Source organism: Solanum stenotomum, chromosome 9 (assembly GCF_019186545.1).
Source record: "Solanum stenotomum isolate F172 chromosome 9, ASM1918654v1, whole genome shotgun sequence".
Taxonomy (NCBI): Eukaryota; Viridiplantae; Streptophyta; class Magnoliopsida; order Solanales; family Solanaceae; genus Solanum; species Solanum stenotomum.
The window spans coordinates 2,266,629-2,336,456 of NC_064290.1; the positions used below are offsets into that span (position 1 = coordinate 2,266,629).

The 69,828-nt window shown below is 34.9% G+C and overlaps 8 protein-coding genes across 11 annotated transcripts in view; 5 read left to right on the top strand and 3 right to left on the bottom strand.

The window, feature by feature from the left end:
• Positions 1-4,490: 4,490 nt before the first annotated feature.
• LOC125877749 (endoplasmic reticulum oxidoreductin-1-like) lies at positions 4,491-9,556 on the top strand. Its single transcript, XM_049558982.1, has 10 exons — positions 4,491-4,853; positions 5,708-5,839; positions 6,422-6,677; positions 6,983-7,093; positions 7,343-7,461; positions 7,654-7,758; positions 7,850-8,052; positions 8,375-8,498; positions 8,610-8,794; positions 9,237-9,556. Exons 1-10 carry the CDS (start codon positions 4,686-4,688, stop codon positions 9,256-9,258), a joined length of 1,425 nt encoding a protein of 474 aa, XP_049414939.1. The 5' UTR covers positions 4,491-4,685; the 3' UTR covers positions 9,259-9,556.
• Positions 9,557-10,839: 1,283 nt separating this feature from the next.
• Positions 10,840-12,073, top strand: LOC125877753 (xyloglucan endotransglucosylase protein 7-like). The gene is made up of 3 exons (XM_049558992.1): positions 10,840-11,174; positions 11,265-11,458; positions 11,538-12,073. Exons 1-3 carry the CDS (start codon positions 10,920-10,922, stop codon positions 11,950-11,952), a joined length of 864 nt encoding a protein of 287 aa, XP_049414949.1. The 5' UTR covers positions 10,840-10,919; the 3' UTR covers positions 11,953-12,073.
• An 8,850-nt stretch (positions 12,074-20,923) lies between these two features.
• Positions 20,924-25,508, bottom strand: LOC125877744 (conserved oligomeric Golgi complex subunit 4). The gene is made up of 2 exons (XM_049558977.1): positions 23,813-25,508; positions 20,924-21,692 (listed from the first exon to the last, which is right to left on the bottom strand). Exons 1-2 carry the CDS (start codon positions 25,391-25,393, stop codon positions 21,063-21,065), a joined length of 2,211 nt encoding a protein of 736 aa, XP_049414934.1. The 5' UTR covers positions 25,394-25,508; the 3' UTR covers positions 20,924-21,062.
• A 2,462-nt stretch (positions 25,509-27,970) lies between these two features.
• LOC125877742 (translation initiation factor IF-2, chloroplastic) lies at positions 27,971-36,901 on the bottom strand. The gene is made up of 13 exons (XM_049558974.1): positions 36,703-36,901; positions 34,927-36,554; positions 34,788-34,820; positions 34,549-34,662; positions 34,228-34,377; positions 34,036-34,134; positions 33,897-33,959; positions 32,966-33,121; positions 32,674-32,739; positions 31,641-31,871; positions 30,394-30,669; positions 29,713-29,901; positions 27,971-28,590 (listed from the first exon to the last, which is right to left on the bottom strand). The coding sequence occupies exons 2-13, from the start codon at positions 36,418-36,420 to the stop codon at positions 28,429-28,431; spliced, it is 3,033 nt and encodes a 1,010-aa protein (XP_049414931.1). The 5' UTR covers positions 36,421-36,554; positions 36,703-36,901; the 3' UTR covers positions 27,971-28,428.
• Positions 36,902-41,416: 4,515 nt separating this feature from the next.
• On the top strand, positions 41,417-50,689 carry LOC125877743 (uncharacterized). 3 transcript variants are annotated; one of them, XR_007447625.1, is made up of 9 exons: positions 41,417-41,617; positions 42,657-42,906; positions 44,654-44,777; positions 46,518-46,864; positions 46,949-48,713; positions 49,192-49,448; positions 49,964-50,066; positions 50,298-50,344; positions 50,423-50,689. XR_007447625.1 is itself a non-coding variant. In XM_049558976.1 (8 exons), exons 1-7 carry the CDS (start codon positions 41,529-41,531, stop codon positions 50,033-50,035), a joined length of 2,904 nt encoding a protein of 967 aa, XP_049414933.1. In that variant the 5' UTR covers positions 41,417-41,528; the 3' UTR covers positions 50,036-50,066; positions 50,298-50,689. The 3 variants fall into 3 exon arrangements, 1 of the variants encoding a protein (XP_049414933.1); XR_007447626.1 differs by having other exon boundaries at positions 50,298-50,330; XM_049558976.1 differs by having other exon boundaries at positions 50,298-50,689.
• Positions 50,690-51,410: 721 nt separating this feature from the next.
• On the bottom strand, positions 51,411-53,282 carry LOC125877760 (CASP-like protein 2A1). Its single transcript, XM_049559024.1, has 3 exons — positions 52,957-53,282; positions 52,189-52,306; positions 51,411-52,054 (listed from the first exon to the last, which is right to left on the bottom strand). The coding sequence occupies exons 1-3, from the start codon at positions 53,169-53,171 to the stop codon at positions 51,779-51,781; spliced, it is 609 nt and encodes a 202-aa protein (XP_049414981.1). The 5' UTR covers positions 53,172-53,282; the 3' UTR covers positions 51,411-51,778.
• A 3,331-nt stretch (positions 53,283-56,613) lies between these two features.
• LOC125877745 (transmembrane 9 superfamily member 12) lies at positions 56,614-60,549 on the top strand. 2 transcript variants are annotated; one of them, XM_049558978.1, is made up of 2 exons: positions 56,614-56,761; positions 58,294-60,549. In XM_049558978.1, the coding sequence occupies exon 2, from the start codon at positions 58,377-58,379 to the stop codon at positions 60,354-60,356; it is 1,980 nt and encodes a 659-aa protein (XP_049414935.1). In that variant the 5' UTR covers positions 56,614-56,761; positions 58,294-58,376; the 3' UTR covers positions 60,357-60,549. The 2 variants fall into 2 exon arrangements, with proteins under 2 accessions (XP_049414935.1, XP_049414936.1); XM_049558979.1 differs by lacking the exon at positions 56,614-56,761 and adding an exon at positions 56,823-57,041.
• Positions 60,550-62,378: 1,829 nt separating this feature from the next.
• The window catches only part of LOC125877740 (uncharacterized), a 9,516-nt gene continuing 2,066 nt past the window's right edge, over positions 62,379-69,828 (top strand). The window contains exons 1-15 of the mRNA XM_049558972.1: positions 62,379-62,543; positions 62,690-63,196; positions 63,749-64,032; positions 64,137-64,226; positions 64,774-64,905; positions 65,017-65,135; positions 65,534-65,698; positions 66,593-66,698; positions 67,027-67,132; positions 67,236-67,346; positions 67,909-68,072; positions 68,182-68,299; positions 68,585-68,809; positions 69,300-69,490; positions 69,617-69,784. Coding sequence (XP_049414929.1) covers positions 62,496-62,543; positions 62,690-63,196; positions 63,749-64,032; positions 64,137-64,226; positions 64,774-64,905; positions 65,017-65,135; positions 65,534-65,698; positions 66,593-66,698; positions 67,027-67,132; positions 67,236-67,346; positions 67,909-68,072; positions 68,182-68,299; positions 68,585-68,809; positions 69,300-69,490; positions 69,617-69,784 — 2,534 coding nt within the window. The 5' untranslated portion in view covers positions 62,379-62,495. The remainder of the gene's footprint in view (positions 62,544-62,689; positions 63,197-63,748; positions 64,033-64,136; positions 64,227-64,773; positions 64,906-65,016; positions 65,136-65,533; positions 65,699-66,592; positions 66,699-67,026; positions 67,133-67,235; positions 67,347-67,908; positions 68,073-68,181; positions 68,300-68,584; positions 68,810-69,299; positions 69,491-69,616; positions 69,785-69,828) is intronic.

Sequence of the window (69,828 nt, forward strand, 5' to 3'; positions counted from 1 at the left end):
TCTTGTCTCAGGTAAACTTAGGCACAACATGTCATAAAATCCAATCATTGATCAAACTCTATTTTTATACATAGAAGATGGGCTGGAATATCAACATTTTTGTTCTCATACTGCCACATGACCAAATATCGAGGACTTGATTCAAAACAGACAATATCACATCATATTAAGCGTATTTTTTATTTCTTTGAATACAATAACTGGTATTAAAACCGATTAATCAGTGATATAAGTATGAAGATGGCGAAATAATGACGCGGGGCCTGAATTTTTGGGGAAAAAATATTTGATTTTACCTACATACTCTGAAAAGAAAATCCAAATCAATTCTCATATCTCTTTTCAAGACTAAGTCAATTGGAAGAGATCATACTCTCTTTCACTTGTCATTTTTGCACACCTTTAACAAAAAAAAACATCAATTTAATTTAATTGTCCTTTTTTATTCTGTAATCTCAATTTAAAATTGTTATGATTTTCCCTGATCTTCTCTTATAATTAGCTAGAATCATTTTTGGTGGAAAAAGTCTTTTCCACATTTCACTAATTTTTTCTTGGAGGAAATCTTTTGTATTTCTAAAAATTGAACATCTTTTTGTTCTAACATAACATCCAGTAGGTTATTTCTCATACTTTCTCTTAGGGATATTACTAATTTCTCATATATAAGGCAATTGATTATAGAGTGTATAGGTGTGTGTATTAGTAGTACCTTATTTGGTACACTTTTTCATGCCATGTATAACTAATGCACTCTATTGTGTATTAAATTGTGTATTACTAATATCAAGAAATTCTAGGTATTAGTAATACATAGAAATTCTTTGTTGTCATAAGTTTTTATTTTTATTTTTATTTGCTTTTCGGTGTCTTTTAATTTGTTGGTGTCTTAATAGATTTTATGGCCTTTTAAGTATCTTTTTTTTAAAAAAATAATCTAATTTCAATATAATTTAATAAAAAATTCTACTATTGTGACAATAAATTTGATAAAAAAAAATGATTTGCCAACTTTCACAAAAATATTTTGACTCAATAATACAACTAATTAATACTATTATATATATATATTTTTAAAAAGATGAAGAGTTAATGATGTTTTAGCAAATAAATCTTTTTTGATGTTTTAGCAAAGAACTTTGTTGCAAAGGAAGTGTACAAATAAATAAAGTATGAAGGGTATTTTTGTAAACATATATTCTTTAATAGTAATTATGCAAGATTTGTTATTTCTAATACATCAAATCAAACAATGTATAAGAAATAATACTTGCATAATTAATGCACGCATGTACTAATGCAAGCACTACTAATGCAAGCATTACTAATGCACCCTATTTTACATTGTTCTTATACACTCTCCCAAACGACCCCTACATCTCTTTTAGTATACCTTCTTTGTCGTATAATTTAACAACGTTCAAGCTTTACTTTTATTAGCTTCGGCATGATCCTAGACTATTTTGATCCCAACCAAAATTGGTATTACATGAAGAGTAAATTTTAGGAATAGCAAAGAAAGAAATCATATTAGCGTTCTATAGTTACAATTTTGCTATTTGTGCTCCATAGCCAAATTATGTTTGCTATGAAGCATCTGATTTGTATAAATCGCAGTGATTTGTATAAATCGGGCGCTAGTTCGTCTGCTTCTATGGAAATTACATTTGTATATGTATATATTCTCTGTGTTAGGCTATGGTGGCGAGCGATATTAATTGGGAGAGAGAGAGGATAGAAGCGAGCGAGAGAGGGTAGAGAGTGGAGAGAGGTGAATTGTATATGTATATCGGTTAAATAATTATATATATGTAATTACTATGTATATGTATCAATGATTGTGTTTGTATATCTGCTTGAAATTTGAATTTGTATACAATTGAATAGAGTTAAAACATTTGTATTTGTATATCAAATCTCTCTCTTGCTTTATATAAACACAAATTATACATCGTATTTTGTATAATTTGTGTTTGTATAAAGCGAGAGAGAGAAAGACAAAAGAGAACTGAGCAGAGGAAGATTTATATTTGTGTAATTATAAGTGTATTGGACGGAGAGATATGTATTTGTATATACAATCTCTCTCGCTTTATACAAATAATACATTTGTGTTTGTATAAAGTGAGAGAGGCGAGGGAGAGATGACTGAAAAAGAGGAGAGTGGCGAGGGAGATTGCAGAAAGAGGGAGAGAGGCGAATGGAAAGAAGTTTGTTGCGAATTGGAATTAAATGAAACTATAGCTATAACATTTATTTTAAATTAATAGTTTGCTATAATATACATTTTTTCCCTTATATGAATAGTTAGAGAAATTAATCCATATATATTGCAATTGCATAAAGCCCAATGTATATTTGGGTAAGTTCAATCAAAAGCTCAGCAACGAAAGCCCAGGTTGAGCCTAGCTTGTCCCAAAAAAGTATATTTAAGAATTAGTAGGCTTTGATCCACCAAAGACCAAATATATTTGTACGTAGGGGTGTACATGACCGGGTTGGTTCGGATTTTTCAAATATCAAATCAAACCAATTGGGTCAAAATTTAAAATTTATAAACTAAATCAATCTAATAAAACTCGGTTTTTTGGGGTTTTTCAACCTCGGGTTGGTTCGGGTTTTTCAAATACCAAACCAAACCATTTGTGTCACATATTTAAATTTTTAAATCAAACCAAACTAATAAATCTCAGATTTTTTTGGGTTTTTGGATTTTTCCGGTAAAATATTCATACAAACATATAATTAACTTGTGTTTCAAAAATTTATTTAGTCCAACCAAAATATAACTATCTAAGGTGTTTCATAAGAAATCAACACAAAATATGATGAGTGGTGACACTAAAATATTCAATAAAATATAATAATGAAATTGTGTAAAATAAATATTGCAAATTGATAAGTCATAATGAAAAATATCATAATTTAAAAGTACTAAATCATTCTAAAATAAGTCTAATAAGTATTAATTACATGATAAAACATTAAAGTAAAATTAAAATTAGGTTATATATTTTAAATGTCTAAATCAATGTAAAACTAAAGAACAAATATTCAACATTATTGTCATTCTTAGTGTTGAATTAATTTATTTTGTTAGGATTAGTATTGATTTGACTTTGAATTGAGTTTTATTGGAGTTAATAATATATATGGACTATAACATTTATTGGACCATTCAAAATTATAAGTTTAAAACACTTGAAAAATATGTTAAAAGATAAAAATTATGAAAATGTATAAGTAATATTTAGAAATTATGTCAAAGTAAATACTTTTATGTATAAAATAAATTTTAAAATTATATATATAATGTCGGTTAGTTTGGTCTCGGATTGACTTTTATGTCATAAAAACATACACAAATTATGTCATAAAAAGTATTGCAAGTTATGTGATAAAAGACATTACTACATCAAAATACATAACTTCAATCCTACACAATTTATATAAACTGAGATAAAAGTACAACGACATAACTTAATTCTACATACTCATGTTGAGAGTATATTTTTTCTTTAATAATAAAAGGGCAAAGAGGACACTTTTTCCCCTTTTCTAATTTTGATAAAATATATTTTTCATTATAATGATATTTATCGTATGTATCAAACACCAAAAAATAATTTACTCCTAAAAAGCATTTTCCTAGAGATCAGTTTCCCTCCCCCAAACACACCCTATCAAAGTATCTTCCTTTTTTCTTCAAACTATATAATAAGAATCAACATTCTAGAAATTCAAAAGAATGTATTACACGTTCCTACGTAGTTCTCAAAACAACGGGTTGATTCAAACTGTGATCAAATTACATATTCTTCTATTTCAAATGATCTGTCGTTATTTTTAAAATTAATTATCTCAAATAATTTATTATTCTATAAAAATAAATTATTATTTTAATTTTATCTCAAGTAGTAATTATATGTGAAGACTAAAGGTACCTCAATAAGATAAAATATATTTTAAGACATAAATTAGCATAAAAAAGTCAACCAAAGAATGTGATGTAGTGAAGCATGTTTCTCCTATTTTAAATAGAGGTTTCAGAATCGAGCTGTTGGGGAGCATCAAAAATAATTAACACCGAATGAAAACGAAAAAACATAAAAGGTCAAATCCCCATTTCTTTTTCCTTTTCCAAATTTGTTCCTCCATTTAACTTCGTGGGTGAATCAATTCAAATGGTATTATTAAGTTAAAAAATTAATTTAATTTCCAATTTAATATGCCACGTAAGCAAATCCCAAAGCGAAACTATTGGTTAAAAAACGTCACTTACATGTAAATGGTTCCAATTTAATACCTTCCAACAACTCCTACTCGCCTCCTCGCGAGTGCAAACCAGTGCTTCCCCCTAAACAGACACGTGGCAATCTCGTCTCGCGCGTTACAATCAAACGCATATAAAGCGATTGCTGTTTCCCATTTCTCCACGACCACAGTTCTAAAATCTGTGTGCTGACGGGTTTGACCTTCCCAAAAATATTTCAGAAATTAGACCCAAAAAAAGGAAATTAAATCCCAAAAATTCATCGGTTCTTCAAATATAACGGCTTCGATTCTGCTAATTAACAGTAGTTGACACTCAAATTCGTTTCATAATTCAACAAATAAAAGTTTAATTAGTATTTTTGATTTTTTTGGGTCAAAGATTTTAGGGGTTTTGTGGAAGAATTGTTGTGATGGTGGAAGAAACTAAAGTTAACGAGCTGAAGAAGACAGAGAATGAGAAGAGGAGAAGTGGAAGAAAATTGGGTCGATCAGCAATTGGGGCGATTTTGGTGTTGATGATAGCATTTGGTGCGACTTTTTTGTATACACAGAAGGGAAAATCGTGTCCTTGTTTTCAGGTTTTTTTTTTTTTTTTGCTCAATTCCTAATTTTATTTTTTAAAATTAGGGTTTATTTATCTTATTCTTGTTTAGTTTTTGTGTGATTAGAGAAATGTGAAGATTTTTATTGAAGCTTGTTGATCAGTACTTGCTTAAATTCCTAGTAGAATGGTGAATCTTATGAATTGTGAAACTATAAATCAAATGGTTAATTGTGGGATTTTCTGATGTTGAAATAAGTTTTGAGTTTGTACGAGTTGTTAAAACTGGAAATATCAATTGCCCATGTTGTAAACTATGGCATTTGTAATCCTTGTTGAAAATGAGCATTTTAATGATAGAATTGAGCTTTTCAACACAAAGTGAGCTGATCACTATATTGTTTTGTTTTGGTGGGTGGATAAAGCTCCTTTTGATCATGGTTTGAGTACGCTTCTTTTGAGGCGAGGGTCTATAGGAAACAATTTCTCTACCCCACAAAAAGGTGGGGTAAGGTCTGCGTACATTGTACCTCTCCGAGGCCCCACTTGTGGGATTACATTGGGTATGTTGTTGTTGTTGATGGTGGGTAGTTAAAGCTTGATTCCTTTTGTACCAAACTGGTATGGGTCTACCATGGAGATGTTAGCTTGTATCTAAACGTGTTTAATTCATAATTTTGGTTTAGTTATTGGTAATTGAGAAGACACTCGGCTGCTCATGAGTATCTTCCCTGAATTTATATCGACAAGAATTTGGATATTAGCTAAGTTGCCTGCGAAATTTTCTTTTAGGAATCACATGCCTACTGGAATTTTAAAAGATTGTGTATGCTTCTAGCTATTTGAATTATGCAATTCTCACTGACTGTTTGCTTCTTGACCTTAATGCAGGACTCTAGAAAATATACTGGGATAGTTGAAGACTGTTGTTGTGATTATGAAACAGTTGACACTATTAATGGGGCTGTGCTGCATCCTTTACTCCAAGGGCTTGTTACAACTCCCTTTTTTAGATACTTTAAGGTATGGTGCAAAATCTAACCTATATGAGGATAGTGGCTTCTATATTATCACTTCTTCAATAAATATTAGCACCATATTTTTCTCGCTTGTTTAAAAGTTTTAAGTAGAATTGATTAATGTATACTTACTTCAAAGAAATCTTTGGTAGGAAATTGATGATTATATTTTCATCTGAATAGACGGTTTTAAGAATTTTCCTTGAGTTTCCTGTCTAAGGTTGATTTGGTTGCCAAGAGAGGAAAAGGATAGTGTGACAAAGTTAGTGCTGTTGAATGTTGCGGCATTTGGTTATCAGGTAAGTTGTGGGCAAAGCAATTTAAAACTTACCCTACTGTGCAAACAAATGTAGGAAGATTGAAGGAAAATGGTTTCTTCTCCTTTTAAGTCTTGCCTTTTCTTTCCAAACCTGTTTATGCAAGAAAGTGACTTCTGAACTTGCTGGACATCTAAAAGAAGCCTAAGGAAAAGGCTGCTCACATTTTATTTTTATAATAAGCCCAAAACTAAGGTAAATCATGCCTACCACCTTCAAAATTTTGAAAAAGGTGATTTGACAGCTTGATGTATATCTAATGGCTGCAGGTTAAACTGTGGTGTGACTGCCCTTTTTGGCCTGATGATGGTATGTGTAAGTTACGAGATTGCAGTGTATGCGAATGTCCAGAAAATGAGTTCCCCGAATCTTTTAGGAGACCACCACTTGGCCTTGCTGCTGATGATCTGAAATGCCAAGAGGGAAAACCAGAGGCAGCTGTGGATCGCACTCTCGACTCTAAGGTTTTCAGGGGATGGATAGAGGTAGATAACCCTTGGACAGTTGATGATGAGACAGATAATGGTAATTGATCTATCTTTGTCAATACACAGTGGAAGGTTTTCCTTTCTACATTTTTGGGGTCTTGGTGTATCTTTCGATTCTTTCCAGACTTTTTGTTTGTGACTTCACCTATGAACAATTGCGTGATCAGCATAAGATGAAGCAAATCGAAGTTTGGATTTATCAATTTGCATTATATTGAAGTTTTTGAACTCAACGTTTGTATTGCATTGGGAGTTTGAAACTTATATAATGCCGTGTGTGATTTCATTACTTCTTGAAGGTTTCTATTTTGATTACTAAATTGTTGAACGTCTTCATGCCAGGGGAGATGACATATGTCAATCTCTTGCTGAACCCGGAGCGTTACACTGGTTACACTGGTCCCTCGGCCAGGCGAATATGGGATGCTATATACTCAGAGAATTGTCCAAAATGTGAGTCAATGATCCTTTCAATTGGTTGAAACCATTTGTTTTCCCAATTTTCTTATGAGTCGTATTCTTAAAATTACATTCAGAGGGGAGAGCTTTGAAATGTGCAAACACCTTCTTAAGCTAACCTTTCAAATTGTTAGTCTGCTACTCATGCAAATTACTTCCCCTTGTGGTGCAGTTTTGTCTTTGTCAACTATTATACACATTATCATTGTGAATTGAACACAGAAGTTACAATTTTATGGGCAGATGCATCTGGAGAGATTTGCCAGGAGAAAAAGGTTTTATACAAACTAATATCTGGTCTCCACTCCTCAATCTCAATACACATAGCTGCTGATTACCTGCTTGATGAAACTAAAAACCAGGTTAGTTTGCATTTAATATGTAGCATGTTTCTATTATGGTTTGCCAGAAAATGGATAAACGACACTTGCATTTATGTTTACAACAGCAGAGCGAACCTGTTACATCCACAAAATAATTCATTATGAAGTGTGCACTATTCTTTTTTCGGAGCACTTTAACCGCTAACTTGACTATTTTGCTGCAATTTTCAGTGGGGTACAAATCCAGATTTGATGTATGATCGTGTTCTACAATATCCTGAACGTGTCCGAAACTTGTATTTTACTTTCCTCTTTGTTCTCCGAGCTGTAACAAAAGTGAGAACTCGCTATATTTTGGTAACTCCTAGAATGGTAACATTGTATAGATTTATTCATTGGGCTTCTCCCTTCTTGATGTGCTATACAGGCAAAAGATTACTTGGAGCAAGCTGAGTATGATACTGGTAATCCTGAGGAAGACCTTAAAGCACAGTCCCTTATTCGACAGCTACTATACAACCCCAAACTGCAGGCTGCATGTCCAGTTCCATTTGACGAAGCTAAACTGTGGAAAGGCCAAAGTGGACCTGAGCTAAAGCAGCAGATTCAAAAGCAATTCAGGAATATTAGGTTTCAATTGAACTGTTCTCAATTTAATTTCGTAAATTCAGAAAAGAAAGGCCTAAAGGATATTATGTTGCTTATACATGCTGCACTAATCCCCTTTGGACTCTATTTTGAGTCGACTGCATCAGTACATTTAGTCTATGTATTCAAATGTACGCATATATTAACTCTGGAAAGAATTGGGAAGATGTTCTTTTAGTGAGCTTGTATTGTTGTTAAGACCACAGAAAGAGCCAAAAAATTTGTGTATGCTGTTCAAAAGTAGTTGTTGCTATGTACTTTACCATATGACTGAACAATTTGTTATTCACTTTTCATGTTGCAGTGCTCTCATGGATTGTGTAGGATGTGAGAAATGTCGATTGTGGGGAAAGCTCCAGGTTCTTGGTCTTGGAACTGCATTGAAGATTCTCTTCTCAGTTGATGGTGAATATCGTCATGATCAACATGTGAGTTTTCTTTATTCTTTTTTCATTTGCTGACCTCTCTCTCTGGAACAAATACATGTTATTCACAGCCAACTATGTTTCTTAGTCTCTCTCTACTTTTATGTTTTACAGCTGCAGTTACAAAGAAATGAAGTGATTGCTCTGGTAAACCTACTTAATCGCCTATCAGAATCTATCAAGCTAGTACAGGAAATGAGCCCTACATTTGAGAAGACAATGAAGGGGCTAAGTCTACAGCCAGCTGCTAAGTTTATAAGTTCGTGGAATAGACTATTGAAAACAGTATTAGGAGATAGGTAAACACCACTCTCTTTTGTTTGTGATTAATGGTTCAAATCCAAGGGTGAAGTGCATTACTAAATTTTGCTATTCTTTCTTCTTAAAGCTTGAAACAAGGTAAATTTTAGCTTCAAGCTCTTAGACAAACATGTAGTTATTGTGTCAATATTTCTGTTGGCTGAAATGAATGGTTTTTTAAAGTCTAGACCAAATTTCAATTTGTCAAACTATAAAAAGAGGAAGGAGGAAGCAAAAACCTCCTCTCTGGTGCATCCATGATGATCGAGTGGTAATGTGGGAATGGTTTGGAAAATGACATTTTATCCATGATGATCGAGTGGTAATGTGGGAAGAAGGGAATTAGCAACAGAATGCTATACAACTTGTTAACTTCAAATTTGATAATGAAAGTGAAGTGTCAGCTAAAATTAATTCCCATATTTGGTGTTCTGTTTTCAGGTTGAGGAAGCTTACATTGTAGCAGGTCATTTTGATACAATTTTGGTGTATAATGATGTAAAGAATGAATACAACTAAACTATTGAAAGGTAAGAGACATTTGAGAAGATTTCTACAGCCGGATAGCATACATGGATACACAGATTAATCGCGGGATCAATGCTTAAATTTGGAAAGACGGGAATCCATTACTAGGTAAACTGGAAATTAGTATTGTGTCACTTGATCATATGTAACTTTATGGATCCCTTTGAGATGTTGTAACATTATTGTTGAAACTATATCTCTGTGTTCCTGAATGAAAAGTGACAATTTTGCTTCTAGTATGAAGACATGTTAGCATCCTGTTTTGGACAAAGTAAATTAGCAAATTTAGACAAGTAAAACAGGATGATTATTCATGCCTAATTACAATTATCCCTTAGTTATGAAATAATTAGCCCAAAGCTTTTTGCATATAAGAAGATAAAATTGACGCACACTCATCGATGCGGGGACAATTCAACACCACCCCCCAGCTTTAGCTCTCGGAACTCACTTGCAAACACATAAAGACACCTAGATTCTTGCCTTTGCTCTTTACCACACTTTTTTAGTTATAAATATTTCTTTTAATAACTAATTGAATATTCAAACTGTTAGCAAATAAACCTAAAAAGAGTTAGCTTAAGACGTGTAATTTTTAACCTCATAAATTCAACTGTACCACTTTTAGGATAAACACAAATTTATTCAACATTATTAAGACGTGTAATTTTTAACCTCATATAAATTCAACTGTACCACTTTTAGGATAAACACAAATTTATTCAACATTATAAATTGAGGAATCATTACTCGAATCTAACTTTAAATGTAATATATTTGATATTTCTATGCCAAATCAACTCGAATATCATGGCAGGCAATGATATATTGGTATTATTACCAAAAAAAAAAAACCCAAATTGCATGAACCAACAAGTAATTTAACACTACATCTTTATTATTTTTTTTTGTGTACACCGAAAGCGGGAAAAAGATAATAAAGGAAGACCCATATCACCGACAATATGTGGTCAATTCTGAAAACGATAAAATTGATTTTATCATAGATAATATAACGAATTCTTTTTAGGTACTCAAACAAATTAATTTAAGAAGACAATATAAAACTTAACAAAAATTGGATGATTTAGATTATGACCTGGTTATAGACTATTTCAACAACCCAAATAACTTTTAAGTAGATTGTTGATCCGTCTATTTTACGCATCTACCTAAAATGTCTGAATAGTTCAAATTATATGCGGCGCACCTAAAATTAGAGCACGAACATCACGATCTAAACAAAGAACAAAAGGCAAAAACAATTAGGCATTAGCGCGTTAGATATATAGAAATAGAATAGCTGTGTTTATGTCAATTGTCAATCTTTCCCTTTTTGAATTTTGGATAATAATTGGTGATTCACTCTCAACCAACCCCACCCACTATACTTCCAAACAAACGCGTTACATTTCAATCTTTTCAAATTCACAGCTATTTTCTTCATTTTATTTCCCTTCTTCGATCCTTCCTCATCCCTTTATCAAATTCTACTATATATATAATATCTTCCTTTGTGTCTCAATCTCAAAACACACACATTTACAATAACAATCTCTAATTTATCCCTTTAAATCACTACTCTAATTTTCTATAATGTTGCTGCAGCTATCTGTGCTTGTGCTTGTCTTACTATCCCCTGTTTGGGCTGATAATTTCTACCAAGATGCGACGGTCACGTTTGGTGACCAGCGCGCTCAGATACAAGATGGAGGGCGCCTTCTCGCCTTGTCCCTTGACAAAATTTCAGGTTCGGGATTTCAGTCTAAGAATGAATATTTATTTGGAAGGTTTGATATGCAGCTCAAACTCGTACCTGGAAATTCTGCTGGCACTGTCACCACATTCTACGTAAGTAATAACACACTTTTTGTATTCTTACTCTAACTAATTAACAAAAAAAACATGTCCACTCAAGTGTTTTTTTGGTGTAATTTGCAGTTGTCTTCTCAAGGAGCAGGGCACGATGAAATTGATTTCGAGTTTCTAGGAAATTCATCAGGACAACCTTACACGGTTCACACCAACGTTTACTCTCAAGGAAAAGGCAATAAAGAACAACAATTCCGCCTCTGGTTTGATCCAACTTCGTCGTTCCACACTTACTCTATTGTTTGGAACTCTCAACGCATCATGTACGTTACAAAACAATTACAAATAGTTACTTAGTGTTAGTATTCATGTCTGACATTTTGTTTTTTTCTAATTGTTCAGATTTTTGGTGGATAATATCCCAATAAGAGTGTTCAACAACCACGAAGCACTTGGTGTTGCATTCCCAAAGAATCAAGCTATGAGAGTTTACGCGAGTTTATGGAATGCTGATGACTGGGCTACACAAGGAGGACGGGTGAAGACGGATTGGTCAATGGCTCCGTTTACAGCTTCTTACAGGAATTTCAATACAAATGCTTGTGTTTGGTCAGCTGCTACGTCTACTTCGTCTTGTGGAGGTTCTAAGACTGAGTCAGTAAACAATGATCAGACATGGCAAACTCAACAACTGAACGCTAATGGCAGAAATAGGGTACGATGGGTTCAGCAGAAGTACATGATCTACAATTACTGTGCGGATGCTAATAGGTTCTCTCAAGGCTTTTCTCCTGAATGCAAGCGTTCAAGGTTCTAAGGATATAGTATATGAATGTAAAATTATGCTTGTTTCACTTTTCTATTCTTTAATTTTGCTCTGAGATATCAGAGGAAAGTGTAATTATTTGTGTATGCAATATATTCTTTATTCTTTTTGATATCATGAAATAGAAACCACAATGCTTTTCATTTTCAAATCTAGAAAAAAGACGAGCTATTTAGACAGTAAAATACCAAATGTACAGACGACAAAATTAGTAATTTTGAGTCAAGCAAAGGAAACAAAGGGTACATTTACATGTAATTATGATAATCAAATCTTTTAACAATTATTATTTCTCTAACAAATAATAATTCATTTATTTTTTATAGGTGTACACCATGAAATAGATAATGATTTACTATCCATAATAAGAACGACATATGCTGATTGAATTTATGTACAACTTTTACAAAATATTACTCTCCTTTGACGGCAACTTCTTAATATATATGCAACTGTAAGAAGGTGGAGGTTGTTGTTTCTTAAAAAGAAGGCAAAAACTTTAAGACATGAAATATTTACAACCATGACGTCAACATTTAAATTATGTATTATGACATATTAAATAAAATTTTTAATAAATTGAACATTCTATGTATATTATAAGAATTGCATATTTAAAGTCGTTAGAGTAATTTACTTTTGAAATTCAGTTGATAGCAACATATATATATATATATATATATATATATATGATGTACCTTGCAATTAATAATTTAGGTTGAATAGACTCATCATTCATTAATTTGAGCTTGTATTTATTCTTCAAATTCAATGTAATTTATCACATTTCATATATTACTAAAAGTGGGAAGCACCTATCTTCAAAGGTAGATTATAATTTTACCCTTATACTTAATCAAAATGTAATAAATACAACATCTAATCTAATTAAATACTCCCTTTGTCCCTAATTACTTGTAATTGGCACACCTATTAAGAAACAATTATTGATATAGTGAGTTTATCATTTTATCCCTATTAATAGTGGCAGAGTCAGAATTTTCAATAAGGGGGTTCAAAATCTGAAAAAATAGACACACGAAGTAGCCGAAGTGGGTTCGACATCTACTATATATACCTAAAAAATTATTTTAACCATATAAATATGATATAATTTTCCGCAGAAGGGGGTTCAGATGAACCCCCTAATGATAAGGTGGCTCCACCATTACCTATTAATGATGAAATGAATGAATTAAAAAGTTAAGATTTTCAAAAAGTTCTACCTTTTTCAAAGTAATTAATTGAGTGTAAAATAGGTAAAAAAAAATTGTCCTTTCTTGATTTGTCAAAATGGACAAGTAATTAGGGACAACTAAAAAAAGAAAAATGGACAAGTAATTAGGGACGGATGGAGTAATAGTAAAAATGTATTATCTCTTCAAAATTAATATACATAAATAAAAAATCACTAAATTATCCACACAAAAAAAGAGAGGGCACTCTTTAGCATTCATATTTCAACTAAAAGATAATGATCCTTATTATGTTTCCAATCAAATTAATGAAATGTTACGAAAATTCATGGGGTGAGAACTGAGGTGAATGTATCCATAATAAAAAACAATGACATTTATTATGGCTTGGAATATGTATCTTTGTAGAGCAACTTTCACATATAGCAAACACAAAATTCATATTTGTATGTTATAGCAAAGTTTGCATAATTGTGCTCCATAGCAAACATATATATGTATAATTCGCTATACATACACAAAAAAACAATTGTATAATTTGCTTTGGTATACATATACAAAAAGATCAATTGTATAAAGTGAGAGAGGCGAGTGAGCGAGCGAGATATGGGAGAGTGGCGAGCGAGATCTGGGAGAGGGGAACGAAAATATATGTATATATACAATTTTCTCTCGCTTTATACAAACACAAACACATTTTATACAATTTGCGTTTTTTGTATAAAGTGAGAGAGGCGAGTGAGAGAGCGAGATATGGGAGAGTGGCGAGCGAGATCTGGGAGAGGGGAGAGAGGGGAGAGAGGGGAACGAAAATATATGTATATATACAATTTTCTCTCGCTTTATACAAACACAAACGCACTTTATACACTTCCGTTTGTATAAAAAACGAGAGAGGCGAGGGAGAGAACGAGAGTGGCGAGCGAGATTCACCAGGAGAGAGGTGAAATAGCAATAATTTGCTATGAGGTACAATTAAATCAAACTATATTTATAGCATTTAATTTGAATTAATAGTTTGCTATTATATACAATTTTCTCATCTTTGTATATATTGTTTTGTGTTTTTTCTATTTAAAGTAGAATATTAGTTTGAGGTGAATGTATCCACATGAATAAAGATAGAGAGAAATAAAATGAGTGTTTATAGTTAGATTACATTTTTTTCTCTTATATTTAATTAAAATAAAATACCTAATCTAATTGAAATAGTAGTAATTGAATTTAAATTTACATGAGACGTGTGAATCCGCAGATATTCAAAAGTCCAACTTAAATGTAGCCCTTAATAATTTACCCATTAATCAAATTTAAGTGTTCGCTATTCATTGCTAAATAGTTTGGAGAATAGGAAGAGTTGTATTGTATAATTAAATGTAGACTAATTAATTAGAAGAAATAAATACATGAAAGAAAAGGTTCAAGGAATGCAAATTGAAAAATAGCTATAAAAAGGCAAGAAAAGATTCTTGAATTCTTACTCATCATTTTTATAGGCTCTTGCATAATTTTAATTTATTAATTAATTTCATCTTTTTTTTGTTCTTGAAGAGAAAGCAACAATTTGAGAGGATGGGAAGTACCTAGAGTTATTAGCGTCTAGAGTTCGATTAGCCAGTAACATCAACATCACTAAACAAAGTTCAACACAAATTTATTGTAATACATAATGTTTATGTAGCATTGTATATGAAAGTTTAGACACATATATTATCATTCCGACATGTAATATTTTAATTTTAGCATTCAATTAATATTCTTGTTATACTTTTAGCAATTTTTTCTACTTTATATGTAAAGAGAGAATTGATATGTGTTTTAATTTCTTTATTTTAAAACCAATATATTTAACTATTATATACTCCCTCCATCTCAATGAAAAAGTTTGAATAAATACATGGAATTCACGTGCAAAGCACGTGTTCATATATTAGTATTATAAAAAGTAGGAAGCTTTAAAATGCAAAATTGGATTACCATTTTGCCCCTACACTAACTTATAATATTATAAATCATTTAATTAATCATTAAATAAAAAACCATGTATCATATTACAAGTGAAAAGACCCTAAATGAAAAGTTACATTACAATCAATCATAATATCATATTTTTGCATTTTTGTCACCATTTTTATAAATATTTATTGCCTTAATGACTTAAAAAAATCCTCACACCATAAATACTGAAGTAAACTCCACATAGCAATATCTCTAAGACAAAAGGCCAAATAACCACTTAATACCACATACAATACTAATTAAATTGATTTGTATTTAAACACAATTAGGAGTTTTTTTTTTAATTTTGCATTGTCCTTTTCAGGTGGACAAGGAAGCATTTACATGCAAATTATTGTATGTAGACAAATATATCTCAAATCTAATATTAAAATTGTGTGGAATGTTCTAAAAAAACATATTTTTAAAGAAATATTGTATTCTTTTACATCATAAAGTAACATGTATGCATATTTAAAATATAAAGTAACTATTATATAGTATCAAAACTACTTAATTTATATTTGAACTTTGCAAATATAATATTAAATCCATTTTGAATGCAAGTGTGGGATTAAAATATAAGATCAATATTCATTATCCTTAGAAACTTGTATTTTTCGATATACTTTAATATCTATTTTTATCATCTAACTTATCAGTTGAAATTATATAGAAAATTTTGATACCAACTAATAGGAATATACGTACTAACACAATGCACGTAACCAAAACTAGTCAACTAAAAATCAATTATTTTCATATTTTGTAAATCATGAACCCAAACTAGTCAACTAAAAAATCAATTATTTTCATATTTTGTAAATCATGAACCCTAAACCTTTTAGGGTTATGATTATTTATTTCAAAAATTGGTTGCTAGTACCCTTGTATTGTAGTTAAATCTTCCAAAAATTATTTAGACGATTTCACTTTAATTTGTTTATTCCTAAACCATTTAGGATTTGGATTAATACTCTATATAATACTTGAAGTACTTGCAGTTTTATTCCATATTTTCATTCAAAATAAATCTTAGTAGTAAGTAACACCAAACCTAATAACCATAACATTGTACTAGCACTATAACACTGTTCATGCTAGTAGTAAGTAGCGCCAAACCTAATAACCATGGCGATGTTCATGTCTAGTTTTAATGTACAACATATTCCCATTATATTCCCGCAACAGAAAATATTACTCGACATTGTTACCTTCGATCAATAATCGAACAACAAAATTCTCCCTTCTTCGTTAGTTGGTGTTTTCCTCTTTCAGGTACGTCAAAATCAACACAAATGACACTTTTATGCCTAGTGGCAGAATTCAGAGGCATTGGGTGCGACGACAAAGGAATGTGTTTAGGTGGATTCTACGGCTGACTTAATATGAAAGCATCGTCAAGTCTGATACCAGAATTGTGGGCTATATACGCCGCCCTAACATTGGTGAAAAATTGAAACCTGAAAAAAGTTATTTTCAAACTGACTCAAATGAGGCCTTGATGTTGCTAATTAATTCATGTGAGAGAAGTAGCTGCAAATCACCCTGATTATAAAGTGATAGAAAAGTGCAGGATTCTGTTGTCCGAGTATAAAGTGATAGAAAAGTGCAGAATTATATTGTCTGAGGTCGAGACTTGTCGAATACATACGTAAAGTGATAGAAGAGTGCAGGATTCTATTGTATGAGGTCAAGACTTGTCTAATTCGAGACTAGGTAACAACTGCACAGATTAAAGTTCGAAAGAAAACTTGTTACGGACATGGGTAAAGCTTTACCCACCTAACGTGGATTGGGAACAAAAAATATTGATGCTAGTTAAATTGTAAAATTGTAGAAAATGTAAAGATTTACAAGAATATTGCAATATCTTTTTGTTGATGTGATTTCTTGATATGATTAAAGGTTTTAGCAAAAACTTCATTTATCGCAGAATATTAGCCTACATCTCTAGAATGAATTGAAAAGAAGAGGTAATTCAGAGTTAAAATGTAAAATACCAAACTATGCTTTTGCACTGATCACACACCGGAAAGCTAATTGAGCATTGATTCTCGACTGAATTTGAATAGATAGGACAAAATTCAGAAAAAGATAAACTGGAATCTTCAATATGCAAAAGATTATTATGCTATGTTACGAGTTGAGGGTTCACATGTTCCAGGAAAGCAGATGGACCAGTAAATTCAACCTGGTTTTGCTGTTGAACACCTCAAAACTTTTGAATCAAACTTTAATCCTACTTCACTACTTGGCCTGCAGAAGTAGAAAGCAAATAAGTAATGGCATCAGGTCCAAACACGATAGAGATATCGACATTTGAGGAAGGAACACTTCATTTACAAAGCATCCTTAAAGTACTGGTCTCCACAACCAATTGCAGGATAAGCTATCAGTGGTATAACTAGTCCATAGCCTCATTTCACTAGGTTTTCCAGGTTCATCCTACTGAAAAGTCAACAATAACTCAAATGAAAATATGAAATGCAGCAAATTTCCTTTGGCTTTAAATGAAAATATGAAATGCAACAAATTTCCTTTGGTTTTAGGTTGTATGTAAGACCCCTAGGATCTAACACCGTCTCCAATTAGATCATTTTCCTCTTCAAGACGGATAGAGAAGGAAGAAAAGAAAAAGAGAGATCCAACAGACGAGATAGGCTTTGAATATAGCGTCCCAACCAGCTATTTTAAATAATGCATCTACTCCCTCCATAGTTCTCCACTTCTCCTCACCAAAATGGATCGTGAAGAAAACGACAAAACAGGATTCTCCATTATATTACTACTTGTACTTTTATCAGAAGGATATCCCAACCATATCAATTATATTATGCATCTATTTCCTCCATCCTAATATATGTGTCACTATACCTTCAATGAGGATCTGAAAGAATCACTTTAAGATCTCAAGGAATTGATCAGTTTCTAAATCTGAAATAAGAAGGTATACTTCCAAGGGACCCTACTTCCAAATTCATCCCACTGTATAATTGGATAAATATGGCCAATATGATATTGAGGTAACATCGCGCACCAAAACTAAGAAAAATGAAAAGATATCATCCAACATTCTTTTGTCGCTGGTGAGATTTGAACCCTGATCTCTGTTGTTATTCATCCAAAGTGATAAGTATACCACATCTTAATAGTAGAGGAGGTTATAGTATCACCACAAGAATGGGCTAAGATAACTTCCCAACAGAGCCAAAGAGGCCTAAGCTGTAGCTAGGGTAGTTTTCAAAGGCAACAGAGCTAACAACTGGTAAGGTTGAAAATGTGAGACCATACATTTAAGTGCCAAAAGTGATGGAGTCAACAACTAACAATGAGAAATGATGGATAAACTTGCATAAACCAGGTACATAAAGTGAATTTTCAAGCAACATAATGAAGTGGGTTGAGAACCATCACGTCTCATGACCCACCCACATAACAAGTCATGTTTAGCTCTTTTCAGACTAATATACTGTTCAATACTGAGGGATGATTCAATAAAATAGCCAGCCCCAATCCACATTGAAAAAAGAACAAAATCAGAGAGTTGCAGGTGCCAATGTTAACAAGCTGATGGTAATAACCCACGATGGCTGGTTGCGAAAGCACCTCTTTTAACCCACGACAACCTATAGAGAAGAGGTATTATGTGGACGAGACGCAAAACGCAACAAGCACAGTTTTCTTTACTGTCCAATTACAGATTGAATTTGGCAATTATTTTGGAACTTTCTGGGAGTCAAATGGTCCATCCCAAACAACACTACTGATTTTTTGAGAAGCTGGAACAAGGCAGGTTCAGACAGAAGAAAGATAACTGGTGGAACACTATACCAGTTTGTAGATGGATAATTTGGAAAGATAGGAACTTGAGATGCTTTAAAGATGAAAACAATCACATCTAGAAGATAAAGGCCAGCAACATTTTTTGTTTTACTTTTGGTGTAGAATGAAACTTGCAAATGAAGCTAATATATCATAGAGCTCCTAGAATTCCTACAGATTTAGATTAGGCTATACTTGAGTCTTCACACTTTCGACACAATGTACATAGTTCCAGCACAATCTTAGTGCTGTTTCTGAATATAAACCTACCATTCCATAAGCAAAACATCATCTAAAGAAACTAGAGTAGCAAGTTCATGGCAATTGAGAATGTACTACCAAATAAGGGATAATCTTTCTAGTTTTTTTCCCACTGCAACGCAACTAATTGTAGGAAGGGGCATCAGTTATTAATCAAACCAAAAAGAAAACTACGAAAATGTTGTCATGTGATTGCAATAGCAACAACCCTGCTTCACACTGATATAGCTCCAACACTTAATAAAGCTGAAACAATCAATGACGTGTTTAAACAATTCAATCATTTGACGAGAACACATTACTACATACAGATTCAGCAACTCTTTAACCTTTTCCAGCATATTGAAAGAGAAAAATAAAGAAGTCTAATGCATAAGAAATGGAAGAATATATAGTTTTACCTAAATCAAGTATTCAGAGCATGAGCATATACTCAACTGTATGTAGCTCCATGATGTAAATTTGGGATCCCTGCCTTAAGTGCTGAAGATTTATACACAAAATTGTTACCTTTGTCAAAAAAAATAGTCAGAGCATATACAGTTACAAAGTTTCAATACGAAGCACTCAATGACCTTGCAAAACATTTATCCAGCCTTCCATAATGTACAAAGAATAGCATCACAACTTAGTCAGAGACGGGAAAAGTAGAATCATGAACTAAGAATGAGAAAGAAATTCATAAAGTTAATGACTGGTTTCATAGTAGAAGAGATTCGAGTGTGGTGTTTGACTGAGGAAAGTACATTACAATAGTTAACCCTTTGCCTGGGGAGGAGCTATATGAGCCTCAACCTACAGTCTTAACAGAAGTTTCAGAAATGAGTTTTTACAGGCATCATTTGGAATTTTGATATAAGTTGCGAACTTCTCTTTCTTTCAAGATGATCCCTATAACCATACCAACAGTGCTGCCATTGTTTGACACCATAGGACAACTATCAGTTAATTATGTAGAGAAAGCCCTCTCTGTCAATAAAACAAGAAATGCTCAAAATAACAGGAAGGGAACTGGAATAGATAAGTATGACATATTTATAGCTACCGATTATGAAGCACTCTCTGTCATTCTTTTTTTTTTTTTTTTGAGAAAGTTAACATTAGGGGTAGGCTCATTCTTTAACCCCTTACTTGCACAACTGAATGTTTTCAGTTCAGTACATTACTCAAGAAGCTAAAAACAACACTGAAGAATATCCCTACATTTGAATGACGGGAAGAAACCAAGTCAACCATGAGATGATTCATTGCCTTTTTATATAACAGAAAAATTATAATTTGTGACACGAATACAATTTGAAACTAATTGATAAACAATGTAAAATTGCTGGAACAAGAGGAGTAAATGGCCCTACTGTAGTGACTGGATTACCCAAAAAGAAACTCAATCCAAATAACAAGCAAATAATGCCATGCTCAGCCTAAAATTGCATGGACAATTAGATTAAATTCTGAGAACATTACGCAACCTGTGATCTTCAAACAGAGCTAAACGCACAATATCTTCTCTGAGAAGTAATACCTGAACACACATATCTTTAGGACATACATGATCACTGCGACAATAATCAAAGAACTGCTTTGAAGATGGTAGAAGATGAATCATGCTAAAGAGCCATGTTAAGACAAGGAATGAGAAGAAATTTCATAATGAAAAAGAAGTGTTCGACTAAGAGTAAAAATAGAAAGAATTGAACAATATTTCATAGATTTCATGCCCAATACAATCTCTTATAGAGGTTAAACAAACCTGAAAATATAAAATGTAGCAACATCAAGCGTATAAAGAGATATTGAACAAAATTAAACAATAAAAAAGGTTTACAACTTAAGAGCCGATATTGCTTCAGATTTAAAGTCAACCCTCAAACTCAACACTCTTCTAACCTCAGCTGGAGTAAGTCGCCAGGTCATGGGTCCTGAGTTTTCACCCCAGAAATCCAGAATCTCAGAGACCTTCTCCAAGTTTAATATTGTAGCCATTTGGGTTAGACGAGCAAACTTGTCCCTAACAGTCCTCTGGGTCATGTTGGAGAAGTAGCTCACGAGAGCTCGAATATCTCTGTCAAGTTGAAGACCTCCAAGTTGACTGAATCTCTTTTGCATCATGATAACCTCAAGCCTCTTAACAACAAAGTCAATGACCAGATGTACAAGAGAGTCATAATTGTTAGCAGTCATCAATGGTTGAAGCCAAGCCACATTGGTCTCTACAGCATGGAGAAGCCTTTGAACCCACGGGTCATTTACCTCATTGTCAGCATATTCAGATTCAGACAGCTCATAGCTGATTGTTGCAACAGTATCCAACACTGGCCGAATTCGAGGTGTCACAGTAGCCACTAGTTGTTCCAAGCCAATATTCAAGGCCTTCTTGAAACCATTGCTTGTCTCATTTAATTCAGATAAACATGATTTGACCCTCTCTCTATCCGCTGGTGCAGAAAACACCTGACAATGCACTCCAATTAAGACCAGCAAAAGAGCCAAAGGTAGAAAATAAGAAAGAAAATGTAACCTAAAATGGTATCTTCTGAATGCGATTTGAGGTTATAATTCATCCTGAAAGTAATCTTTATTGATAAGTGATTAGCTTCAGAATGAATTATAACCCCAATAATATCTTTAATGTTCAAAGATTAAAGGCAAGAGATAAATGTAACAGATATCATTCTGGATTTCAAAGGTAAGGGTGAGAAAGCAAAGAAAAAAAAGAGTAACCTAAACATGGTATATCCCAATGGAATCTGAGGCTATATATGGATACTTAAAATTCAAGGGATTCTCAGAAGCACAATAGTTTTTATGTCACAAGACTATGGCATGAAATGGATGTAACAGACTATCATTCTAGAATTCAATGTTCAACTTACTTATCGAATAAATTAATCAGAAAAAAAAGATATAGGGTGACGGTTTCGTTTCTCTCTCGGCGCATGGTACACTAATGTGCGCTATCCATGGGGAAGAGAGCACAGATCCCGACTCTGAAGGCAGCAATGGCAATGGAATCTACAACACAAGTGACTGGGAAACAGAAGAAGAAGGGACATCAAGCAAGCCTTGTTCAGGAAGCAAACAGTGAGCCCAATGAAGCAGCAGAAAGTAGAATTAAGGAAATAACATCTCCTAGGGTTATGATTCAGGAATCAATTAGACAACCAGATCCATCGAAACAGAAGGAATGGGATGAAATTGTGCAGGCATCGAGCAGTAGCAGCATACAGTCCTGGGCAGATGAAGTAGAAGCAATGCAGAAAGTTCAAAGGAAACCATCAATTTGGAAAAACTTCGACATAAACAAGGTATCAGATGCTGGTTTTCAACTTGAATTTGTAGCTCCAGAAATACATAGGGAGTCTGCTGTCTGTGAAATTGGGATAGAAGATATAAGCTCAGAAATTGCATATTGAAGAAATTCAGTTGTGTGTTATGTGTTGGAAGCCCACCCTCCCTTCTCTATTTTGAATGGCTACGTCCAGCATCTGTGGGGGGAACATGGTATCAACAAGGTGCATATGTTGAAGAATGGTATAGTTCTGGTTCGTTTTGATTCTATTTCTGGGGAGGATGAAGCTATCCAGAGAGGAATTTACCATTTTGACAATGAACCATTTATTGTTAAAGCATGGAATGAGGCTATGGAGTTCACAAGGGAGGAGCTCTATACTGTCCCTATATGGGTGAAATTACCTGGGTTGGACTTCAAATACTGGAGCCCAAAAGGGCTTAGTAAGAATGGTAGTTTGATAGACTAAATACAAGTTTTGTTATAGCACAAATCCAAAGGGAGATTAGGGAGAGGATAAATACGTTACACTGCTACAAAAGAGCTCATAGATGCACTTAGTGTCTAGAATTTGTAACTAGATTTTTGGTGTGGTTTGTTTGTTTTTTGTTTTGCTTGAGGTCTAGATACTTGCTGCAACCCTCCTAGAAGGGGGTGGTGATACTGGATGCTCCTTAATTCTGTAAATGGTTCTTGTTGCAATGACAATGTTTCACAGTTATTACCAAAAAAAAATTTATTTATCACCCAAAAACCAAAAAAGCTAACCAATTAGAACTAAAATGGATATGGTACAGTACATCATATTGTGATTAGTTATTTAATTATGTTAAGTTAGCACTCATTTGATAGTTAGTTAGTTAGTCAAGCATTCTGTTAGGACAGCTGTCACCAGGCTGTTAGGATTAGTTAGTGCTCCTAGTCGGTTAGCAGCTTAGATATTTTCTCTTGTATTGTATAAGTAGTTCTCCTAGAAGCACTTTCTTAGCTCAATTTTCATAATACAGAAAGGGAAGTCAATTCTCCCGAATATCTCTCTCTGCATCTGATGATTTCTAGGTCTCATCATTAATGGTGTACCTTTAGCTCTAGTTTTTGGAATTAACACATCATGCTAGCCTACCCACCCGTGTACTAACATTCCATAGCATACATGAAGTTGAGCAACGAAATTACAGCTTTACTTATTCACCTCTTAAAAAACAGATGCCACATTTTCATAAACTAGACTAACTTTGAATTGAAATAATAAGAGCGAGCAATACATGAATTTAGGACTAACCTCAGCACATTGTTCTTCAATCTCATGCCGTAATTTCAATGCATACTCACCACTCACATCCATATTATTCAAAGCCGTGGCAATCTCTGTACCAGTCTTTTGTACAGCAACACCACCGGTGAACAGCTTTGCTCCAAGATTAGGCTCTCTGACCTTCTGCTGCAAAGCCTCATTGAACTCACCACCTAATAGACTTACAGCACTGCTTAAAACTGCAATAACAGAGTTGATATTTGAAGTGGATATGGACCTTCGACAACAGCTCTGCAGAACATAGAAGACATCGTCCACCATGGAAGTTGTGAGACTATCGAACACGAGTTCATCAATTTTTATAGCTTTTCTCACATTCTCAACCATGAAGTATCCTTCCAAGATCACATAATAACCGGTAATATCTTGCACAACTTTACTGAAATTACCACTCCTAAAAGCCTTTGTGGCACGGGGACCTAGTTCGGGATCAACAGAACTCAAACCCCTAATCTTTGATATCATATACCCCGTGTAATCCTCACCCAACTGTGTCAAAGACAAGATCTCCTCCAAATATACCTCGATATCTCTGGGGTCTGGTCCTTCAATTCCAACAGACAGCAAATCGCTCTTGTACGAATTAATCTCAGAAGTCACTTTCGCTAGTTTCCTGTACTCCATGTACTTCTTTATAATAGTGGAACCGCGAGAGTCACACTCTTCTTGAAGTTCACATATTGCATAAACAATGCCATCCTCTCCACACAAGCTCCTTAAAGTTTCATCGTTCTCTTCAATAGCCAAGACGATATCTTTAAATAAATTAGTCAAACAGGATACAAAATTAAGCTGGTTCTGGCTGGATCCCTGCTGATCACTCATCATTTCGACCAACTGCTCATACTCAAGGCGCGATCTCATGGCAATTACCTTCTTCAAATACGCCACATACACTTGCAGTCCCTCCTCCTCCAATGCCAACGGGGGATACAGCCTTATGAACCGCAGAACGGTGGAATGATCACGCTGATCAACTGCATCTGCCAATTTACGCCGGACAATCCCTTCAAGCTGCTTCTTAGAGGCGAGGAGCTGGTCTCTCTGGTCAGAAGCAGCTGAATCCTTGTACTTAGCATCAAGTTGAAGGAACGTCTGAACATAACTAGCAGCAGATTCAAAGTCCTCAGATGCGAGTGCCTTACGTACACCGTCTAAACAATTAGAGCGATCAACGATAGCGTCTATACGAAGGAGAGTGTCGTTAACACGCGATTGACCTAGATCGAGCTGACGGACTTTGGCGCTTACCTGATCAGCAAGGAGAGAAGTTGAACTGATGTTGGAGAATAGGTGATCTGCGTCTGCTTTAACAATGTCGAGAACTTGAGCGGATTTTTGGAGGCCGGAAAGCTGCTTGTCAAGGTCAGATCGATGTGAAAGGATAGTGTCCAGTTCTAGATCTAGGGCTCGTTGATATGCAATGCACTCATGGAGAAGTCTAGTCATGTCTCCAACGTCAGTGAGATTCCGCACCTCTTCCAACGCCTCCGGTGTCCCAAATTTCAAGGGAGATGAACCTAAATTGGTTCCTTCGTCGGAAGCCATTTATCCGGCCAAATTTGACGAATTTCTCGAATCTAGTGTTATTTTGGGTTCATTTCGTGAAGCTTTGAACTATTTTTGAGGGAAAATTACAGTCCCGTTTCGAGGAAGAAGACGGGTGAAAAAAAATAATCAGACTTATTCAGTAATAGCTCAATTTCTTACATAAATTATGAAATTAACCACTTTTTACCCAAGCTATTTTGTTAGTCCATTTAAAATATAGCCTCTTCTCTTTTTGTTTTGTGGTTCGTTTGTTTCATTTTTAGTCGGCAAGTGCTTTTTATCCTTTTTTTATTATGACAAATTTTATTCGGAATGATACTTGAAAGTTTAATTTTGAGATTATTTGAGATCCGTAATAGCATGATGAAGAGAATAAGAGATATTTTTGTTTGGAAATAGGTTTGACATAGGAGACTATTTGATTATGGTTTTAAAAGTCAATGACTATTTTTGAGTGTTAACGTGAGTAAAATAACGATAACATAGAATGATACACATGAATATTATTAAGAAATTATAATCTAAAACATGACAAATAAAATGAAAAAAAGGAGTATTATGTGTCACATAAAAAAAGATAAATAAAATCGTATTTATAAGTATTTTATGTTTATATTGCTTCACAATATTTCATGATGGCCAACGGATTTTTTTTCTAAAATGCCTAAATGGATTCACACTTAATTTTCTCGATTGGAAAAATTAATTATCGTTATAGAAGAAAAAAAAAGTCAATTAGTATACAAGATCTAAGTATATATTAGTGAATTCACGTGAACCTATAATCAACACTATAATCTGCCCCTAATAGAAAAACATACAAAACTTTTGTCATGAATTTCTAAAATGACACTTATTTTGGATTGAAGGGAGTATAAACTTAGCTCTTGGCTTTTAGAACCAAAGGAAATCACCAAGGAAGAGCAAAAGGAAAGATCTTCGGCTGTACAAGTTGATGATTTGGATCTAGGCGAACAACGTTCTCGACTAATTCCACAGGATACCTACCACCTCCGTCAACAATGGGTACCAGATAACTCTGTCTACCAAGGTATTGAAATACTATACTAGAAGTCTAGGACATGTATTGTTCTATAAATACAGCACACTTGGGATTTTTCTTCTCTGCTTATTTTATTCGTCCTCTTTCTCACCTTCAAACTGAACCATACATATGTTTCTCTCTAGTTTTTGGACAAAAAGCTCTAAACACAATACATGGCTACTCCTACAATGAGGTTCTCAACAGAAGTTGCTCAACCAAAATTTACCCCCGTGGTGAAGTCTCCGCCACCAAAAAGAAATTTGGACACCTTTATTGAGGAAGAAGCTTATGTATCAATTATTGTTTCTTCTCTAGACAGAAAGTTGGAACAAAAGAGATACCATATAAGTTCTCTCTCCACACATAATGTCTATGGCCTTGTCCCGAAGAAATGGGAGGAGCTAATTCATACCCCTCACACTCAGACCCGCTTTTTTACCATTGACAAGAACCTGTTTCAGTTGCATATCATAAGGAATGCTAACGACTGCTTCAAATACAGCATCAGGAAGTACCAAATACCACTCGTGGAACCTCAATAAAGTGCATGTTCAATCTTTACTTTGATTGATAAATTAGGAGCTGTTTTCCTGCTAAAGTAGCAAAGATGTTCCTTCTTTAGTTTATTTGTTTTCCTTTTCCATTTTTCCCCTATTGTGAGCTCTACCATTCACAGCCTATATTTTATTGGCAGTGATTTTGTTATCTATGATGAATAATAAAAGGAAAAACTCTGTTTTGTTCAGCAAGCAGGAGGGTAATATTGAACCAAGCAGATATTGACGAAAATGACTGAAAACAGTAAAACTCAAGCAGCTTCATATATCAGGCATCATGACTTGTAACTTAAAGCAGAAGAACTGAAGCTATATCTGCAATGAACACTCTTTACTCCTATTAGCTGTAGAGTATAACAGTTAGCAATGACCGAAAACAGTAAAACTCAAGCAGCTTCATATTTCAGGCATCATGACTTGTAACTTAAAGCAGAAGAAGTGAAGCTATATCTGCAATGAATACTCCCAACTCCTATTAGCTGTAGAGTATAGCAGTTAGCAATGACCGAAAACAGTAAAACTCAAGCAGCTTCATATTTCAGGCATCATGAGTTTTGAACAGGCTCAAGTAACACTTCTCTTTTACCTTTTTTGGGCTAAAGCACATGGACATAAGAACAATTACCTGGTAACCTCAAATTCTATTCGTACCATGATCATCACTGCCCAACTGCCATCGCATAACAAATCCTACATAGGTTTAAAAGGGTACCAGAATTGGACCACTAGATAGTCCTTTTCACTCATGAACGCTTCCCACCAATTGCAGAAAGTTGTAAAAGTTAGACAATAATAAAAAGTGATAATCAATGAAATGGAGGGAATTGATCTTGGTGAAACCTCTGAATGTAGATGACATCCATTGAGATCTCCAAGCAATTTTTTACTTGATTTTTTTTTCGATTTGCCACCTTTACACCTTTGACAACAAGTAAATAGTGAACGAAGTACATTGTTGAACTGCAAGGCACATACCATGTAATGGAAACAGTACAACTACTTGTTCCCTTGTTTTCTGAAATTCATTTCAAATTGAATGATATTGAGTTTACAAGATGAGGCATCTAACCTAGAGCATCCTAAGATTTTCAATATTGGAACTTCATTTCTCCATGCTACTATGACTACATGTGTTATCATCATTCATCTTGAGCAATGATGAACTTGTCGCCCTTTACAAAGAGGAACTCAAATGATGTGTATCACTATATACATTGCAACAGCACATAACAATGGCCAATTCTCTGCAGCTCACCTTCTACAGCATCAAGTATATTTGACAAGCAACCGGCAAAACCCACCCACATGATGTGCTGATCATCGCACTCCTCTAGCAATTGACTAAACCCATGCATGAGGAGAGGAGCCAAGTATAACCCCAACTATAACTGGCATGCAATAAGTAATTGGGCTATTCACCTCTAGTTTCTTTACAGGCCTCTCCCCACTTCTTCAAGTGCTGCTGCCATTGATGCTGAGGCCTCCTCGAGTGTTCGTCTTTTCTGAACTGAGTTGAAAGCCTCCAGAGTATCACCCACCTCAAAGTCATCGAAATCCTCAACCCCAATACCACACTCCAGTCCCGCATTAACCTGTCAAAAACGCAAATGGTAGTATATCAGGACAACCGATCAAACAATTTTTTGGCTACTTGTGTAAAGATATATGCATAGCCTGAATTTCAACGACAATATGGAATTTAGACGAAATAGAAGTTTAGGATTCCGGTTTCAACAATTGTTAATTTTATCAGTTCTTCACAAAGAATTGGAATAATACTTCCCGCATAAATCCAACAAAGGACCTCTCTTTTATATGTTGATAACATCTTTGTATCAAACCAGCTATTATATACAATGCAAATTTTCAAAGTGTATACCTATCTCAAGGGCGAAAGACCTATTTGCCTGGAATAACTGACAGCATACACAAAGGAAGAAACTCCAGATGAATAATCTTTTATGTCTAATGAAAAATCACAAGAACTCCAAGTTGATGAAACAGCTAAGGCAAAAAGTTAATCATGAAAATAGCAGTTAGAGAGAGTCTCAGTTCCACTTGGCACTTCCACCTGTAAGTTTTCTATTTTTAGTCAAAGACAAGATACTTGACCTAACTAGTAACTACACTTTAAAATGTCCAGCATATCAAATTGTCACTACAGGGCTCTTCTCAGCTACAAGTAAACCTCGACCAAAAAATTTCTGTAAACTGCCGTTGCTATCTGCCATGGAAGGAGGTTGCAGGCGAGGAGGAAAGAAGAGGACCAGATAAAAGAGCTGTCCGGTTGAAGAGGTTTTTATGATTCAATTGGGAAGTATACAAAAAGCAACAAGAGCTTTTTCATATTCGAGGAGAATATTTTAGCTGAATGATGGGGGAATGCTTTTGAATATAGTAATATTCAACTGCTGGAGTATCTTAGTGCCAAACAACTAAATAAAAAATGTACAAGACACAAATGCTATGATCCAATTATCTGCTAACCCCATTCCAGGTAACCCTTAAAGTCAGCAGAAAGTGCTAGCATGTTTCACCAATCATATAGCCTTAATTAACACAAAATAAGTTGCTTAAAAGCACACAAAAAGCATTTTCCATTTTTCTTTTTCTTTGTTTTTGATTTTTGTTTCTTTCTTGATATAGAAAAACTGAAGGCATGGTATTCTTTTTCCCCTAGATTATCTAAAAAAGAAAAGTATTTGTTTGTATACCTCCTTCACAGCTTCCTTCACTCGTCTTAAAGATTCGACCACACCAACATGAACTACTTTGCCTTTTCTAGTGACACGAATACCACATTCTTCCACAACTTTTCCCTCTGTCACCATGCATCCAGCAACACGACCACTACCACTGCTGAACACAGCACGTACTTCTGCTGAACCAATTGGCACTTGTTCCTGCAAATATACGAAGAGAGTCACATCATTTTCAAGTACTTTCAAGTCCATAGGATCCAACAGAAAACATGATAACATTTTGACACAAAAAAGAAACAAAAACTTTTTCCCACAAAAAATATGTTCCTTTTCCATAAAAAATTCCAATTATTTAAACAATTTAAAACTCAAGTGAAGTAATGAGATTAAACCCTTGAAACTCTACAAGTTACTGTAATCTACAACTCACCCCTCCCATCAATCCTAAGGAAATTTCAGAAAGAAACAGAATGCAAATTTAGCACCATGAGATGTAGAGATCACAACAATAGGTTCTCAAGCCTTTATTTATTCAATAGAAAGTAAAAAATCTATTGAGTATAATTAAATTTAATTAAAGTTGTGAGATTAAACTATGTACTGTGAACGTGACTGATCTACAAAAATCCCACCCACTCAATGCACTCAGGAAATGTCAAAAAGATACATGACAAACATATTATGCATGTTTACCTCAACTGATTCCAGAAGACCCTCCATTGCTTTTCGCACATCGTCAATAAGATCATATATAACTTTGTATAGTCGGATTTCAACACCTTTATTGTCTGCATAGCTCTTGACAGAACCCGGAGTTCTAACATTAAAGCCAAAAATAATAGCTTTACTTGCTACAGCAAGATCAACATCACTGGCGCTCACATCACCAGTAGCTTGCAGTAGGAACTTCAAAGTGACATTATCCTGTGGAAGAACCTGAAGAGCTTGTTTGACGGCCTCAATGGATCCCTATACAGGATTTAGGGATAGTAGTTAGTAGGTAACAAGGCAACCTACTAGTTAGTAGGGATCATCAAACGTATTACATGTGTGTGATTGACGGGATATAGGTATTATTGGTCTTTTAAAAGATGGTGCGGCAAAAATGGTTTGAAGAATGATCTAAAATGTATCTCAATAATTTTATTAAGCATAGAGAGCTTTAAATAGCCAACTTAAAACAAATCTGCATATTTTAAAATTCAAAAACCTAAAGTTGAACAGTTGGTTGATGTTTGTGGAACCAAAAAAAGGAAAGATATAGTTTAGATTTTCTTCAATAAGATCTCGCACCATTGCATTCAAAGGTATTAAATACTTGAAACATATTGAGACATGGTCCAACAAAAATTAAACAGTAAAGCTGTCAGCAACAGATAGGTTACAATCAAAATATTTGTCCAGCTAAATGCACCATCTAAATGTATGCATTTAAACTGCTAAAGGCCACACATATAGCCTAATAATGATTATCACTGCCATTTACAACATACATCCCACAAGTAGCAAAAAAATCTGCATTATCACCTCTTGAGGTCTTACAGCAACGTCAAAAAAAAAACAGAGAGATGAAATTTGGGGCACCTCAGCAATTAGAAGGTCCATTTTATTTTCTTGGCTAGCACTGAATAATACAAAGAGTCAGCATTAGATCAATGTCGCTATTAAGTGAGTGAAAGATGAACCAAAAGAAACTAGGAAGTTGTACTCTTCTCAAAGATCTAATGTAGACTCTTATCATGGGATAACTTTATTAGTTGAAAGCCTCCATAAAGTTAACTGAGCTGAGAATTTCAAAATAGTGTTCATTCACATAATTCTTGAAATACCGAGAACTGTAAGCGCAACCAGATCTATGAAATATCTCTCTAGAGAAGCAAATAGACTTCTTATAATGCTTTTCAGCCTTTTCTAAAGTAAAGAAAAAAAGATATTTATACCTGAAGATCAACTTTCAGAATAATATTTAGTTGGTGCAAGTCTAGACCAGTTCCTCCTGAAACAGCAGAAGCAAAAGAAGAGAGTGTAATTTTCCCATCTCCGGCCTTTTCTGATAAACGCTCACTCCGCAAGGACTCTGCTCGTTCTTCAGCCTTTTCACGAGCAATATCAAGGGACTCAACAACCTCAAACTCGTCACCAGCCAATGGAACATTGTTCAGTCCAATCACCTGTGTATTGGCTAATCATGTTGAGTATTCAAACACACACGCATATAAAATATGGAAACTTACCTATATGTACAGTTCGTCAAAACTTATTAACCAATATGGCCGAAATATATAAAACCTATACAGTGATTATGTATATTATACTAAAATATACAAGACCTATACATTTGCTGGTTATTTTGTAAACTTGATCATCCAAAGACGTTGGACTATAATTATCCCTAGAAAAATATACACATACAAAGACAGAGCAAGTGCTCTTTTTCTTACAAGGTAAATAATTTTGTTAATGCTGGGGAAACACAGACGGAGTAACCATTAAAAGCTAGTCAGAGATGTTGGTTCAGTCAAGAGTTTCACTATGTATATACGACACAAATGGCGGTAAACGGTCAATAGAGCTTTTTTTTGGTAAGACGCTTGGCTATAAAATTGTAAATTTCACTTTCTTTTGGTAGGCAACATGGCTAAGAGATTTTAAATCCCACAAGGATAAGACGAATAAAAGAGGTGCTATGACTCGAATAGACTGGTCACTTCACAACCCATAGTGACATGGTCCATGCTTGAATCTAATAGGAATTTTTGTTCAGTTGTAATTTATTATCTACAGAAGTCACTGATAGCAACTTCTGAAGCATGGCTAAAGTATACTTCCACCAAAATTGCAGGAGCTTCCTGTTTGGCGCCGAATAGTTAGTCCATGACCTCTTAAGAGTAAATCTAGTACAAGGTGCAGCTGAGGACACTTAATTGGCAGAGTAGATGGGAAGAAAAGAAGATACAATAAAAGGAAGCATACCTGCACAGGCATGGAGGGTCCGGCTTCATCAACACGTTTTCCCTTATCATCAAACAGAGCCCGCACCTTGAAATATGTAAAACACGTATTATTTCATATGGGGAAATTCTAGAAAATGATCAATTAGAAACATACTCATTGCTGAATACATATGTAGGACTAGAGTATGAATTTCTTATAAGCCAAATCAACCTCTTTTAAACCCTTAGAATCATCCATAGAGGGAAAACAGAAACAGTGAATTAAATAAAAAAGCACTTCCCAAATTCTTTTCAAGTTCTAATTTGCTAACCTTTCCATAAGCTCCACCACAAACTACTACATCTCCTCCTTTCAGTGTACCATTCTGCACAATGAACGTTGCTACAGGTCCTTTAGATTTATCGAGACCTGCCTCAATCACCGTCCCCTTGGCATTTCTTTGAGGATTAGCCTTCAACTCTTGCAACTACATCAGAGAAAAAACAACGTTAGATAAGACCTATAACTCTTGCATAGAATGTTTTTCTTCTTTTTCTCTTCCTATAACTGAGGTCTTGAACAAAATTATGGCAGATAGATCAGAAAATGGAGGACAATATTCAAAAAACTAGTTTATACTTTTGACCTTCGAGCTCCGAGGATATTCAGTAATCAGTACTTAGTCTCCCCACTGCCTCAATTTGTGTGTATTACTTTCTTTTCTAGTCTCTTTCAAAATGAACGCCACCTTTTTTTTTATAAAGTAAGAAATTGTATAAATGGCATCAAGAAGATGCAGGTTAGATAGTCCCAAAAGTACTGAGATTGTAAGCTCATTTACAAGTGCCACCTTTTTATACGTAGCAAGTTTTTAGTTCCTATATTTTACTAACTTATAGGAATGCCATGACATGTGTAAGACCACAACAATCAGAAGGTATTTTTGGTATGTTACTATGTTATGCACACCTTAAATTCAAAAGTATTCTTTGCATCATTAACTATGTATTCAGTCAAACTAAGACACATAAATGAATGGAAGGAGTAATAGGATAAGTATGCACTATGCAGAATGTGCAAACACAAAAACAAGCAAAAGAATCTCCTAAAAAGAGACATATATTACACCTCCTAAAATGGTATGTGTCAACGTGTCTTGGCACCAGCAGTGGTGAAGACATATGTGATGGGATTTTCGAAGATTAAAGTAAGAACAACCTAAAAATCATCAAAGAAAACAGGCAGTCACAACATCATCTTACCTCCGCAACAAGCATGACCGTTTCCAGCAAATCATCTATATTCTCTCCTTTAAGAGCACTGATCTGTCCAATCAAAAAGAAATTGATGAATGCTGATATAAGCAGAAAGGTGTTGCCGCATAGTTTGCAGTTTGACTACCTTAACCATTGGAACGTCACCGCCCCAATCTTCCGGCATCAAACCCATGGTGGAAAGTTCTTGCATGACTCGGTCGGGATTTGCTCCATCCTTATCAACCTGAAATCAGATCGAGGCAAGGGAATCAATTGATAAAATTTTACAACAAAGTAAGAGAAAAGGTGAGACTAAGCACATATATGTGAATAAGACCTTATTTATGGCAATCACAATTGGAACTCCGGCAGCCTTGGCATGTGCTATAGCCTCATTTGTCTGAGGCCGAATTCCATCATCAGCAGCTACTACAATGATAGCAATGTCTGTTACTCTTGCTCCACGAGCTCTCATTGCCCCAAAAGCCTGTAGAATAAGTTAGAAAACCATCTAGCTGAGGTATTTGAAAAAGTTGCTGCTTAACATTATAGGGTAGCTTTTATCATCAAATTTGATGCCAAACAAAAACTGATTTTAGGACATAGAAATCAGATGTAGTTGACTTCTGATAAATTTAAGCATTTAAACTTTGAGTACCTCGTGTCCAGGTGTATCAAGAAAAACACATATCTGGGACTTGGTGTCAATAGGCACTTGCACCTTATATGCCCCAATTCCTTGAGTAATTCCACCAGCTTCAGATGCCGCCACCTACAATATCTACTGGTTAGGATTCAGTTTCCAACTAAAGTCACGGTGATCTCAGACAATAACCATACCATAAGCAAATTACAAACTTAGTATGAGACAAAAGTAAAAAGGAGCTTTCAGTCTACCTTGGTCTTGCGTATATGGTCCAAGAGAGTAGTCTGTCAAAGAACAACCCAGAAGCACGTGTCAGCTAGAGCATAGTATGCAGCATTTAATCATAAATATGTGCATAACAAGTATAGACTATGAAGTTTTATTGGTCACCTTTCCGTGATCAACATGACCCATTATAGTTATTACAGGAGGTCTATCTTCTAGTTTGTCTAAGTCATCTTCATCGAAAATTTCCTTCTTTTTTGCCATATCTTCCACTTTAACCGAGGCAGCATCGATAACCTCCACTTCATATTCTTTGCAAACCATCTTCACCATGTCATTGCTGAGAGTTTGCACACCATCAGGCTTGATTCCTTTTGAGTATAGAAGACCAAGGATTTCACCTTCGCTAGTAGCTAGGTTGTAGGCCAACTCCTCAGTCGGCATGCCTTCTTCACCAACCTCTAGAATTTCTACTTTGACAGGTGCAGACTCTTGAGCAGCCTTAAGTCGGGCTGCCTTGCGACTTGCCTTAGTCCACTTTCTTCCCTTCCTTGCTCTACCAGGAAGAGAAACATCAAGCTCTGATGCTTCCTCGTCAGGAATCCCATCATCAACCATACGCCTGCGTTGTCCTCCAGATACACCACTCCTTTTACGGAACTCCTCCCTGAATTTCCCAGGAGGTGCGTTCTTTCCAAATTTAGGAGGGGCTAAAACAGCTTGAGCAATCATAGGATCAACAGCTGATTTCTTGGAGGCAAATTTGTCAACCAATATTGTCTTGCGTTCTTTGGTCTTTCCAGCTGATTCAAGTTCTTTGGTCTTTCCAACAGATTCAATTCCATCAGAGGGTGAGGACTTTGCCGCAGCACCAACATCCTTCAATATCACTGGTTTCTTGATAACAGGAGGAGGAGGAGCTACAGACGGTCTTGCTAGTAACTGTGGTTGAACCTTCTGGGGTGGCTGAGGGGGTTTTATAGGAGCAACACTTTGGGATTCACTATTCTTTCCACCATCAGTCATTGGTTCCTGTTTAGGGGGTAGTTTTACAACTTTTTGTACAGCAGCAATCGGATTCCCTTTTTTCCAGACACTCTTCAAAGTTTTGGACTTCCTGTTGGAAGAATCATCAGAATCAACTGGCTTGCTATTTCTTTGTGTAGTACGTGCAATGGCAGACGCCTTGTTAACCGACACATTTGCTTTTCTGTTAGTTTCTAGCTTCTCCACTGTCTCTAATGCCTCTCCAAGTGACTCAATCACCTTGCTTCTCTCTTCTTCAATAGGATTTCTTTTTTCACCATCAGAATCAGAGCTAAGGACTGGTCCATTCCCTAAAACAGGGCCAGGTCTAGGGCCAGGTTTCAATTGTGGTTTCGGGGCCGGCTTAAGCATAAGATCAGCATCATCGTCCTTATTACTACTGGATGAGGAATCAAGAGATATTGATGTCCCCTGATCAGCAATGAAATCCGTTGTGACCGAATATCTACAAACCGAAACATAACGCCATCTTTTCCCACCCCAAATTCTATTTACGCTTCCAAAGTTCTTCGAAAAAGAAACTCTCCTAACTAGTGAGAATGACCCTTCAAACTGTCCAGAAGAACATCCACAAACACTCCCCAAACTCACCAGGGAAGCCATACTACTCATTTCTCTGTACACTTAACTTAATCCTCAACCATTTACTTATCCAACCAAATCCCCACAAAAACTACCTAACAACAATGCAGCACTTAAAATTCTCACTTCCCAAAATTCACCTCCAAATATCAAAAATCAAGAACCTGGGTATACAATGAAATTCAATTCAATAACAAGAATCATGAAAACTAAAGCAGAAAACTAGTAAAAATTTAATCTTTTTGAAATCAAGAAAAGAACCCCATATGGAATTTCTTCAATTTATCAACATGGGAGCTGAAAAGATGTTACCTTTATGAAGTAATGACCTTGTTCTTGCATAAGAAACTGCTTAATGAGGAGTAGGAGACCAATAGAGAGCCAAGAGGGTTAAGTTACCAACAACACACAGTTAGCTGGTGTTAGTTTGTGCGTACAGAGAGATAGACAGAGATGAAAGGAGCGAGTGGCTGAGAAGGAATTGAAATCAAAGTGAACGGATATACAATTTTGTGATTTCTGATAAGGCTTCGGGTAAGGTTTTCACCCTCAAAAATATTTTTCTCATATTTTTCTATTTTAAATTAAAAAATCCATGACAGGATAACATTTTTTTCGGATTTTTCGAAAATATATAAGTAGTAGTAGTAGGCTATAAGAGATTTTCTAAAAAATTATTGGAGAAACAAATGAGTTGTTTTTTCACCTCAACTGTTTAAATTAATTGAATTTTACGTGATTGGCGAAGGTTTGATTTTTCACTTTATAGTCTTTTTTTTATTTTTTTCTTCCCCACACGTAATTTGTTTTAAAAAAATATTTATACTTATTTCTTTGTATATATTTTCTGAATTTTCAATTTTATGTAATTTTGTTGATAAGATGACCAAAAATGATCCTTTATTTATAAATTCTTAATATATATATATATATATATATATATATATGATTTTTAATATATCTTGAAAATGATGGTTTGATTTTAAACTCTAAATTTGATGATTTAGATCAAAAAGAGTTAAAATAAGTTAATTTTACGCGTGAGTTACACTTGGCTTCTCAAGAAAAATAAATAAAGAGATATCATTGATCTCAATTCGAAAAAATCCTTCATAAGCTTCAATTTTAATAAGACTCTCATAAGCCCTCTCTTGATTCCTATATTATGGCGTATGAAATAAAAAAATGTAGTAATAGAAGATAGACTATCTTATTTTATTTTCACTTAATATTTAGCACTTGTATTGAGGTTCTATTATATTCATATTCGTCATTGAAATGTTTCACATTCAAGGGGTAAAGTATTCTTAAATAGTAATGACTAACTTCGTACCTAAGGAAACTCAAATTTAAAAATTTCAGTTAATGATGAAAGAGTACTTACTGTTTCACCATGACATTGTTGATGAAATGGACTATAATATAGCAAATGAGAGATTTCAAGAAAATGAGAGATATTCGAGAAATTTCTTGAAATTAGACCTTGTCGGGGATTTTTTAAATTTGGTTTTGATGATTTTTTTTTTAAGAGAGGTTAAGTATTATTTACATGTGAATCTAGCGTTAGTTTTATTATTGTTATTGTTGTGAACAAAATTTTAAATTTTGAGGCTTAAAATCAACTATGTCCCTTTCATAATATATTAAGGACTATTATGTCAAAGGAATATATCATTTAGGGAATATTATTGTCATTTTCAATTACATTAATAAAAAAAAATTGCTTATTTTCTTGATGAAATTACATAAAATTGAAAGTTAAAAGAGTAAATATACAAATAAATAACACGCCGACGTTGATAAAACTACAAAATTATTTTTAAACTGAAATTTTAAAATTTCTCTAGTGCTACTTATATATATTGGAATAAAATTAAAGTTTTATACTATATTATAGTCTTTATTTAACTATACTCATGAGTCGTGAGTATGAAAAACTCAAATACTCAAATAGTATATGATGGTTTTATAATTTATCAGCACATCAATGAATTAATGAATAATTTAATTAATTCATGAAATATATTAAATTGGTTGAGCGATGGTTGATTGGTTAGCTTTAGTTAATTTTGTTAAAATTGATTTTAAAAAATCTTGAAAACATTATAAATAAAAAATATGTAGGATTCAAGAAAAATAAAAGCACAATTTGATTTTTCTTTTTGTTCACGTGCTAAATATGCAAATGATTACAATGCATTGATTGTTTAAAAGTGTGAAACATCGGAAAAGAGTCATACATATAATATTAAGTAATGTATAAATATATAAAAAGGGTGAAATAGGTAGACAATCAGGGTGTGTTTGGTAGGGAAGAGAACATTTGGAAAATATTTTCTAATTTTTTTCATGTTTGATTGGCTTAAATTTTTGAAAAATATTTTTCAAATCAACTTATTTTTCTCAAATTTAAGGAAAATGACTTCCCTCGCAAAATTAAGGAAAACATTTTCCAAAATTCTACTTCATAATCAGGGTGTGTTTGGTAGGGAAGAGAACATTTGGAAAATATTTTCTAATTTTTTTCATGTTTGGTTGGCTTAAATTTTTGAAAAATATTTTCCAAATCAACTTATTTTTCTCAAATTTAAGGAAAATGACTTCCCTCGCAAAATTAAGGAAAACATTTTCCAAAACTCTATTTCATCCTTTATTTTTTTTTTCTAATCCTACCCGACCCTCACCATTCAAAAAAAAAATTAAATTTTTTAAATTTCAAATATATTTTTATCCCTACCCCAAACCAGCCCCACCCGCCACCCCCCGGAAAAAAATTGCTTTTAAAAAATATTTTAATTTTTTTTACGCCCCCCCCCCCCCCCCCCCCCCCCCCCCCCCCCCCCCAGAAAAATAGTTTTTTTAAAAAATTTTTTTTTTTTTTTTCCCCCCCCCCCCCCCCCCACAAGGCCACCCCAATCAGATTGTAAAAAAAATTGGATCAGATCTCTGGATCGAATTTTCGAACGGTCATCAAAGTCTTGTCCTAGTTTGGGTATCGGGATCGGGACCTATATCAATTATCGGGGTTGATTTTCGGATCATAAATTATTTTCCTAAAGAGTATTTTTTTTAGTTCTAAGCCAAAAATAAAAGATATTTGTTTGAAAAATATTTTTCATTCACCAACCAAACATTAAAAAATATTTTTCAGAAAAAAATTTCTACTCACCAACCAAATATGAGAAAATAAGTTAGAAATCTACTTGTTTTCGAAGAAAATGTTTTCTTTCATACCAACCACACCCTCAATTTAGCTTGAATGATTTTCATATGGACATTTCAATTGAGACTAATAGCTACTAGGCACATGATACAACAAAATCATTAAAAACTTGCAAAGTTGAGAGAAAAAAAGTAGAATATACATAAATCTTATCCTATCTAATAAAAATGAAAAGATTCTTTTCAAAAATAATTTGGGCATACTTTTTAAGAAATTTACTCATTCTTAAAAAATAAAAGATGCTTTCACTAATTTTATTTTAATTAAGTAAAATATCTAATATGATTTTTTTAGTTATATAACACATCACGTGTTTAAACAAGAATAAATTTAGAAAAAGATATTAATACTTTTTTAATTATATAATAGTACTTGTTTTGAATTAAAATAAAAGCTAAACATACTAAACATAATATGAACAGGAAGGTGTAGATAAATTCTTACATAAAAAATGCATATTAATTTATTGATAAATTATTATTTGATTTTTTTTTTCTATGACCGATACAATACATTATACATGTGTCAATATTGTCATTAATAAATCGTTTGGTAGGATATGAAGTACTTATTATAAAAAAAATAATATACTCTGTATTAGATTTAGTATTATTTCCTCATTTGATATTAGTGATTTTGACTTAACATATCTAATTGTATCTTGTATTATCTCTAACCATAGCAAATCATGATAAGAACTTCTCACTTCACTGAATTAACTTGAATCAATCGAGTTTAAAATTGAATATCAAAATCTAATACAGGTGTAATTTAGCTTTAATTGACTCAAAACTCACGCTTAATCACAATACACCTCGTCACACCCAACTCCAAAGTCCAAAGGTAACACAAATATCATTAATAAATCGTTTTGTTATAGAAAATAATATACTATATTTAAATTTAATATTATTTGATACTAGTGTTTTTGATCCATATATATAATTAAGATATACATTATATTCAGTATTATCCTAATATATAACGAATCATGATAAAAACTTCTCATTTCATTGCGACATTTTAAATTAATTGAGTTTAAAAATAAATATAAATATAAATCTAATCATATATATATATATATATATATATATATATAATATTAATTTCCAAAACTGGCCTTCCTTTTTACGACTTTAATGAAGAGTTGCGACTTCTATTAAAATTTGTGACTTTTATGAAGAGTTGCGACTTCAATGAAGAATTGTGATTTTTATGAAAAATTGGGACTTTAATGAAAAGTTACGACTTTTATGAAAAGTTGTGATATTTCTGAAGGGTTGCAACTTTTCCAAATAGTTGTAATCTTTTTGATAAGGTACAATAAATATTTGTTCACACTACCATTTATTATCTATAAATAGAGGGATTCTTCTCATTTTAAAATAACGAAAATTCTGAACCTCCTCTTCTTCTTCTTCACAATTAAATATTTGTGTGCTTTGCTCATGTTGAGTGACTCTCTGACACCATTGCTTATGTTACAGATCCTGATACGTATTTTTACATTAATTAATTTATGCTTATGATAAGATGTAATAATTCTCATTTTCCTTTACATTATTAATGTTTGTTACTACGTAATCTTGTATGTAAGATAATATTGTGTTTTAGTTTTAATGACAAATAGATTTTAAGTATTATTTTATAAATTTCGTGATATTAAATTCTCGCGCGAAACGCAAATAATTTTACTAATATAAATATAATATAATTTGACTTGACCCAAACCTCATGCCTAGACACCAATACACCCCGTCACACACAACTCCAAAGTCCAAATGTAACATAAATGTCACAGCAAAACCGAAACTGAAAATAATACAGCAAACAAGTATAGCTCTCAACACCATCAGAGAGAGAGAAAAAACCCACCATTATACACGCATTCGCACACAGTAGAAGGTGAAAAATCATGAAGGAAGAAGCTATAAGCTCTTCCCATGATCCTCAATTGCCGCCCAAATCATCGTCTCCTCCCCCTATCCCTACACCTGCTGCTAGGTAAACCCCAAAACCCTAGCTTTTCAACATTTCCCCCAATTTTTTTGATTGCGTTTGTGCTTTGAGCTTCTTGTCCGCTGTAGCTTTTAATTTGTCGCTTTAATTTGGTTCGAGAGTTCAAAATTCGAGCAATGTTGTTCGGAATTTTAATCTGTCTGGTTAATTATGAGAACAAAGATTTATAGGTCAACCCCTTTTAAGTCTACTTGCCACTCAGAGAAATTTCTATGTCGAGCATACGCTTGTTCATTAATTTGTTCTGTTAGACTTATATTTTTACTTACTTTGTTCTTTTTTTGTTGTAGAAAGTTATGCTCATTTAGAAATGTTACCTGTTTCAAAAAAAAGTTATACTCATTTAGAAATGTTACCTGTTTCAAAAAAAGTTATACTCATTTAGAGCTCTGCTTGTCTAGTTGTTGTATTTATTAATTACCTTACTGGTTTGATTCTTGATGCTTCATTCATGTGGGCTGGTGACATTTCTCTGTTTTTTTTAAAGCATAAATGGTGAATTCTACAGTTTAGAGTAGTGTAGTATTTGTTTGTCTTAGTATGATTTCCGTGTGATTAACCAGGGTCTGAATCGAGTGGGATGTTTACAAAAGGAAGGTGTAGGCTTTTGTCTATGGGTTTTAAATGAACCCATAACTTCCGTCATGGAGTATAGGATATTTATTTAATAAACTATTAAAATCATAACAGGTATATATCTGATTCCATAATTTTAACAGTACAATGAGTTAAATGTTGAGAATCTTAAAAGTTGAACCCATTAAATTTAATTACTAGATATACCTCTGGGTGTCTACAAACTTACAAAGGCTTAATATAGTACAAACCAATTAGTTTGGGATTAAGAAGCAGTTGATTTATGTATTGATCTTATTTCTTCATGAGATGTGTAGATGGATGGCCTTTTTCATACAAAAATGAAAAGGTGTAGATTAGAAGGCACTAGTCAAAGTTGATTGATGTCCTCCAACATTTTTAATCTGTTAGGTCAGAAGTGAATTAATAATTTAACTTTTCGATGCAGTTCTGTAGGGGCATCATCTCCTGCCGTTCCAACAAATGCTGGGGGCACAGATTGGTTTGCACAAGCACAGGGTTCAAAAGCAGCTTCACTTTCCCGTATTGGTTCACAGCCCATGTGGACTTCAGTGAGCAATAGTGCTGGTGGTTCAGCTCTAGGATCATCACAACCTTCATGTAGACCATGGGAAAGGGGTGATCTATTGAGGCGTCTGTCCACTTTCCAACCCACAAACTGGTTTGGGAAGCCTAAGGTCTGAATGAAAGATTCCTTTTGCATCATCTCTTAAGATAATTGCATGATCTGTCGAATCCTGCTTTTCCTAACCACAGTACTGCCAAAATCAATATCTGTATGTTTCCATTTCCTGACCTGTTTTGCGTTTATGCTTATTGGGAGCTTGTTGCAGAAATTGCATGACATAGATAAGAGACACATTGTATGTAAGTTTGTCCCAGGGTTAGGATGTGGTGCATGAGCACAAGGATTTGAATAATTATGTTTAAGATTGTTTTTCTGATGAAGTAAGAAGTTTCATTAAAGGCATCAAGAAGATGCAAACAGATGCACAAAGGATTACAAAAGGTACATTTAGATCCAATCCAAATCAGTTAGGCTATGCCCAGGAGCTAACAAAATCTAAAAACGGAACTGAGGAATTTAAAGTCATTCGGTGTAATGTAAGAGACATTTGGCTTATAGGGAATGAGTAGGAGTTCAATGCCATCAAAACATCTGCAATTCTTCTGTCCATACAACCCAAAAATGTTTGCTGGTATCATCTTCCTGAATTTTATGATGGCTTTACCAACTTTCCATCTGCCTCAACTTCTGATTGCTTTCTTCACATTTTTAATCATGACCCAACTAAGTCCATACAGTCCAAAAATTGTTTAAGATTGTTAACTAGGCGGCAGTGATGGAGCTACAGCTATAGTGTCCCAAGGGTGGTTCAACAAAGACCCTTCACCGGAAAATTATACCGTGTGTATAGGTCACATATCACTTTATATAAAGATATAATACATTGCAGTTATCGTATTATTTGTTGTTGCTGCTGTTCTTTTCTCCATTATTTTCGTCTTGGCTTCTTCACTATGGTAGTACTGTATTCCCTTTCCATACCTGCTTTGAAATGCTTTGCTTGAGCCGAGGATCTATCGAGAACAACCTCTATGCCTTCACTAGGTAGGGCTAAGGTCTGCGTACACCCTACCCGCACCCTACCCTTCTAGACTCCATTTGTGGGATCACATGGGGTATATTTTTATTTTGAACTCCCTTGACACAACTGAGAGAGGTACCCAGTGGCCAAGGGTGTTCAAAGTGAGGTCGGGTGCACATGTTTGATCCTGCGTTCAGCATTATCCGCCCACTTTTGTTTTCCCAAAACTAAACAAAAGTGGTCTTTTTACCTTGTGTATGAAATGGTCCTAGTTAGTCTGGGGAAGGGGAGAGTAGATGTATACCAAATACAGCCTTCTCTTCACATTTCTGCATCAAAGCTGTTTACATTTTAGAACCCATGACTATAGGTTGTCAAAGGAGCAACTTACTGTTGTTTTAAGGTTCACTCCACATTAAAAAGGTGCATGATTCAATTGGTTCGAACAAATCCTTTAGCACTTTAAACTATTCACACATGTTTAATGTGATTGTAGCTGTCCCATGACCCACATTGAAAGATAAAAGTATGCTCATTGCCGATGCAAACCCCATAAATAATATAATAAATTGTTGTACCTGTTAATAGGTTTAATTTTTTTTTTTTCAGTTTCAAAAAAAAAGTTTAAATGTTTTTTTTTTCTAACTATGAATGTGGTGTCCCCTACAATTTCCATTTTCCTTGTGCTTTATCCCGAGGGTTGAACAGGCAGCCCTTATTGCTTCTTTCCTTTGGTATTTCAATTTCATTTTTTCCTTTCTTATCAAATCATAAATTTTCCATCATGGTGAAGTACATACTTTGCACAACTTCTATACTGCAATTGTTGACGCAGGCTTCAAGTTCACTGGCTTGTGCTAGAAGAGGCTGGGTGAATGTGGATGTTGATACAATCGAGTGTGAAGCTTGTGGTACTAATCTGAGATTCGTTTCTTCTGCAACATGGACCTCTGATGAAGGTGAATTCTTGTTTTCATTGACTATCAGGCTTTGTTGGTAGGTGTTTTAGTTAAAATTCTGCTTCACTAAGATACTTCTCAGAATGATTGAATTGCTGATGCTAGATAGTGTTAAATTATTGTAAGGAGTATGACCAGTGCCAAGGAATCTGACATATTATTAATATTGTTTAAGAGGGTTCTACAATATGAAGTCTTTCTCATTTTTTGATCGTCACCAGACTGGACAACAGGGAATCTTCGGAATTTTACATTCAGTTGAGTTTTGGTCGTTAGAAGATGGTGTAGTTGGTCAGCAAGAAATCTAAACAAAACAGATAAGAACAAATCTTGACTAACATCCTCAAAATATATCGATGAGATATCTGTGTCTTCTCTTCAGAATTTTCCTATTGTATATTTGAGGGAGGGAGAGTGAGAGCATTGTATATAGCAAATATTGTGGAATCTTGCAAGAATTGTTTCCTTTTCTCTCTTCTCCTACTTTTATCCTTCTAGTTGTTCTCTTTCTTTCTAAGTGCTCTTAAATTCTGCTTATCTCTGTATTTGCTCTTCTCATTATTTTTCCAGTCTCAGTACAGCTCTAAGGAAGTCGTTTTCTCAACAAAGTATCTCTCCCATATTAACTCATTTCTGTCCCTGTTGCGTATAAAGTCCAGCTGTAGGAGAAGTTATTTCCCTAAGTTAATCTTAAATGCAAGATCCAACTTTCAGTTGCATTGAACCCAAGGATCTTTTCTCTGTCGTTTTCTGAGTTATTCATGGTGATACTTCAATGAAACTCCGTTATGTAAATATCTGGTTAACTTTCTGTTTTGTTTGTTTGGGAATATTTTGCAATATTATTTCCTTTTCATATTGGATATGGTAGATTCAGCCATTCTGTTATAGGAATGAGGCATTGCTAAAGCCTTTTTCATGAGGAAAGAGTTCAGTTGGAAGAACTCTTAGGTGGATCGTTAAACATGAATGATCAAGATAATGTGTAGCTTGCTTTCAGCTCTACCTAGGATTTTAGTGCAAGAAACATTCTCATAAGGGCATTACTTGGTTCAGAAAGTAAAATGTATTTTGTATAATACTTCCCCTGTATTATATGCATACTTACCCTGTCCATTTCTCTTTGAGTTCAGTGTTTAATAATGGGAATTTAAATAATGCTAGTTTGTAAGTTTATTTTGTAGTTTAGGAAGCTACATAATTCAACTGTCCGACAATAGCATATGGACACTTGCAGATTACTCCTTGTTTATCCACCTTTTTGTGCAAAAATCATTTTGTTCATACTTTTCCCCCTTTTCAGTGTGATCTGTTTAGCTCTCCATAATATCTGTTAGCGTGGGATAAAGTTGCTGTAAGTTACAGTTTGCTTCTGTTCTTATTATTCCTATGCAAGGAATGGATATAGTTTTCTGCTAGCCCCCACCCCCAAGTATGTATCAACAGATGTAGCTGTAGCAGCTTTTGTTGTTGTTTGGATTTATACTAACCAATTTTTTGTGCCAATTATGCTGGAAGAGCAGGACCATACGAACTGTATTCTCGCCTTTTTGCAAAGATAAACCATATTGGAAGAGAAGAACCTAGTTATGCTTGATACATTATCATATATCATTATGATACTTCCTTTTAATGTGTTCGGTTTCTATGATAAACTTTGGTATCATCAATGTGTGTAGTAAAATTGTTGCTTCGCACATTTTGAGTGAACTTTTCTCATCTGTTAGTTATTTTTGATAGCTGATATCGCGGGGGAAGAATTTGCTAAGAAACTTGATGAAGGGCACAAGGCCACTTGTCCTTGGAGAGGAAACAGCTGTGCAGAAAGCTTGGTCCAGTTCCCTCCTACACCACCATCAGCCTTAATTGGTGGTTATAAGGATCGATGTGATGGATTGCTTCAGTTTCCTTCACTTCCAATTGTGGCTGCATCTGCAATTGAGCACATCAAGGCCTCTCGAAGTTCAGAAATTGATCGCCTTCTAGCTCAGTCTCAGGCTTTTGGTGGGATGGAACCCATCTTTAGGTTAGAGATTATGTCAGGAACTGAAACCAACATAGACGATGTCTTCCTTGTATACTCTCGTGTAAGAGACTCATTTCATTTAAATTGCTTAATATTATCACTTTGTTATTGACTTCTGAATAAATAGAAATTCTTTGCAATTTAGGCCAATAAGTTGATAAGCCTGTGTGGATGGGAACCGAGATGGCTTCCAAATGTCCAAGACTGTGAAGAACATTCTGCTCAATCAGCTAGGAGTGGGTACTCCATTGGTCCCACAAAATATCACACTTCTCTGCAAGATTTTGGCCATGGAGAAAATGTATTGCCTTCTTCAAAGAAAAAAGTTCATAGTAAGAACGAAGCTGTGGGTCCCAGGTCTAAAGGTGAATCTAGGTCACCTTTATTGGATTGTAGTTTGTGTGGAGCCACCGTGAGAATCTGGGACTTCCTCACTGTTGTCCGTCCTGCTTGCTTTGCTCCAAATAGCAATGATATCCCTGAAACAAGCAAGAAAATGGCATTGACACGTGGAGTAAGTGCTGCTAGTGGAATCAGTGGGTGGGTTGCTGCTGATGGTGTGGAAAAGGAACAGACAGAGGACCTTGATGAGGCTGCAACAAATGAAGTGGGAAGGTCTTTGTCAAATATAGGAGTAGATCTGAATCTCACAATGGCTGGTGGATTATCCTCTTCACAGGTGAACATGGATGCAATGCCTGAACAATTCCAAGATGTCCATAAACGAAGATATCCAGTTACGGGGCAACCTTCGAGCAGTGAAGTTGGTGGTCAAGCAGCTTCATATGAATCCCGAGGTCCTAGTTCTCGCAAACGAAACGTAGAGGAAGGTGGAAGCACGGTTGACAGGCCACAATTGCCTGTACAACCAGCCGATAGTGTTGAAGGCACTGTGATAGACCGTGACGGAGATGAAGTAAATGATGGTAGTCAGTACTCAGCTGGCCCATCAAAGCGTCCATGCCAGTCTGATGCCTTTGGGACCCACCATACTTCATATGGCAAGGATTCGTCAGGTGCTGGTCCTAGCCTGTCACTTGGTTTTGAGATTGGTACAGGTGCTCCCAAAGATGATACCTTTGGCCGAAGACACGAACAGCTAATTGGTGTGCCCTCTACTCGAGACTCAACACATGTTTCATCTGTTATTGCAATGGACACTGTTCACAGTACAGATGATTCAATGGAAAGTGTTGAGAATCTCCCTGGAGACTTTGATGATGTTGATTTCCCTTCTACATCTATGTTAAGAAGTGCAGACCCAGTGGAAACTTCGGAATTGAACTACAGTAACCAAGCACAACAGAGTACTTGTCCAGCTGTGGTCAGAAGTGCTGGTGAAATGGGTGTTAGTAGCACAAATGATGAAGAAGTCGTGAATGCTGATACTGCCACTGCCAATGTGAGGGATGGCCCTAGCTTTGGGATCAGTGGAGGAAGTATTGGAATGGGTGCTAGTCATGAAGCTGAAATCCATGGGACAGATGCTTCAGTGCACAGAGCAGATAGCGTCGCTGGTGAGGTAGAAGCAGTTGCTGAAATTACTGAAAATCAGGGGCAAACTGGTGAATTTGCTGCAGATCCAGGGCTAATGGGTGACTATGTCCCTGAAGAAGTGGACCGTGGAGATCCTAATGGTGATAGTCAAGATCTGACATCTCGTTCAGTGGAAAGGGCTGATAGTGGCTCAAAAGTTGTTGGCTCCGCCAAAGCAGAATCCATTGAAAGTGGTGAAAAGAATTGTCATGTGCAACCTATGCTCCCGAATAGTCCACACCCTTCTCTTTCTTGCAATGCTGTTGTATGTTCCGTCCATGAAGCATCCAAAGAAGAAGTTACCCAAAATAATGCACCAGCTACTGATGATTGTGGATTCGTTGAGTCAGACTATATGCTTGCAAATGGGACAGGTAACCTTCATGCTTGATTTTCAGGGTATCAGTGTCTACTGTGTGTTACTACCTCCCTTCTTTCTCTCAAAAGACTTGTTTGAATGTACGTGCAAAAGCACCTTGTATTGATTAAAAAAGTTGCAGCTACATGGAAAGTTTCTATATTCTGGTAAGTATTTCATCTCTCGTTAGATGCTAACATCACAAAATAGACTTCATTCAGCTTGGAATAGGTAAACTCATATTCAGGTAAACTGCTGGTAATGTTTCATACTGATGCTAACTGTGATTGGATTCAGCACATCTCGGGTGTAACTTTACATGGAATTAGGCATCGTTTACCTTTCTTGATATTCCTTGATTGAGACTTCACCTTTTTCCATTTTAGGCATCATTGCTTTTATACTTTTAAGTGTTCTTTTTTATTCTTTTATTCAGGTTTTACTGATTTGGTTATTCATAGCTTGCTGAAATGATGAAAATGAATGTTATTCAGGGCCTCCTATTGGAGAAAGCAACTATGAAGAAGCTGTTGAATTTGATCCAATTAAGCATCATAATTTTTTCTGTCCTTGGGTTAATGGGAATGTTGCTGCTGCTGGCTGCAGTAATAGTGGCAGTTCCTCTTCCAACACTGGTGCTATTGCTCTCTGTGGTTGGCAGCTAACATTAGATGCTTTGGATTCTTTCCAGTCACTTGGACATGTTCCAGTCCAAACTGTTGAATCTGAATCAGCTGCATCTCTGTACAAGGTAGTTGATTTTGCACATGGTATTCCCAGCAATGACAATTCTTTTTGTAGGCTTTGTGAAGGAGAAGGAGTTTTCTTTTGTTGTTTCTAATATGACGTGGGTTTAAAATTCTAGTGTTGTTAATTTGCTAGATATCTTAACTTGATGTATGAGCTTGATTGTTAACAGATGAAAAAAGGAAATAGCATGTTTTGCAGTATCATGTGCTGTTACCTGAAGCTTTCCCCTGCCAAGTGATTGCTTTCACAAATAGCAAGTTCTCTGGAAATCGTTGTCGCTAGACTCAAATCTCTGTTTCTTTTTATCTGTATCTAGATTAAAATCTTGTATGTTTTCTTGAAAGGATGTGGAAAAAGCTCTTCCCATAGTCCTCTCAGACCACAGAGTTTGTTGTCTCTTTGAATAACCACCCCTTTCAATTTTATAGATCCAGGGGAGTTCATTTCTTTTTGGCCCGTTGTTTTTCAATCAATTCTTGATTTCTGAGGCCAAGTATCTGATACAAAATTTTGCAGGATGATCATCGTGCACCAGGTAGGAAACTCTTGGCGCGTCACTCTTTTAGCAAACATCATGGACATAACTGAATGTGAAACTAGGCGTGAGACTTACAATCTGGTATAATATGTTGCTTGTGTTCTTCTTATGACATATTGAGATCCTTTACTGTTTTACTGCATCATTTGATTTAGTATACCTGAGTCAAGCCTATCATTTTTTTTGTTGTCGGAGGTACTTAGGTGATTTTATGACTGACACACCAATCTTATACCAATTAGATAGTGTTTGAGAAGGCGTTGCTTCATGTTATTTGTACCATATTTGACTGTTTTATCCTTCTTTGATCAGGGCTTGGACCAACAATGTTGAAGTACCCCAATGGTCAGCTTTGCAGTGTTTGTCAAAATACATCAAAACTGTTTTCTTTCATGGTGGCTGATTGTTGTCTCACTGAAGTTGAAATTCTGTTACAGCTGGTTATATATGCGGAGTTGTGAAGGATATTCTAACTATATTCTGGATTTTCGTGGATTCCCTTGCTTCCTTGTTTTTCTTAGTTCGAACTATTAATAATGCCTCGAAGGAAGAGGCTGATTTAGTTGAGGATACTTTTCTTTTTAATGGTTTAGTAGGTTTGGCTTTTCAGACATCCTGAAATTTGAGACGTTGAAGTTGAGCGAGTAATTCTGTAAGCTTATAAATGCTCAAGCCCTATTTATATAAAGCATTTGGCCAGCTTAGACTCTCCTTAAAACTTGATTTATTTCTAAACTTAACGTATTTAGACGTGGCCATCCTGATGCTGTTAGTGATGTTTTTTTTTGAGATGCAGTTGTATAGCATACTTGGTCCTTGGTCCTTGATCCTAAGGATTTACAAGTATTTTCTTGGTTGATTTCGAGTCTTTGCATCAGAGGATCTGCTCTTTGGTGTTGGATTTCGATCTCACCTTTACAAAACTTAAAGATTTCCTTTGTCCTAATTGGTTTGGCAATTTCACTTATTAAGGGTAAATTTAACACATTCTTAAAGCTAAATCAAAAATTATTTTCATGTGTTAATGTACACTCTTTAAATCTTCTAAGCTTACTTTCATGTGTTAATCCATTCGACTTGATTGGGTACAATAACAACATATCTCGAGGAGAAGTTCGACATGTTTAGTTTGCATGAACCTCTACTAATTCTATATTTTGAGGTCTGCCTACACAATTATCCGATAACTGTGTCTAGGACTTGGATAAATAGAAATATCACTTAGTATTTTTTACCTTTGATAGTATTTGAACTGAAAACCTCTTTATGTTCTCAACCTACTTTAATGAATTGGTCTCTTGAATTTGTTTGTAGTATATACTTTGAGAGCCTTTATCCACTCTCAGGAGACACAAATTCGAGACCTTTGATGGAACAATAGAGTGGCCTAATATCCGTGGTAGATATTTAATGGAATAGTGGATGTTCAAAAAAGTTGACTCGAACATCACCATTATCCACCTTTCATACATATCTACCTTTGCTAACTTACAACTTGATAGAAACCTCTTGCTTAGATTTCATTGTTTCCCTTGTTTACCCATTCACCACCAACAAGAAGAACAAATTTACAAGAAAACTTCTGGGACCAAAGAATGATTTGAAGGTCACAAATTCATCAGATATGATATTTCAAGACAAACAACATCCTTTTCATGAAGAAAAAAAAAAGAAGAAAAAGTAAAGCAACATCCTTGATTGTACCTAATCATCTAATTTATTAGTATCTGCCGTGTACATGATATAGTAAAACCAAACCAACAACTAAACTAAGAGGGATCAATTTCAAAATCTCAATAGTTAGCAATCTCAATTCCCCCTTTGTTGTTGTTATAGGATCCAACTGGTGCATCATACTTGCTAAAAAGCCGATAAGACGAAAGCAGTGAAAGCCCAGCATAACAAAGGCTTACTATAAAAGTGATGGATACAGATGCTGTAGCTTTGTGGCAAAAACTTCCAAATGAACCACATGATTCACTCCATGTAACTGCTGTATCCCCTTTATATGCTAAATACACCACCTCCGTCGATACAGCTCCAGCAGCCAGTATTGCATATGTCAATATCTACAAAACAGAAGATAAAGCAGAGCGGGTTTTGTAAGTTTAATTGAACCTTGTTCCTTTTGTCTCGAACTATATATACATACTGACAAAATGATTCAAAATGTGTACATAGATTGAGATCACAATAGCGGAACCTGATCAAGGAGGAAGAAGGTCCAGGCTCTAGACATCGTTATGGGACGAGGTACAACTGCTACAATTGCTGATAAAAGTGAATAACCTGCACAAATTCCATTTGCATGTACTAAATACCTGCAGTAGATTCAACAATTAGGTTAATTTTCCCCCAAAATTCTTCAATTAGTTGACAACTAAAACTTAATTTCCACAATTTTCTAGAGAATTTAAGCTCTATGCATCGACAGGTTAAAAAATAGATACATAATCAAATCACTTGTAAATTATTTTCAAGTAAATCATGTTTAGTAATATTCCCAATTCACCCGCTATTACTAAGAGAATCATTGTAAGATCCTTTTTCTACCTTATTATAATATATATGCTTTAAACTCTCGATTATCGCACTATTTTATTGTTGTTTTTGCTTTTGTTTCTTGTTATTCATTGTTTCCATTTTTTTTAACCTGAAATCGCTGCCTGAAACCGAGAATCTTTCGAAAATAGCTTTTCTACCTCTATGAAATAGTAGTAAAATCTGTGTATATTCCAATCTCTCAAGACCTAGCTTATAGAATTTCACTAAATATGCTATTGTTATAATATGCTTGAACTCAGGGGTAGTTACGTCTAATTTAGGACTACCGCCTGAGCGACAAGGTGGATGCCCAACAACACTATGCCACATGTAACATTAATGTCACAATTAAATAGCATTGGCATCTCAACCATAAACGATGCCAACCAGGAATCGACAGAAGAGAAGACGAAAAAAAGATAATTACCTGAAGGTTCCAAGGTCAGAGTAAGTAATGGAACCATAGTCATTAGTTTGTTGATTTTTGAGCATAATAACAAGAGCAACAACACAAAGCCCCATTGGCAACAAACGCAGCATAGTCTCAGCTGTTCTCATACTGCTACTGTTGTCATTGTCATCTTCTAATTCTCTCTTTTGTAGTGGAGTACTTCCAGCCATATTTGTACTACTACTTTTCATTATGTAGTATTGTATATTGTACTCTTTTTTGGCCTTTTGCTTCTATTTTTTTTTCTTTCTAAGAAATGATTTTATGGTAAAGGAAGAAATTGGGTGAATGATAGGTAGCACTACTACTACTTATGAATAATGGAACTTAGCTAATTAAAGGGAGTTGGGGTAGTTGGAAGCATTAAATTGGATCAATAAAGATTGCCACACTTTTCCAAGCAAGCCAAAAAATAAAGGTCATGATCAAAGTGATGGATAGCTATCATCCTTCCCTAATTGCTCAACTATTTCTCTCTTTCCTCTGTGTTCCGTATCTACATCAAAATCCGACTAAATTTAGATTTGTGTTAAAAAGTCCAGTCCCAACTCTCACGTTGAGGATAAAATATTCCCTAACAAAAATGACTCTGTATCCAAGGAGACTTAACCCAAAACCTTTGATTAATGATGAAAAAAATACTTACTACTCCATCATTATCTATCTCTCTTTCTTCATTTAGTGTGTGTGTCCCTACACTGAATTCTTTGGGAATAGATTCAAGAACCAAGTTTTTGCCACATGTACAAGTGTGAGCCCTCCAAGATATATAAACCCATGAAATAAGAAAAGGGTCCCCAAATAAAGATCGTGATGCATCATGCAAGAGAAATTATTTCCGCAAGAGAGGGGAAGTTGTAAATCAACAATTTTACCAACAAAAATTGTAACTTTCAATTTATTTATACCAAATGATAAAATTACACTCATTTTTTTCTTTCTAATATTGGTATTGTCTGTTTGGATATTTTTGACTGTTATAACGAAATGTTATAAGATAACAAAATTGAATTAACCCGTCCAACTCATATGCGGTGGGTGCGGAGGAAAGGTGTTGAGCTAGACGTGGACGGAACGTGACCAGACTCAAATTCTGTGCTACAAGAATGGCAAATTGAATGAGGTCGGCAAAACTTCTTAGGGTATGTTGGACACAAAATTTCCATTTCGATGAAAAATTATATTGTGATTAAAATTGTAATTTTTATTATGATTTCGCTACATCTATGCCTCTTAACGGGGAATTTATATAAATGTGTTAAATTTTTATGACTTCTTTGTATACTTTTTATTTTTGATATTTTCTAGCGAAAATTTTGACTGGCTACGCAACACATGCAATCTGCAATATTTGCTTAGATAGTATTCTCGAAACAATATGCTTTGTGCTAATCAAGTAGTACTATTTACATAAATAAGAAAATAACTTTTTTTTTATAGAAAATTTTGCTCTAATCATTCATTTGAAAAGGTTTTGTTTTAGCAAACAGTTGTAGTAAAGCACAGAAAAATAAATGTATCAAGTCACTTTAATGAATGTTTTAAGGTCCCCCTTTTTTTCATATAATGTCACCATTGTGCCACCTTGAATCAACTAGTACCCTATGATAATTTATAGATGCATTATGAATTACAGCGTCTTTCTTTAATTCAAAATTAATATAATTAAACGATCTATTTATTAACCAAGGACCATTTAAGTGATCAAACATGCCCTGGTGGTCCATCTAGGTGACTCAACATGCCCTTGTGGACCAATCTTTAACCCTCTTGAATTTGGAAAAAGATCTAGATGAGAAGTCCATGAAGGATTTGAAACTCATGGAGTTTACATGATCTCATGTTTTACTTTTTATTAGTTTGAACTCAAGAACTAGTGAAGCTCCAAAATGTTAATAGCGTGTTTTAATTTATACGACACAATCAATTTTTTTTTAGGGTGAATCAAGTTTTCTTTATGATTGAAAGTATACAAATTCTAGAAACTAATTATGTTGAAAGGAGACAAATTCTAGATACTAATCATTATATTAGAAAATATAATATTATCCCTGGCCGGGATGTGACCCAAATACTTATTAATGTGGCTCCTCCCATGCACGGGAGATGACACACTTGCTCAAACTAACCCTATTATTATTCCATCCGTTTTAATTTATGTGACACATTTTGAATATTAAGATTCAAACATGTTTATTTTTTATCGTATTTTTTCATATATCTTTTGAATTGTCAATTATTGTGACTTATATTACTTTTTACATAGTTTACAAATATATCTATTTCATTTTCAAAAAAATGAAGATTTCATGTGTAAATTTCCAATTAAACTTAAAATGTTTGGCTCTCGAAAAATGAAATGTGTCACATAAATTGAGACAGAAAAAGTATTATTTATATGTTGAAGAAAAATCAAAGTCCGAAGCATGATAATAGCAAATTAAATTCGAGTCATAAGTAACATTGAATCCATCTGTATCTCGTCTCTGTGGTTCAAATTTATAGGCTTCTTGCCCTTTTCTCGCCAAGCGAGACTACGTTTACATGTCCAAAATATTTCTAACTCTAAAATAATATTTTAAAATTCAAAGTTACAAAAGCAAAATACTAGAAAAATATCATGTAATTCGAATTTATATAAGTGAAATTTCATAATATTATCCTAAAGTTTGAGTTGCAACTTGCAATAATCCAAACTCCATGCAAAAGCTTGGAGTTTGGACTGCAAAAGTGAGAATCGTGTAGTTCAAACTTCATGAAAAAGTGGAGAAGATAACGTAGTGTGTCACTATCGCTTTGAAACAAAAAAATTATATAGTATAAAACTTCAGGTAAAAAAGTTCTATATAACTAAAAACTAATCCTTGTCAGTATTATTATTATTACCATCCAAGTGTCTTATTCTTCAATGCTATTATAATATGATAGTATTTTTTTTATTTTGGTTATTGTTATTATGTGTTGTTTTTACTGTTCTTTTCTCCACTATTTTTTATATGAATTCTTTACTACTGTATATCCTTTTCTTACTAATTGTTGTCATGCTTTACTCGAATCAAGGGCATAGCTATAGCCACTCCAGGGTGTTACATTTAAAGGATATATATTTAAAATTAGACACTCTTGACAAAAGTTATGCCTTTAGTGTAGTGACATGAGTGTGAAGGAGATCCCGCTCGAACCTCAAATAGCGCAATATTTTTTTTGACAACCACACACAATTTTTCTTGAACACCCTTAATAAAATTTCTGACTCCACCACTCACTCAAATCGCAAATCGAGGATTATCCGAAAGTAGCTCTCCATCTTTACCAGATAAAGGTAAAACTCTAGTATATTATTGAAGGTAGAGGCCATGCATGGGAAATTACCAAAAAGTGGCCAACCCTCGGTTTGTAGTTTGTACAAGAAAATTGAAGGTGCGTGGGGAAATAAAAGGCCCATGGGCTTTAACATAAAAAAGCCCATCACATTTCTCAAATTACGTTAATAGAATTACCCTTTAGTCCCTCAATGTATGTAGAGGAGCTTAGATCTACCGAATTTTCCATAGGCATCATCAATCAGTACAATACAACAAGATCTAAAAAAAAACCTGATTGCTACTCACGCGATAGTTCTCACGCGATAGTTATAACACGCGCAAACGGTTTTTATTGGCAAAGTCCCCAGTGCCCTCTGGATTTCACTTCACGATTCTCATGCTTTTCCCCCTTTCTTCCAAATCTCCGTCGACTCCACCGTCATTTCTCACTTTTCCGATCACTCGTCCACCCACCGGTAAACAATTTATTCATTATTTATGGTGCTAGTTATAGATCTAGTTCAATTAATGTTACGAGTATTTATTTTCATTTCTGTAGTATTGTATTAATAGCGTCGGAAAACTTTATGTGGTATACAGAAACGGATCTAGGATTTAATTTATTAGCTGCAGAGGCTACCACTAGTATAACTTAATGAGGATTATGGATATGTTAATTTGAGTGAAGACGGCGGTGTGTGTGCACTCGCTGCAACGAGGTGGATCTGTTCATGTTAGCATTAGATTTGAGTTATTGTAAGTTGAATTATTTCTGGATTTATTTTTCTTCTGATTCTTCTCTAGCGTTTAGATCTTATGTGTAGAATGATTTGAATGAATGGTTGTTTGTTTTTCGTTTTGAATCATAAATTAATGTTAAGAGTAGAATTAATGCTTAGAATGATTTGAATGAATAATTCAATTAATGTTAAAGAGTATTCTGTTGATATTCGGAGAACTTTATTTAGCAATACAGAAGCGGATCTAGGATTTTAATTTACTTACTATTAGTTTTTAATTATTTCTTTTACACTGAGTGAGGGCATAGGGTAGAAAATGTATATTGCTTAATAACGATTATGAATATGTAATTGGAGTGAAGACAGTGGTGTGAGTGCACTCGCTGCAATGCGGTGGATCTGGTCGTGCTAGCATTAGATTTGAGTTTTTGTTCGTTGAGTTATTTCTGAGTTTCATTTTCTTCTCTGGCGCATAGATCTTATGTGTAGTTAGATTTGAATGAATGTTTTTTTCCCTTTTTAATCATGAATTCGATATCTTAATTTAGTAAGGCTTGGATTATTTCCACACTAACTATTTCTTTGGAATAGTGAGTGTGAATGTAGTATAAATACATGATTTTAAAAAAAGAATATTTGAGTCGAGTTGTACTTGTTGTTTAGCATTGGTGCACTTTCACTTGCTGTAGGTGGATCTATGGCTGCCTAGTACAACCATTTGGTTGCCGTTGTACTACTAATATTGGTTGGGTTTGGGTTAGAGTGATTTGTCTTGCTTCTTTTTTCATTTTCTTCTGCTTCTCTAGCTTCTAGATCTTGTGTGTGTTTAGTGGCATAATGAGTAATTAACTTACTGGCAAATTCAGTAGGTATGGTGATACATGCGAGTTTCAGTTAAGATGTTCACCAATATGATCAGTGTGATACAAATTTGTTTCTTACTCCCAAGGGCCTGAATTGGTGTTATAGCTGCATTTTAGTCTATGGATGAAGTAATTAGATATTACATTGATTGACATTAATGCTAGTTGATATATCTCTATTCTCGTAGCTGGTAAAACTTTCCTTTTCCATAATCTCTATGGCTCTTTCTTGTTTCACCGCTCAATCATACTTCCAAATAAATAAAGTAAAAGTAGTGTAAGTGATATAAATGTGAGGTGTAAATGTCCATCATCTTTAGGTGGAAACATAATATTTTCTGATTCTTCATTTTTCATTTATCAAGCTCAAGAAAGATCACTAACACTTTTTTTTTTTTATCTCAGAGTTCCTGGAATAATCTAAGAAGATCTTGCTTTTTTTGGTTAGATCAAACTAGTTTTCAGGCGACCGGTATTTTTGTTGAGCAATGGCTTCCCCATTGATCTCAACAAGGAGATATTGGGCTCTTTTCGTCTATGTTGTTCTGGTTTCTCATGCCAGTAATGGCTTTTATCTTCCTGGAAGCTACATGCATACATATTCACCAAATGAAGAAATCGTAGTCAAAGTGAATTCATTGACTTCGATTGAAACTGAACTTCCATTCAGCTACTATAGTCTTCCTTACTGCAAGCCTCCAGGCGGAGTCAAGAAAAGTGCTGAGAATCTAGGAGAGTTGCTCATGGGGGATCAGATTGACAACTCCCCCTACAGATTTAGGATGAATGTCAATGAGTCTATTTACCTGTGTACTACTCCGCCCCTAAATGAGCATGAGGTAAAGCTGTTGAAGCAGAGGACCCGTGATCTATATCAGGTTAACATGATTTTGGATAATTTACCTGCTTTGAGATATGCCAACCAAAATGGGCTCAAAATTCAGTGGACTGGGTTTCCAGTTGGCTACTCACCACAAAACAGTAACGATGATTACATAATCAACCACCTTAAATTCAGGGTTTTAATTCATGAGTACGAGGGTGCTGGAGTTCAGATAATTGGTACCGGTGAAGAAGGTATGGGTGTCATTTCAGAGACTGATAAGAGTAAAACATCTGGTTTTGAGATTGTTGGTTTTGAGGTGGTTCCATGCAGTGTCAAGTATGAGCCAGAAAAGATGACACAACTCCATATGTATGACAACACTTCGTCAATAAGTTGTCCACTGGAGCTTGACAGGTCTCAAATAATAAGAGAGCAAGAAAGGGTGTCTTTCACTTATGAGGTTGAATTTGTTAAAAGTGATACTAGATGGCCATCTCGATGGGATGCTTATCTAAAGATGGATGGTGCCCGAGTCCATTGGTTCTCAATTCTCAACTCTTTGATGGTAATATTTTTCTTGGCTGGTATTGTTTTTGTTATCTTTTTGAGAACAGTTAGAAGGGATTTGACCAAGTACGAGGAACTGGATAAAGAGGCTCAGGCACAGATGAATGAGGAGCTTTCTGGTTGGAAGCTTGTGGTGGGTGATGTTTTCAGAGAGCCAAATCACTCGAAGTTACTGTGTGTGATGATTGGAGATGGGGTTCAAATTACTGGAATGGCAGTTGTCACTATTGTTTTTGCTGCATTTGGTTTCATGTCACCAGCTTCACGAGGCATGCTGCTAACAGGCATGATATTGCTTTATCTTTTTCTGGGAATTGCTGCTGGTTACGTTAGTGTGCGTGCTTGGAGAACAATAAAGGGTACTTCGGAAGGTTGGAGATCGGTTGCATGGTCAACTGCATGCTTCTTTCCTGGGATTGTCTTTGTCATCCTCACTGTGCTGAATTTCATCCTTTGGGGAAGCAAGAGCACTGGCGCACTCCCCATCTCATTATATTTCATTCTCATATCGCTTTGGTTCTGTATTTCAGTGCCTCTCACCCTCTTGGGAGGACACTTCGGCACTCGAGCTGAGCCTATTCAATATCCAGTGCGGACTAACCAGATTCCTAGGGAGATCCCTGCACGCAAGTATCCCTCTTGGCTTCTTGTTCTTGGTGCTGGAACTCTGCCATTTGGAACCCTCTTTATTGAACTCTTCTTCATCCTCTCTAGTATTTGGCTTGGACGATTCTACTATGTTTTCGGTTTTCTGCTTATAGTCCTCCTCCTGTTGGTTACTGTTTGTGCTGAAGTTTCAGTTGTGCTCACTTATATGCACCTTTGTGTGGAAGATTGGATGTGGTGGTGGAAAGCATTCTATGCATCAGGATCTGTTTCTCTATATGTGTTCCTGTACTCCATCAACTACTTGGTTTTTGACCTTCAGAGCTTGAGTGGCCCAGTATCAGCTATACTTTACCTTGGCTACTCTTTGATAATGGCAGTAGCAATCATGCTTTCAACTGGCACTATTGGCTTCCTCACATCATTTTACTTTGTGCATTATCTTTTTGCATCAGTGAAGATTGACTGAACAGGTGTGCAGAGCCGCGATTATAATTGTTTAGATGGCTAAAGAAAGACCTGTTGTGCATTGTGGAACTTTACATAGCCCTGCCAGAAAGAGTATCTAAAATTGCAGTGAGGGACTTATGTACTTCTCTATTTTACTGTAATGTTCTGAGGCTAGATATTTTGTTAGTCCAAAAGCTATTGTTTAGTATTTTTCATCTTTCATTGTGTTTTAATTACATTTCCCCCACATTTCTTGTATCTTTACAACCTCTACTTTCAATGGGAAAATTATGAGCAAACTCATTGTAGCTTTGAAATTGAAAAGGAAGATAGGTTTAAGGTGGTTTTGTTACATTCCCCTTACTATGCTGGAATTTGGTTCTTTCAGCCTCACCCCGGCCTGGAATGCATCAGTTTTCCTAAAGAATAATTTCTAAGTATTCGTGTCCATAAGCATCATAGGATTTCTAAGTGCTGACTCATTATATGTACTGTTGTACATTAGCATAATTGTACGTTATTACCCCAGCTAATGATCTATATAAACTAGGAAAGGCTAAAACATCCATGGATCATTTTGATTTTAGGCATCTAATCTTAATGTTTTTAAACATTCTCAGATCTGGAATCAGAATATCCTGGCATTTCGATCCATTCACCAGTTTACTTTAACGGAAGCTAGTACTCTCCTCTTGATGTTATTCACCTTCTCTTTCACCTCCTTTAATATTCGTTCGAATTACAGTGACACTAGAAGCAGGCAGTGGTTAGTGTGTTTAGCAGTTATCCAATGATCATATTGATTTCTCTGTGGTATAATTGGCTTGCCAAGACTTTCAACAGCTTCCTGGATTGCTCCTTCAATGCCTGTTTTCAATATTTTCATCGTAACGAGACTTACCACTGATAGTTTAAACCTTGAAGAACAGCAACACAATTAAGGGATTGAAGCTGTTTAATTAACAGATGCACAATGAAGCTTGTACATTATTTCTCAAACACTTTGATCAATATTGTTTAGTGACTAGTATTATGTCCCCTTTTAGAATAAAAGGTACGAATTATAGCTTTGTGAGGTGAATTCACAATGTACAAGACCACAAGTTTTTTATGACTCCGTCTTGTGACTAGACGGAGGAGATCGAAAAAAAACTTGTGAATATGTATTATGTTCTTCGACCTCTCAAAGTTAATGATTTTTTTTTCACATATTTGATTCGCGCTTTTCAACTCCAAGACCTGATAAAAAAACATTATAGACTGAAATTGCCGTGAAACCAAACCATTTGAGTTCTTAAAACTTTTTTGGGAGCATGAACACCTTACATAACATAAAATAAAAACCTGAAAGTTTTAAGCAAGGGTAAACATAAACTAAACATAATTAAGTATGAAACTAATAAAAATATGATAGATAAAGGGGGTTTAGCATATAAAAGTTATAGTTCACAATAATGTAAATTGGGCATTATAAGGCGGCGCCCTCGCCCCTCAATCCTTATTTGAAGGGAAAGATAATAAATTTTCTCCGAAAGAAATTAAAACCTAAGGAGTTACAACTCTTCCCTGAAGGATTGGTGTTTGATGGTGAGCGGGAGATACTTGAACGTACTGTTGTACGTCAATGGATGGAACAGTGGCTGCGATGGTTTTCCTGGTACCATATTACTGCGCTGTCAGAAGAGGTTACTATCAGTCAATTGATGGAAGTTCCTATGAAAACATGATAATTTGGTGGGGGATGGGAGAGGGTTACATATTTATTTGCTCACGTAAGACTATTTTATCCAGCCTGGTTGGAGGTATTAAGCCGTCTTTAGATTATTTATTCCATCATTTATATGTTAGTGATGAGATACCACGATAACTTATCCCTAGAATAATTAATCTCGAGATAACTTGTTCTCGACCAAACAACGTCTAAATAAATGATTTTCTTCTTCTTTATTTTTAATGGAAAAAGAGACTTTAGAAACAAATAATTGGGGCAGCATATAAGTATTAAATTCATCTCCTTTATTCAAACTAGCCGTTAGAAGAACCAACTCAGCTCAAGACCGCTCTTCTTCTTCCCCATTATTGTTCACTTTTTCTTGTTTTACTCTTCAAGCTTTTCTCTCCATAATCCTTCAACTTCATTTCTAATCAACAAACAAAAATGTTTACAGAAGGTTTGGATGAGTCTGCAATTAACTGGATCAAGCAGGTTAAGTTGCCATCTTTCTTGTATACTTTTTGTTATTAGTCTCGTAAAATTGTTGAAATTCTTCAACATTTCTGAAAATTAACTATTTTTACATGTGGGTTTTGTTTAATTTTGAGTCTGAATGAATCTTGAAATTTTGGGTGCAGGGGTCTGAAGTTAAACAATCATGTAGTAATAATACAAGATCACCGTTATCTGAAAAGCTTGATGATAGATACCCAATTCCCAGATCTCCTTTGGCTTGTTATACGCCGAATTCACATGTATTGCCACCCTTGAAATTTCATTCTGGTCTTTTGAAACCCCTTAATACAGTGGCACTTAGCGTGGACAGTAATGACGATGATTGCGATTTCGATTATGATGATGAAGAAATTGAGAGTGAGAGTGTCGCTTCAGCTTCAGAGGAACTTAATGGTCATTACTCTGAAGAAGAAGAAGAAGAAGCATTAAGTACAAATTCTTGTCAAATTAAAGGAGCTGGAATGAGCAATCGAAATGGGTCCACGATTAATAGAGGAGTTTTACAAGGGAATCTTCGAATTGAAGTACCGGGAAATGCTAGGAGATTTACTGAGGGAAGTGGACAGAAAGCTCAAATTTTGGGTATTCCTGGCTATCTGCGTGAAAAAGTTCAACCACATAGCGCCTATGTAAGAATTCCTGTGTGTCCTAGTATTAGCCTTAATATATATTGTTTCTTGCTTTTGATTTTCAGTTACGGCATTATTTCATTGTTGTTACTGTTCTTTTTTTCTAAATGAGTGCTCTGTATTGCTTTCTAATCGAGATGTTTTCTTCACTGCGGTATTTCCTTTTTCATAACTACTACAATTTGTTGCACTTGAGCTGAGGGTTGGAAACAACCTCTCTACCTCCATGAGGTAGGGTAAGGTCTGCGTACACTTTACCCTCCCCAAACCCCACTTGTGGGTTTCACTGGTATGTTGTTGTTGTGTTGTCCTTGCCTAAATATAATCTAGTGCAACACAATGTAATTAATTCATATTGGTTGGTTGATTGATTGATTATATAGTAATGTTTCTAAATTTGAGTTTTTCTTGATGAGAAGTAGGGGCAGCGTCGGGATTTTTAGTTTATGGATTTTGATTAACAAATATATGCTTTGAGCCTAAATGATGGTAGCTACAATGTTAGCTTCACCCCTGATTATTTATTGAGAAGTTAACTATTTGTAAATACAGGCAACACCCGTTGGTAAGCTGATTGATTTAGGAACCCCGAGTGCACCGCCAATAGTGGATATTGGAGCAGATGAAGCTAACTCTGAACTAGCAAGTGGATTGAGCACTTCTGGAGGATTGGCTGGAACTGAGCATAATAGTATGAAAGCCTTTTCAGAAACACCAGAAGAGTCCTGGTATGGAAATGGATTGGGCATTTCTGAAGGATTGTCTAGAACACAGGACAGTAATAGGATAAATATTCCAAACGTTGCACAAATTCTTTCAGAGACTGAAAGTAGAGGGTATGAAAAAGTTGAACTGACCTTCAGAAAATGAAACAATTTGCAAATGTCCTTCATTTCAGCATGAAGTTCAGGAAACCAATGACAGTTTCATTTTGGTGCAGGGGAGATAAGGCGAGTGTTATAGAAACGAATGCACTGCCCTATTCCCAGCAAGGGAACTCGGTGGGATTTCCAAGCCGTTATGATACCAGGTTTTACTTCACTTCATTTGTTTTGCTTGCTACTCTCTTTTTTGTTTATCTGTTTTACTATTAAAAAGCTAAACACCTCTCTTTCATGTAAGTGTGGAACTGTGTCACTCCTGTTCTGTTTGCCTGTGCCTTGATCAGCAAAAGTCCACATAAAACTGTTTTCTAAGAAGGTATTCCATAAGGAATTATTAAAGAGCCTAAGGGGATTGTGTTTTATCATGGACTTATATAGTTAATATTTTGACCGAACTTTAGAGATTAAGGTGACTGGATTGATGAGGAAAAGTTAAGTCTGAGCTGCAGGAATTCTTAGTGGGTTCTTGTTGAAGTAGTAGAAGAATCTACTGATAGCTTAAGCATATTCCTTATGTTAATGAAGCCAAAGACTTTTGCTTCTCTCTTCACCTTAATACTACTATAAGTAGCTATACATCTAAACATTTTCACTTTGTGTTAGTCCACTTTAGGGTGCCAAAAAGGAGGTAGACTTTTTCTGAATCTATTTTTTTTAGATTGCAATCACTAAGCATTTCTTTGAAAACAACAGTCAAAACGGATGGCAAGTTCTCCTGGCTTATGATGCCTGCATTCGTCTATGCCTAAATGCTTGGGCAAGAGGATGTGTTGAGGCACCTGAGTTTTTACGCGATGAATGCCAGATGCTTCGAAATGCTTTCTGGTATGATAGCTTATCTTTTCTCCTATTGAATCACTTAAAAACACCCTTTTTATGGATACAACTTCATTTCCATGACTAATACCATTCCCTCCATCTTATCCAACTTCTCAGCTTGCAGAAACTGTTGTTGCAACCTCGATGCATGCAGACAACAGTAAGTATTCATAAGACCAATGGACAAACATTGCCCTTGAAAGTGAGAAAGTTAGTCGGGAAAGTTCGTGTGGAAGGTATAACTCAAAAACAATTATTTTTGCTTAAATTTTGAGGTTATTGGTTGTGCACTTCTTTGCTCTTTTATTTTTTTGTGTGTGAGAGTGAGGTTAGTGCGTGATTTATAATTTAGAGCTAGTAATTTCTACTTATGTGAAGACATATTAGAATAATAAGTTATGGTTTCATTCAACTGTTTACTGCAATATCTTGTTTGATTTTAGGCACATTACTTCTCAGTTAAACATATCTTTTGATTAAGATGTTCTGGAATGTGCTCTTTTAATGTCTCAAATGAAGGTAGAATGCAGTCTGTGTATCTGCCAGATGAAGATAATGAAATAAAAGCTGTCAAACTACAACTAGATCTCTTATTCTGTAGTGTAATGTGTATCTTTAACTTTGCCTAATGCAGTAAGAAAGTTAAGAATTGTACCAAAGAGGAAGCTTAAGAGTACAGACTCAATGCGAGGTGCAATTAGCTTGCATGCAGGAGCAGATTATGTCCGACATGTTTCGTTACTGGTGAAAAATGGAATCAATTCTCTTAAAATTCATTCATCTCTGTTGACCTGCGAAGGTTAGTACTTCATTGAAAGATTCTTTCTCTTCCATTGGATCGAGGAAACAAATTACCTAAAATGCTTGGGTAGAAAAAGCAGTCTTCTAAAAGGTTTCTGGAATTTTTAGAATACTTGATTCTTTAGAATGGTTATTCTAGAGGATGAACTAGCAAACTGATTGATTTATTCTTTTTTTCTCCTTGTAAACTATGTTGGTCTCTAGTTGTGAAAATATGATGATTGAAGAGAGCTAAAAGGGGATATCTTAGACGTTAAATCACATGGAGAAAAGTGTTTCAAAAGAATTACTACCTCTAGCAACAAATGCAGACTTGGTTAATAACAGAATTCAGTGGAAGCAAAGAATACCAACTAGTAGTCGTTATTAGCTGTAATAGAATGTGTCTTCGAGGAGGTATTTTGTATTTTTGTAGATTTTTATGTCAATTTAAGTGTGAGACTTAGAGAAACTCTAGTTTAAAAGAACTCCTAATTTTTCCTAAAAGACAAAATATTAAGTATTAGAATGAAACAACCTGAATCAAGTGTAATGGTTCCCATAAATTCATACAACCGACCCCAACTCTAGTTTTAAAGAACTCCTAATTTTTCATAGAAGACAAAATATTAAGTATTAGAATGAAACAACCTGAATCAAGTGTAATGGTTCACATAAATTCATACAACCGACCCCAACTAGTTCGGGGTCGAGGCCTAGTTGATTCATTACCTAATAAATCATTGATGGTCTAGGTAGGTTTTTATGTGCGTGTTAAGAGTTCACATGAGCTCCCTGATAATAAGTAGATCTTTTTGACCTATCAAAATCAATCAAAAACATGTAGAGCTTTTTGGATCCTCATACATCATACATAAGTAAGATAATTGTTTTTCCACTATGTTCTCTGCAGAATCCTTTAGATGCTTAGTTCTCCTGAAGAGTTCAACTGAAGATACTAAATTCGAACCAAATTCTGCTGTTACACTGATACCGGGAAGTGGTGATCACCATGACTTGTAAGTTGTTATTTTACTTTGTTTCTGTCCATAGTGGCTCTATTAATCCAGCTGAATAACCTTGGCTTGCTCTTGCTCCGAGTCCTGAATATCATTAGGAAGTGAAGATCAAGTTGTGTGATTATCTAATAATTGAGCACTTCTCAAGATTAGAATAAGCTTAATATGGTAGGAGGGCTAAATGAAACTTTTCTCTGATTAAAATCTGCAAGAAGAGGAAAATGGGTCACCCTTTGAAATATGTGTATGATGATCTAGCTCGTCGATCCAACCGTGATGTTCAGATATTAATTTCTCCATACAAGATAACACATGCTTCTATATTCAGTTTTCCAGAGAACCAAGGAGATGCTCTTCTGCTTGAAGTACAAGATATGAAGAAAAGTACTTTGGGTCGAACTTCAATACCAGTTTCAGCTGTGGCTGACAATAATGTATGTCTAGTCCTCCAATATGTCATTATGTTATAGCTGATTTATTTTGTTTTCAAATTTTTATCATTACCGCCTTCTTACATCAGTTTTGTAATTGCTCCAGAATGATAAGATTCGCTGGTGGCCCATTTATCATGATGATAATGAATGTGTTGGGAAGGTTCAGCTATCAATCAATTGTACAATCACAACCGACGAGACAACACAAGTCAAGGTTTAACCATGGACACTCCACTAATTTTCATTTCAGTTCGATGGAACATGTTCTTTTTTTGTCTAAATCTGAGAATAAAGGGAGAAGGAAGGAATATGATCTTGTACAGAAGAGATAATATCAATTATTCTTCCACTCAAGCCAGAAGAGTAAAATTTAAAATTTGAATCTGCTAAAGTGTGATTTACTAAGTTTAATCAATATCTTTCTCTTAAGCTAGTGCTTATAAATTTATGTTTAGTTCACCTACTAACTTCCTAAGCAAAACTTTCAGTCAGCATCAGTGCCTGTTTCTGTTCTCGGATTTATATACATTGTTCTTGCAATTGACATTTGAGACGCTAAACTGACATTTCACTGGAGACTTAACTTTAGGCCCTTTTTAGGCTATTTACTTGAGTTGTCTACACCTTAGACCCTCTTGCAGTTCAATAGTATCATATGCCTGGTATTGTTAAAAAATAGCACTCATAAATGTGCTTATGTGTGGCGTCTTAGCTCATTTTATAGGTTTTCAAATTAGTAATTACTTCTGATAGCATTTCATTCCCATTTATAACAGAGTGGACCGATTGCAGAGACTCTTGCATATGATCTGCTACTGGAGGCTTCAATGCGTGCTCAGCAGTTTTGTGCACGAAGTTTAAGGTCTGGGGAACCTTGGAACTGGTTACTCACAGAGTTTTCTGAGTACTACGGGGTAACAGATACCTATACTAGATTGAGGTACTTAGCTTGTGATATAATTTTTATCAACCAGATATGGAATGTTATATTTTCTTTAATGTCATGGATGTCACAACTCCAACAAAAGCTGATAATCAGAGTTCAACAGGTACCTTTCATATGTGATGGATGTCGCAACTCCAACAAAAGATTGTTTGGAGCTCATTCATGAGTTGCTTGTGCCAGTTATGAAGGCAAGAAGTGACAGAAGTATGACAAGACAAGAGGTATCAAATTTTAAACTCTCAAACCTTCAAGATAGATAGATGGTGTCTTAGTTAGTACACTCCAGCAACCTTACCCTTCTCAAACCTTAAATGCATTTTCAGAAACTAAAGAGAATACACATATGGAACTTATCCCTTAACTTTCACTGTTTTAATACCAGATTATCTTTTTGAAGTGTTAATCATCGTAATAGACTTGATATTATAAAAAAATGCTAATTTCAGTAAGCTGGCCGAAATCAGGTACCTGAGCTGATGCAAACTTACGGTTTTTTCTTGTTTCAGAAAAGTTTGCTTCTGGATTGTGAAACTGAGATTGAAGGTCTCTTGGCCACTGTGTTCGAAAACTACAAGTCATTGGATGAAAGCTGTCCTACGGGCTTAGCAGACATGTCAGCTCCTATACCAGAAACTGCAGCACCAGCACTTGCTCCTACCGTGCAAATTTACACTCTTCTCCATGATATACTTGCTCAAGATGCACAAATGACGCTTAGGAATTATATACAGGTTATCTTCTTTTATAGGTCTTAAAATTTGGGCTTTAACATTTTAATATTCTTTTGTATTTTAAAACTTAATCTTTACCATTGATTAGATCTCACCCTACACATATTGATGCCAAACTTGACATCCATCGCAATTACTGACTTTAGAATTTGGTGTAACAACTTATTACTCTAATTACAAAATGTACTCTGATGGAAGCTAGTCGAGTCTGTTTATCTGGATAATGGTCCATGGGACAAAGACACAATGAAAGAAGAAGAAATGAATGAAACATGAACTTTCTTGCTGGGGAAAAGATACCATATTGTGTTTGCACTTGATGGTTTTAAAGTTAGGCAAACGAAGCTAAATAACAATGTAAGTTGGACATAATAAATGAATGCACTGTCTCTTATGCACATTCAGATAAATGAGTTGTGAGCAGCTGGTTGTCTGATTTTGGTTGCACCACTTGTCTAATCACAAGTCTAACAATATTATGATTTAACAGACAGCAGCAGCAAAGAGGTGCCGAAAACACATGATGGAAACTGACGACTTCTTGTCAATAAACCTTGATGGCTTTGTCATGGATTCAGTAACGATATCCACTGCTTATTCGAAGATGAAGAACCTCTGCTCCAACATATCAAATGAAATCCAGGCAGATATTAAGATACATAACCAACATATACTTCCTAGGTACGTGGAACAAATAGGTTAAATTTTCCTACAATTACTGCTCCAAGTTCTTATATTATACTGACTGTTGCAGTTGTGCAACTTAAACTGCTATCAATTGACTTAAATGGTACGTTCCTTTTTCAGTTCAATTGATCTCTCTAGCATAACGGCTTCAGTTTACAGTACTGAATTGTGTAAGAGGCTCAAGAACTTTCTTGCTGCATGGCCTCCATCAAGTCCTTCTCCACACGTAAATGAACTTTTGATTGCAGCAGCTGATTTTGAGAGAAACCTAGACTCATGGAACATCAGGTGATCTTGAGTTAAAAGTAAATTTGTAAAAAAAATACTATTTT

What these genes read in the sequence shown, in the direction of transcription:
- LOC125877749 (XM_049558982.1), top strand. Translation starts at nt 4,686, where the DNA reads ATGGTGGAAGAAACTAAAGTTAACGAGCTGAAGAAGACAGAGAATGAG. An exon ending in TGATGATGAGACAGATAATG is followed by an intron (nt 6,678 to 6,982) that starts GTAATTGATCTA and finishes TCTTCATGCCAG; the next exon opens with GGGAGATGACATATGTCAAT. An exon ending in AAGCAATTCAGGAATATTAG is followed by an intron (nt 8,053 to 8,374) that starts GTTTCAATTGAA and finishes TTCATGTTGCAG; the next exon opens with TGCTCTCATGGATTGTGTAG.
- LOC125877753 (XM_049558992.1), top strand. Translation starts at nt 10,920, where the DNA reads ATGTTGCTGCAGCTATCTGTGCTTGTGCTTGTCTTACTATCCCCTGTT. An exon ending in GCACTGTCACCACATTCTAC is followed by an intron (nt 11,175 to 11,264) that starts GTAAGTAATAAC and finishes TGTAATTTGCAG; the next exon opens with TTGTCTTCTCAAGGAGCAGG. An exon ending in TGGAACTCTCAACGCATCAT is followed by an intron (nt 11,459 to 11,537) that starts GTACGTTACAAA and finishes CTAATTGTTCAG; the next exon opens with ATTTTTGGTGGATAATATCC.
- LOC125877744 (XM_049558977.1), bottom strand. Translation starts at nt 25,393, where the DNA reads ATGGCTTCCGACGAAGGAACCAATTTAGGTTCATCTCCCTTGAAATTT. An exon ending in TTGAAGAACAATGTGCTGAG is followed by an intron (nt 21,693 to 23,812) that starts GTTAGTCCTAAA and finishes GTGCATTGTCAG; the next exon opens with GTGTTTTCTGCACCAGCGGA.
- LOC125877742 (XM_049558974.1), bottom strand. Translation starts at nt 36,420, where the DNA reads ATGAGTAGTATGGCTTCCCTGGTGAGTTTGGGGAGTGTTTGTGGATGT. An exon ending in ACCATATACGCAAGACCAAG is followed by an intron (nt 34,663 to 34,787) that starts GTAGACTGAAAG and finishes TAGATATTGTAG; the next exon opens with GTGGCGGCATCTGAAGCTGG. An exon ending in GTCTTCTGGAATCAGTTGAG is followed by an intron (nt 29,902 to 30,393) that starts GTAAACATGCAT and finishes GTATATTTGCAG; the next exon opens with GAACAAGTGCCAATTGGTTC.
- LOC125877743 (XM_049558976.1), top strand. Translation starts at nt 41,529, where the DNA reads ATGAAGGAAGAAGCTATAAGCTCTTCCCATGATCCTCAATTGCCGCCC. An exon ending in ACTGGTTTGGGAAGCCTAAG is followed by an intron (nt 42,907 to 44,653) that starts GTCTGAATGAAA and finishes TTGTTGACGCAG; the next exon opens with GCTTCAAGTTCACTGGCTTG. An exon ending in TATGCTTGCAAATGGGACAG is followed by an intron (nt 48,714 to 49,191) that starts GTAACCTTCATG and finishes AATGTTATTCAG; the next exon opens with GGCCTCCTATTGGAGAAAGC.
- LOC125877760 (XM_049559024.1), bottom strand. Translation starts at nt 53,171, where the DNA reads ATGAAAAGTAGTAGTACAAATATGGCTGGAAGTACTCCACTACAAAAG. An exon ending in TCTGACCTTGGAACCTTCAG is followed by an intron (nt 52,307 to 52,956) that starts GTAATTATCTTT and finishes AATCTACTGCAG; the next exon opens with GTATTTAGTACATGCAAATG. An exon ending in CCTTCTTCCTCCTTGATCAG is followed by an intron (nt 52,055 to 52,188) that starts GTTCCGCTATTG and finishes TCTGTTTTGTAG; the next exon opens with ATATTGACATATGCAATACT.
- LOC125877745 (XM_049558978.1), top strand. Translation starts at nt 58,377, where the DNA reads ATGGCTTCCCCATTGATCTCAACAAGGAGATATTGGGCTCTTTTCGTC.